Source organism: Halichoeres trimaculatus, unplaced genomic scaffold (genome assembly GCF_033239565.1).
Source record: "Halichoeres trimaculatus isolate MK-OKI-2021-1 unplaced genomic scaffold, fHalTri1.1 fHalTri1_scaffold_12, whole genome shotgun sequence".
In the NCBI taxonomy this organism is placed as follows: Eukaryota; Metazoa; Chordata; class Actinopteri; order Labriformes; family Labridae; genus Halichoeres; species Halichoeres trimaculatus.
In genome coordinates, this window is record NW_027437190.1 from 14,483,108 (window position 1) to 14,544,055 (window position 60,948).

Here is a 60,948-nt window from a genome sequence, read left to right on the forward strand (position 1 = left end):
GAGAACAGGAGCTCTATTTTATCTCCTCCGCTCCATCTCATGCTCTGTTTACCTGATAACTTTGTCCACATCATCTCACACACTCATTTAGCCTCAAGGAATGGCTCAGGTTTTATCTCGAGACATAAAGCAAGACTTGTAGCTATAGGAAATAAGTCAGACACATTTTAAAGAAATTATTCAACCTGTGGAGGTAAAAAAAAAAAAATCACATCTCTGAGAAAAAAGAGAACTGTACTCCAGTAAACCTCAGACTAGTGCTGTCTTCAAATCAGAGTGCACATTTGATCAAAGCTGAAATAGATATCACCTTGAAGGCTCACAGAAAGCTTAGATTGACTTCTTAAATTATTGATCAATCATATTCTGTGAAATCAAACTTCACATATAACAGCCACCCAGTCCCAGCTCCTTTAATCCGCTTTACTTTCAAAACAAACGTTTTCAGTGTTAAAATTGAGTCTTGATTTGATAGTTTGAAATGACTGGTTTAAAACTCATCTATTCAAAGTGAATTGAAATCTTGTGATTCATCTTTATCCGAAAGTAAAATTCCCAGAGGAATTTCTTCACAATCATATTAACTCATTCAATAGAATAATAAAGATGGAGCTCATGTGAAGCCTCCACTATAACTGATTTAAGAGGAGGCAAGTCATTTCCATCAGGCCCAGTTGTGTGACTGGCTTTGAGTAATTAGTGACACGTAGTGTAAGAAGTGGGTCTCTAAAGGACGAAGAGTGGAATGGAGGGGATGAGAGTGAGATACGGTCAATCCCTCTTCCTCACATTCCTGTCTTTTTTTTTCCCAGTGAGCCAAAGAGAGACGGCTCTGAGCTTTGCAGGGAGATAAGAGCTTAATTAAAGTCAGGAGTCAGGGCTGACAGTTCGAAAAGCACCAAAAAAAAAAAACTTTGACTGTTGCTCTTTCATAAAAATGTAAAATACCTGAGCAGCAGAACAAAACACAGAGCCATTTTCTAATTAAAACTGTCCATGAACTCCTGATTTTTAATTTCATTCAGAAAATACAAATTGACAATGATCATGAGGTGACTTGGTAATGAGACCTCAATCTGCTAATTTATTCAGAGGGAAGACATCTCAGCAGAAGAGTGAAATTGTGTTTACATACATGATCTGCCCTTCTAAAGGTGTCCTAAAACTTTTCGACATTTATAAGAAGTCGATGTAAAAGTGGAAATAAATCTTTCTGACAGTAAACAACAAGTAGATTCCAAGTTCCTTACGATCAACTCACCGGATGTTAACATGATTAAAGTTAAAACCTGCTGACCATCTTAGATAACGAAGCTACTCAGTTTGAGGCTCAGTTATGTTAATGTTATGTACAAATTCACTCAAAAAGTATAATCTAATTTTGCCAAAACAGATGGTCACGAGAAGAGGACACAAAGTCCACCTGTATTTCAAACATTACATATTAATACACAATACAATACTGAGATAAGCTAATAAAGAGAAAGGAAATTGCTTTCTTTTCTCCCCTTTCCCTCTGATTTCAGGTTAGATTCTCTGTGATCAGTCCTGCTGATAAAATATTTGAGTTATATCTTCACCTGGACTTGGGTTATACCACTGAGGGTTTGTACACATGCAATGGTTAGCCTTGAGGGAATGCACACATGTAGCCCTAAGGAATGCGCTCCTACCTCTCAGGGATCAGGGGGTAACTCGTGCACTGAGAGCATGAGAGGAAGTTCACCATCATACAGACATGTTATGTAAGAGTGATGACTGTCGTAACATATAGCCCCAGAAGATCCTGAGATTGGAAGTCATGTCCAATTCAAGGCAGTGTATGTTTCTGTGCACCATGTGCTGCTCTCTGTGCGTTAGCTGCTGATTCCTGAATGGTCCCCCTCTCCTGCTCTCATATTGTTGCATCCAGCTGACATAACAGCTCCCTGTGTCCTCCTGGAGCCAGACCTACACCAAGGGCCCCCTATGCCTGCATTCCTCTCCAGCTGAGATGCGTTTCCCTTTAGCCACTCACAGCGAGCACAACCTTTATGCCCTCACATGGAGCAAGCTATGAGAGGTATGTAGTGTGTAAACTCCTCTATACCCCCCTCTTCTTCAGACATCAGCCTCACTCTGAGCCACAATATCCTCCTTTTCATCTCTGTGCTAAAACACATGTGTCAACACAGGGACAGAGCGTAAAAGAAAACAAGGGTTTTAATCGCAAATTTGGAGGCGTAACCATCAAGGTCAAAGGTTGTGCAGAATAATGGGCTGGAGTAGAGGTCACTGCAGAGCCACAAATACTTCACATACCAGGCGTCTGATAATTGGAACAGAGGTTTTAATTGGTGGAAGCAGAGAGCAGGGTCACGCTTCAGGCCACACATACATTGAATAGTGGTGAACCTCTACTATTAGCTACGTCCACCTAATTAGTCAGGTTCATTGTTAACAGCAAAAGAAAAAACACAGGCAAGTGTACCGCTGAAAAACAAAACAAAACAGAAACTTAATTATTAGATGGCAGGGAGACAACATAACAACTTCTTCTCACTTATTCTTGTGTTATGTATGAAAATAACATATTTATAGCTGCTATGTGGAGGATCTGTTTTAACTGGACTGCCATAAAAATGTGACTTTATAACCAGGCGTGTTTGTTTTGGAACAAATTTTCTTTGTTTAAGACAAATTTTTAACGGATACAATGTGACGGGGTAAGGTATTGATCAGTACAATTGCGAAGTGCTGTTGTTTGAAACATGACAACAAGCAAACGTTGCGAATTGGTACTGTATGCCAGCCATGACATATCTATAGACTAACATGACAAACAGCAAACTGTCAGTTGGTACAGTAGTTTAGTAGCTGTCCATAGTGAGACTTGTCTGTAATGTGTAACGTTATTGAACCCCAATTATGTCCCGCCAGCGCTCTTCTACCCAGCAGAGCTAACGTAACCTCCCTCTTCATTTTATTGATAGACTCTCAAGTTTGAACAGACCACTGCAGAATAACTGCTGACTGTGGGTTGGAATCAACATTAGCACAAACAGTGATTGACTTTTAGCCTTTAGCTCGGGCTGTATCTCTCTCCTGTTTAGCTTTCCTCTGCTCTTCTGTTCTTTTTCTGTCTGACAGTTAGGCTCCTGTGGCCATCATCACTACAAAATTAATCACAGAAATCTTTTCAGTAGAGAAAAACACAGATCTCTCTTCTTTCTACTAAACTTTCCCACTTGGTGTGGTTTTGTCATACAGACTTACATACAGACAAACTCCTCAGAGCTCCTGTAAAGATAAGATATTCCAACACACATCAAATAGCCTAATTTATCCTTAAAATCAAAACTGGACAAAGGACAAAAGCAAACTGACCTGAAATTGGAATTGTTTTAGGATCTCTGGGCTACAGTCAAGGTTTAGGTTTAGATTGACTTATGTGTTTGTGGACAGATATCGCTGATGCTCACTTTGAAGAAGTTCATTTTTTCTCTTCTCATATCTTGTAATTATCTTCTCTTTTTGTGGTTGTAGAAGTTGCCATGAATTTCAATTATTAACTTTCTTTGTTTACCAAACTTTAGAGAATTTCTTGTTAAGTTATATATAACTATGATTTGTTGACAGAGATGTGTAATTATAAAAAAGTAAAGCGGAAATAATGTTCAAAAAATCAAAACTGTATCTGGATAAAGAAATAAAAAAAGGAGCACAAACAAATACTGGGAACTGTCTTTGTAGCAAAGTGGTGTAGTGTAGCATTTGTATCCACAGGATTTTACAGCAAACCAGTACGAGCAGCCGTCACTGCTTAAACCTGCTGAAACCTACAACCCCAACAAAGCAGACTCTATACAGCACCATTCCAGTGTTTTCTATGCATAAAGTACATTTTTTTGTTTAGCACACGAACTGAGTCTGCAAAAAGTCTTGCCCTGTCTGCTTTTGTGTGGGCTGCATGAGTGACTGGCACACCCAGAAACCAAACACCAGCTGTACGTGACAGTAATCCCTAAATAATTGTGTGTTTTTGCTTGGGCCAGAGTACGACTGAAGACGAAGGTACCACTTTTAATTTTAGTGGACGGGTCTTTGGCAGCCAATTTGTCAGGAGGTGACATGAGCTTTACATGTGAATAAACCGAGGAGGGAAAAGTGTTTCCACTGGAGTGAAAGTCTGAGTTAAGGTCTGGTGTGTTTGTACTTACTACAGGCGCTGCAGGTAAAGCAGGAGTCGTGGTAGAGGCTTCCCATAGCCTGGCAGGCCTGGCTGGCTCCATACACTGACTTGTTGCACTTGACACAGACTCCTGAAAGACATCACAGAAAATGAGTCAGGAAAGTCAGTCACTCAATCAGAGGCAGAAATCAAAACAGTTTTGTAAAGAGAGTTGTAAAAGCTGTGATTCAGATTAAAACAGACTAAACAATAAAGGCTGAGGAAAAATATCCTTTCATAAAAGTCAGGAAGCTGGTTGGGAGGCTGTATCGTTGAAAGGGGAGATATATCCCTCTTTGCTTATTTGACTTGGCTCAGACACTGAGAAGTCTGTTAATGAAGTCTTTGATATAAATCAAAACCGTGCAACCCTTCCAACAAACACAAGACGCCGCAGTCTCCTTGATTTCACCTATTCATAAAAGCAAACTTCATTTGAAAATTATGAAACTACAAACCCAAGAAGAGCAGAAAAGTAAGAGTGTCCTCGCTTGAGTGAAGAGGAGCAGCTTTGCCCTTCAGAGAAGCATGCAGGGCACTGTTACGTAACCTCTTCTTTGACTTTGGACAGCTCATGAACACGGGGTGTCCATGTGATCGGAGCAGAGCAACCTTCTATGAGAAGCTGCTAAGGATGCATCACAACCATCCAAAGACTGGGCACGAAAATATTATCTTTGGTTGTCCTATTTCTGCCAATCTCCATCTCTTCCTGGGAGCATGCTCTGAATGATATGGTGTTATATGACAACTGACATATGGTCTGTGACAAGTGACAACCCCCATCACTGCTGATCCTAATGGGCAGTGAGCTTGCTGCTAAATCAATCAGCTACGGTGTGATGTGACCGTCCAATCTCAAAGGATTAAGTTAGAGTAACACCAACAGAGATGGCAGCGGCACTAACAGCAGATGATATTAAGACCTTGGGCATCTCTTTGGTGTTAGGATGTGTGTGCTCGTATGTTTCTACAGAAGAAGTCCCTGGAGACAGAGGTGGAGCCCAGCCCAGCGAAGCACTAGACCTCCTCAAACACTGACAAAGAAACTTCTGTTTCCACTGTATCCAGCACACATCACGCGGCTGCCTGCACACACTGATACGTTAAGCAACCTTCTTCAAATACACTGTCAGTAACACAATATATAACAGGGCTATATATAATCCAGACAAGGTCCCTCCTAATTCCACAACAGAGGACACATCATCAGGGGCCCCAACAGCTGGAGGAGAGATTTAGAGGTAATAGAGGGATATAATTAGAAGACAGATGAATGCTGCTTTATGTAACTGGTTTGTTAACATGCATTCAAACTACTGAAATATGTGTGCAACAGGTTGTTAAATTATAATCTCTGATTTTCTCACATATATGTTGAGCACTCAAATTAAAAACACTACCTTATTCAAGCACACAAGGTTGTGTGTTATTTTCTTTACTTTTTAATTTCGGACCTCATTCCTGTTTTAAATACCTTTTTTATAGTAGCCTTGCTGCCACTTGGGCCACAAATCCGCCATTGGCCAGGGTCCCATGTTCCAAAACACTGTGATTATTCAGAGGACTGAACGCTAGCTTAAATGGGGGAAGGGGAAGCAAAACATGCAGCCAAAACTTCAGCCCCCCTCCCCTCACCTTTCCCAGCTGTCAAAACTCCCAGTAGACGCTGCTTGCTGGCAAATACGCCACTGACTAAAAACAAGACCTCTGCAGCCACAGAGTTATCACTGCTACAGCTACACGCCAGGTTTCAGGATCTATATCAGATACACAGCAAGATACAACATTTGGTTTAAAAGAAGCAAAGGTGTGAAATATTAAAGCAACGGTTGCCATGTTTTTGTCGAATGTGACCTTGCTTTACTTTTAATCAGGCTCAAATGTATTCATGTGTTTTAGAAAAAAAAGATATTAAGCTTCATACTGGTTACTTTTATTAAATGGTAGCCAGGCTTGGTCTCAGTGATGTCACCCATTGGTTTCTGTAGCAGAGTTTAGAAGTCAAACGAGGGCTACAAAGTGGATGCTGGTCCGGTCAACTAAGCAAGAAGCAAAGAGGTTGGCTAACACCTGCAGTGCCCTCCTATCAGTCAAGTCACACGCCCCTAAAAAATGATCGCCCTAATATCTTCAAAATGCAACAGTCCAAAAAAAATTATCTCCTATTTAGTGTGTGTCAGCAGGGTTTCCTGGACAGTCCTTGAGTAGACACATTAGGACCCTTTTTCTTACACTTTTGGCTCCATTTTTCTCTATGGTTTTCCTGTGGACAGTAAAAATCTGGACATCATCTTCATTGCCGAAAAAAAGGCTCCCCCTGATGGCTGACTGTAGTATAGGTCAGAAAAATCTATCTCCCCACTCATTCCAGATGGGCTGGGGTCAAACTTTACAAAATAAATACAACTCACTTACTGTATTCTTTACAATTTTCCACAGCTTTGGTTAAAAATTTTGACAGTTTTGAGCTTTCCAACTAGCTGTTACACAACAAACAAAATATCTTTATAAGGAAGTGTTGACTGGGCTACGAGGCTGTTTCCGCTGGTGACTTGTTTTCATTTTAGAAGCAGTGTTAATCAACAAACCAAGATTAACCACATTTTTTAAGGGAATATGCATGATAAAAACAAACTTTAAAATGTGACTTAATTCTAACTTTGACACATCCACCACACTTAAGTTCCGTGAAAGAGATAAACCGTAGAAACGTGCTCCTTTCTTAACCAGAATATACTAAATGCTGTGTTACCTATGGCAACATTTTCTATCATATAACACTTTAACACCACACCCAAAAAGTAAGACAGTATAACACACTCAGTCAAACACCCCAAGCCATATATTTCCAGACAACACACACACACACACACACACACACAGATACACACAGACACACACACACGTCTATAAAATTCAGCCTGCAAAAGCCTGCCAGAGCAGAAGCCAGGAATCCCTGGGAAGAGTTAAGATGAAGCTTTCCACTCTACAGCCAGATGGGATAAATTAATTCTCCATCTTATCACAACACTAAACACTCTACTGAATGTTTGAGCGTGAGTCCATCTATAAAAGTGGAACACCAGGATGTCCCGTCACTTTTCCCCTCTGCGATGAACTTGTCCATAAATCTGACATCCTCTCAGGCTCCTGCAGCCAAGGACAAAGGAGCAGCAAGAACTTCTCCCTAAATCTCTCTGTTTGTCAACTCATCCATTCAGCTGCACCGCAAGCACCCCTAAACTGGTCTGGGACTCCCCTCCCCTTTGTATCTAAGAGCTCATTTGTAAAATTCTTCTCTCTTTTCCTTCAGACATTCCTCAATGTTCCCTCGGTGCAGCCATTTGGCAGTGGACTCATTTTCCCAGAACCTCCAGCTGCAGCTATGCCAATCAGTACAACGTGGACGGTTGGGAACTCTGATGGATCCCAGTTTAAAAGCAGCTCACCGGATGTGTTTTAAACCGCCATGGCACTGGTACAGACTTCTGAAAGCACATGTGGCTCACAGAAACATCATCTTTATCCTAAAATCTTCAAACACACATCCATAAGTATGAAAACATGTGTAAACATACTTCCAAAGTCTGCATGTGTTATTTTTCTTAGGAGCATGAAGGTCTTCAATGATAACACTTCACTCTGCTGAAGAAAGAAAGACTTGCCCACACAGATTTTTTTGTCTGACATGAAGGCATGAGTCAGGATGAGCCGGTTGAGCGGGGAAACTCCATACACAACAGAGCCCACACATGGTGTGAGTGGGCTCCGTGGGAATTGGTAAGAAAGAAGACATTATCCATGTTACATCAAAACCTACACTTGTGCTGGTTGCATACTGACCATGCTCTCCCACACATGCGAACCATTCACATCTCTGCGCTATTTAAGAGTCTTGTCGTGACTGTGACGTACGCCAGAACATCTTCCCTTACATGCCAGTGAAGCACATCAGGGGGCTGTGAACTACCATCGTGACATTCCAGCAGGAAATTCCTTCAATGAGGAGGCGTGGGCGAGCTGTGGGTATGTGTGTGTGTATGTGTGTGCGTGTGTGTGTGTGTGTGTGTGTGTGTGTGTGTGTGTGTGTGTGTGTGTGTGTGTGTGTGTGTGTGTGTGTGTGTGTGTGTGTGTGTGTGTGGCGTATGTGTGTTGGGGAGAGGGTTCTGTGGCTTCTCCTGATCTCGTCCTCTTACAGTGTGTATGAATGACCTGGGCGACAAACACCTGGCCACCATGTCATGACCAGCTCTATCTGCAACAAACTCAGGATCAACAACTTAGAGTTTATCCACTGTGTATATGATTGGTTTCATGCAAGCTGAACTTCCAGCTAAGCATTTCCTTTTTTTAGCGCTACATCAACTTCCTGAGAGCATTCCAACAATCCAGATGTTGTAGCTGGAGTGAAATGAGGAACAGAAACCAGTCAATTTGCTGATCATTGACATTTCTCAGCATCCCAGTCTATATCTGTTACTCATAGTGATGTATTTATAATTTCCCTTTCTTCCCTTTTCTACACTTTACTCCAGAGTCATTGTAGATTTAAAAAATGCTAATAAGGTTTGGGATGGGTACCTTTCACATTTAGAACGGTTTGGTACCGATGCCTGGTACCTGGCAATCTGTACAGGTGCTCAACGGTACCAATTTTTGGTACTTTTTTGTGTTTATGTGTTATATATATATATCAATTTGTTTTACAATAAAATATATACATTTTTTCAATTTAACATATTTGTTCTTCAATATATAACCTTGCAATGCTGTATTCATGTCCAGCATGGAAAACTGCCTTCTCTTCTAGTCCTTCACAGTCACAAGGATGCAGTAAGGTACCTAAACATGGTACCTTTTGATTTTACGTGAATCGGTACCCAGTACTTTTGACAGAATTTGGCCGGTACCTAAAAAAGTACCTAATTCAGTACCCATACCTAATAAGGTTATATCAGGAACACTCAACCATCATAAAGTCATCATTCAGTTAAAAGATGATTTGTCATTGCTCCTTCCTATTGTAACCAGAAAAATACCAGTATGAGCCAGGAATGGGTACCACACTAGGTATTTTTTTTAGGTACCAACAAATTTCTATCTGTTCAGAGGAATGGTTCACATAAAATCAAATGGTACCATGTTTAGGTACCTAAACACATCCTGACTGTGACTGTGAGGAAGGAGAAGAGGTGGTGATTTTTCCATGCTGGGCATGAACACAGCATTGCAAGTTTATATATTGAGAAATAATCATGCTAAATTGAAAAAAATTGAAGAACTAAATAGAGATGGGCTGATACACTTTTTTACATTCTGATCCGATCTATGCCTGGGCTCTGAGTATCAGTCCATACCGATACTGATCTGACACCAGTGTAAAATAATAACCTGCATGCCCTACCGTAGGATAAGACTGGTAATGTTTTGGGTAAAAGGCAAAAAATGAGTAGATGGAAAAACTGAAGTAAAAATTTATATTAACTATAGATTATCCAAATGTTTAGCACTCTTTTGGTAAAAAAAAGCAATGCTTCAGAATGTACTGAAATTCTATTCAAATGTAAAGTTTTATACCCTGTAGACTGGTAATGCAGCAAAAAAAAAGTGCATCAAACGTAACATTTTAAATCAAGTAGCCAAGAGCGGCGGTGAAAAAAGGCATGGAGCTGTTTGCCTGGATTGGCACAATGGGTCTGCCCCTTTCCCACCGATACCGACCCAGCTTTGAGGGGCACCGATACAACGATACCCGATACCAGGATTGGTATTGGTGCATCCCTAGAACCAAATATTGGTACTGTTGAGTGCTGATACCAATTACCAGGTACCAGGCATCAGTACAGTATTGTTTCAAATGTGTGAGGTACCCATCTCTAGTATGAGCAGTCCCAGTGGTTGTTTTTTGTGATCACTTGTGCATGTGCTCATCACATGCACTAGCCTGCATGGCAAACTCACAGAGTCAGAAGAAATGTGCAAGCACATGTCTGCAGGAGTGACATCATAGAAAGAACAATAAACGCCACTGTTAGTGAAACAAACTCAACATGGGAGCTTCAAAACGATCCCAGGCTTAATGGAGATTACAGATCTGACAGTTAGAAGAGACCAAGCTTTATCTAATTACACTAAACCTCCTAGAGAAGATAAGAGGAAAGCATTGGTCCTCCCGGCCTTTGCCCCACCTTTCTACAGCTGCCAAGAGGGGCAGACAATGAATCATTTAGAAAAGACACAAACAAATTAGAAAATTATTCTGTCTGCATTCCACAACAGAAAGATGGCTGCCTCCCACAGCGTCTGAATAATAAGTTCAGTTATTTGATTGGCATCAAGAATGTCCGCTGAAATGACATAAGACAACCGCTCAAAGTCCAAATTAGGCTAGAAACGACAAATGTGTCAATGTTTATGAGGGAGACAGAGAAGCGTGAGAAAGTGTGACAGTGTGTTAATATGAAAACAAAGAGAAAGTGTACTATCAAGTGGATCTATCAGTCAATGTGGCATAACCAAACAGAAACACATGTTGGTGCAGACTTGTTTGTACTGTCTTACCAAAGTAATCAGCCTTTGGTTGGGCGTCCAGCTCTTTCTCCAGCCGCTTTGTGAGAGCTTCTAGTTTGATTTCAGCTGCAGAGGGCCCCTGGTCCTGGGGTTGTGATGAGAGGGACTGACAGGCTAGCTGGACAGGCTTGGTGGGGCATGGTACTTGAGCTGTGGTGCTGGTGGCCTGTCCAAAGCTGGATCCTTGGCTCTGGCTGTGAACTTTGTTGCTGCTTTTGGTGACATTTCCAGGGATCAGCTTAGCAGACGCCTCGTGAACTTTGGCTTGAGGTGTTTCAGGTAGGAGCGAGGAACCTGCCACAGGACCATTATGGCTGGAAGTGGGTTTGGAAGTTGGGGAGGATGGTGCATAATGGGCTGGAGGCTGTGTGGAAGGCTGCTGCTGCTGCTTGTGGAAGTCAGCTCCCCCAGTGAAAGCACTCAGAGGCAGGGTGGGGATGAGATCTGGCTTTGCTGTGCCAAAAGCATCTCCAGACCATCCCCTTGCTGGACCAGCTGAGGATGGTGGACTCCTGGTGACAGCCTGATTCTGCTGGGGTGGGAAACTGTTCGCAGGAGGAGGTGCAGGCTGTCTTTGGGGCTGCTGAGGTGACGTGTTGCTGTCAGACCCAGACAAAGTTGGAGAGAGGTGATGAGAAGTGTTTCCAGGGCTGTGGGGAGAAGGGCTGCTGTGCTGGTATGAATGTGGCTCTAAACGCTCCTTATTATCGTAATTGTTTCCGTAGCCAAACGCCCTGCTGGCTGGAAGTTCAGGCTGAATGCCTGTGAGGTGTTTTTGGCCGTCAAACTGTGCGTACTGATTCCCAGCCGTGGTGCCCGGCACTGGGCCAGAGAGTATCGGGGGCTTCGCTGCCGCTTCACCCGGCTGTCTGTAACTATTGATAGGCGGTCTGTCTTTGGTGTAATAGTTGCTGTTGTGTCCTCCATTCATTTTAAAAGCCATGTTGTTTTTCGCCATCTCCTCTTGCTGCTTCTGCATGTGTATTTTTGTCATTTTGGACGCAAAAACTTTTCTCGTCTCCTCAAAGTCAGGGTTATTTCCTGCATCCCTCCTGGTTCGAAATAAACCATCTCTGGATGCTTCATACATGTTCAGGTCCTCGATAAACTTACTCGCTTCGAGTCCCAAATCCTCGTATTTATCCATGATGGAGATACTTTGCTTCAGTAAAGTAAAACAAAAAGATTTGCCAAAGTCTAACGACTCTAGAAAACAGTGATATTTCCAGAGGGTATTACACGCGTACGTGCAGGAGCTCGAAGTTTCGTAGAGTCAGGCGTCCAGACCCAGAGTGAAACTTTCCTCGTATTCCCAAACTCTGCTGCTCGTTTTTAAGTCCGCTGTGAAGAAATTCAGAGTCAAAAAAGTCCCTTCCACCTCGGTGAAACAGCTCGTCCGTCTGTTCTTCCGACTCAGCTCTGCCCCAACTGAGCCTCGGTCGGACTGGTTATAAATGTGAGCAGATCCCAGATCCGATAGCCTGGACGACCCCGCAGGCTGCCCCCTCCTCCTTCTCCCTCTTTACAGTCCCAGCGGGGAAGCCTCATTCAAACTTTATCCACCACACGTCTGCCAGACCAAACACTCTGGAGTGATAAAAAGGCTAATATGTCGCCAATACAGCCACGGTGTGCTAATAACAGAAGTCCAATGCGAAGAACCGCCGGTATGAGGGATAACCGTTGGACGGGAGCCGTACGTGGCCACCGGACGGTCGTCAGTTGGGAGTCGGACCGAAAACAGAACAGTTTGTTTTTAAAGGTGCAGTACTTCAATGAAGCCACAAGTAAAAGTTCAGTTCAGACTACCGCTGGACTCTGTCCTAGACTGCGCTGACACTCACTACTTGCGAGTGTTGTCTTAAAATAGCGGAACCTGGGGGCAGATATTCGCCCGCTGGTTCCGCTCAAAACCGACCTTCACATCCTGTTTCATATAAAAATATCAACAGCCAGTTGACTCAGACGCTTCTCTTTGAGTCAGCAGGACAGTGTTTCTCCTTTCCTCCCAAACAATTTAAAGGGCTGACATTTGAGAGTTCAGTATCTGATTTTAATGTTTTTTGTTTGTTTGTTTGTTTGTTTTTAGTAGACCGAGACAATTAGGTAACCACCTATCCTCCCTCGCAGCTCCCCAGGAATCATACTAACGCTGTTCAATTTGCCATTTTAAGTAACTAGTTATATACATTTAATTTAATATAACTACAAATAAATTTTATGAAAACTTTGAAAAAATAGAAAAAATAATAAAATTAAAACTACTACAGTTGCAAAATGGGCTACATCTACATCTGTCGCCCATAAAGTTTGAATAAAATATTTTCTACCTCTGTGTATGAAATAATTGTGACATGATTTATTCTCCATGTATAAGGCTTATTCCTTCAAAATGTTATATCGATCAATCTTTTACAAATATAACACACAAAAAATGAAAACAAAATTAACCTTTGCAAATCACAATCATTTCGATCATTTCATGAAAGTATCAGACTTGTTCTTTAAAGCTCCTGTGAGGAGTTTTTAGCTGGTGTTAAAACAGCATGAAATTGCTATGGATGCAAACATCGGGCCTTACAAAAGCAAACAAAACCAACAGGATGAAGTTTTTCAAAGTGTAATTTTTCTGTTACTATATCCTCTGCCGAGGAGTGGGTGTGAAAGTTTGATGATGTTTAAATTAGATGTGTTTAACATTAGCTTTAGTCTACTACATTTGCAACAGGTCTTACTGAAATTCTATTTCAAAGTAAAAACTTAAGTTTGATGGAGTGTTTTACAATGTGTTGCTGCTATTTTTATACAATAGTAAAGAATGTAAATAGTTTCTCTTCATATGGGCTGGGCTGTGGTAAAGGAGCAGGAAATATAAAGTTAAGAAAATAGGGGCTGAGTAGACTGGCTTTTGTTCACCAGTGATATTTTGATTTGCTCTTTATAAACAGTCAGACATGTCTTACTTTGACGGGGGATTCAGGTTCAGACAAATGCACGCTCCAAAAACTCCATTATAGGCAAAACTTTTTCCAAGTTTCCTGCATGTTATCTACAGCAGAGTAAACCCATAGTGTAACTACTGCATTCGTGTTTTTTTTTTGCTGTTGACAGGGGATATTTACAGCGCCTGTGCCCCCTCTGTTTTGGTTAAATGACATCACACATTCCTGCTTATGCAACACATGTACACACACAGTTATTGTGTCCTGACCCTCACTGGAATATATGAGACAGACTTGGGGTGCAAGGGGATGAAATCATTATGTGTTTGGGAAAAAATGTCCAGCATCTCATCAAGAAACACATTAAGTTTGTGTCCTGTATGGAGCTGAGAGTGCATATAATCTATGACAACAGTAGCTCATGTTTAAAAAATATGCAATCAGAATGCTGAAAAGTCCTGTTGGCTGCTACTGGTTATGCAGTTAAAACACATTGTTTACAAGGAACAGCCATCTGCATTTATAAGAAATAGATGCCATATTCAGCCTTTCCTTGAGGCTAAGTTTGCGCCAACTTTGTCCTCAAACTGGTTTTCCAAAAACAGAAATAGATTAGTCTTGTAAAACTTCCAGAGATCTCATCTACATGAAAAGTGTTATTCACACAGTAAGTGCTGTCATATAAATTACAATTACCACAACTTCAAAAAATGTTTTGTAGCTGTGTTAATAGCACGAATCTTATGGTTTGCAAAACATTCAAACTCTTTAGGCTTTAATCAAAGATAGTACAATGCTAACAGATCAAAAATTAAAACCAAAAAAATATAGTTTTATTATGAAAAAGCATATTCATACAATCTAAATTGTACAATCTAAAAAATGGGACTCTGTTGACCAATGTTTCATCATCTCTTCTTTAAACAACTCTAAATAATTGGTGACCCAGGAGACCAGTTTCTGGGGTTTTGAAAGTGAAATGTTTTTCTAGGTACAAGACAAACAATTTGGGAACAACTGTTGCATTTTTCTTTCAAGATGTGCCCAATGTTTTCAGTGTGTGACAAGTTGGGACTGCTGGCAGGACAGTTTGTCACCAGGACCATTCAACTTTGGAGCCATTATGTTGTAATAAAGAATGTGGTTTGGGATTGTTTTGCAGAAATATGCAAGGTTTTCCCCTAAAATGCTTTGTCTGAATGGTGGCTCCAAAACCTGCACCGTTTAGCATCAATGACGTCTTTCCAGATGAGTAAACTTAAGCTGCCCATGCCATGAGGGATCAGGTATCCCTATACTGCTGCAGATTTCTCTGTCCAGCCTGAATGGGTCAGTCCTTAGAGAAGTTGCCTGTGTTTCCAGATCATGTTTACATACATACTCTTTGCATTGCACAGTTTTAATCTACATCTATGGATACAAAGATGGACTTAATTCAAAGACACAGATTTCTAGAATGATTCTGAGCCAATATCAATGTGATTTCCACTACAGAGTCATGTCTCTTTTGTATGCAGGGCTGCCTGAGGGCCTGGAAATCACGGCCATACACCAGTGTTGAGTTTCTGCCTTGCCTTTTTTTGTACAGAAATTTGTCCAGATCCTCTAACTGCCTTTAAAATACTCTGTACTCCAGATAATGTAATCCAGAAATTCTTCTCAACTTCATGCTGAGGAACATTCTGCTGATACTGTTGAGCTACATCAGGGGTGGCCAACCAGCCAGAGATCAAGAGCCACAAAAATTACCATGGTACTACAAAGAGCCACATCACACACGTCTTACAAACACGCTTCCTCTCACACTCAAACAAAATGACATGAAATGAAAATCAATGCACTTTCAATTTTCAAAGCAATTTCCATCTATCCATCTATCCATCTATCCATCTATCTATCTATCTATCTATCTATCTATCTATCTATCTATCTATCTATCTATCTATCTATCTATCTATCTATCTATCTATCTATCTATCCATCCATCTATCTATCCATCTATCCATCTATCTATCTATCTATCTATCTATCTATCTATCTATCTATCTATCTATCTATCTATCTATCTATCTATCTATCTATCTATCTATCTATCCATCTATCTACCCATCTATCTACCCATCTATCTACCCATCTATCTACCCATCTATCTACCCATCTATCTACCTATCTATCTACCTATCTATCTATCTATCTATCTATCTATCTATCTATCTATCTATCTATCTATCTATCTATCTATCTATCTATCTATCTATCTATGAGCACATGAGTGATTTAGAGTAGTACATGCAGAAAAGAGAAACTAAAACTAAAGTATCAATCTCATCACCCAAGTATTGATCAATACTGATCCAACGTTGGCATCAGTATATCAATATTTTAGACTGATCGGCACACCACTACTCATAACAATACATATATATTTATATGAATGGATTAAAGAGCTGCATACCAAAAGGCAAAGAGTCACAGGTTGGCCACCCCTGTGCTACATGTTCACGCGGTCTCTCTCACAGACTGGTGAACTTCTTTGCAGCTTGAATCCTGAGACACTCAGGCCCTATTGAATAATCTTTTTATACCCAGTCATGTAACTAACCTGTTGAAAATTAATCTTTTCAGTGGGAAGATGTTCCTTTTGATGTTCCATTTAACAATGTGGTTTCTGTACCCTGTCTACACTTTATGAAATTAACTGCTGGCATCATTTTAAAAATAAGCAAGGTTTTACCTAACAAAACATCTTTTTTTTTTCAGTTCCAACACCTGTTTTTTTTGTTGCATTTTTTTCAATATAGGGTTTAAATGATTGGCAAACCATCAAAATCATTCATAATTTTTTCAATTTAAATTTGGGTAAAATAACAAGAGAAGAAAAAGGAGCAATCATTGATTGATAACTGCTGTTTTTGTAAAAGGCAACAGTAATACTGTAAATGGCTGTAAGATTCATGTAAATAAATATTCTAAAACGGTCTCTATAAGCTCATTTTCTGATTTTAAAACAATAAATATTGCTGTATTGTGTTTTGTTTCTTTGTTTTTTTATGTAAATTTACCAATTTTTTTTGTATAAACACCAAATAAAAAAACTCAGTACACACATCCAGGCACATATGAATAAGTAACTTCAGCTTTTCCTGTATGATTCTTCACTGCTCTGGCTGACTAGCAGACAGGTCGTCAGGCCTCTAGGCAATGACATTTGGGCATGTGAAGTTGCAAGTTTGTGTTAAATCCAAACAGAGCAGCGCTTGTTGTCTGTGTCTTTATGCCTTTTATTTTGTAGCTTTGGGAGTGCTGAGCCTTAAAGCTTTAAAGGCAGCATGTGATTCCTTTAATAGCTTCAATAAAGTAAGAACTAGATAAAAAAATATATAAATATACGCAGGTCTACAACTCACAAAGACTAACTTTGTGAAGTGTAATGTGTTCATATATGTGCAAACAGTCGAGCTTCATCCCCAAAGCAATGAAGAGGACTGAATCAAATGTCAAAACATTTAGCTCACACAAAAATATCTGTGTATTACCAAATAATCAGCCTGAGGGCTAGACTCTGAGATAATGAGCTGTGGCACTACAGCGTCCCACAGCAGCGATACACAGCCCAGTACAGGGACTCTACTGGAGCCATGCTGGTTGGCTTTGACTGAACTCCACCCTTTTCGTTCCCACCAGCACACTCTCTCTTAAAGAGGAGGAGGAGGAGAAATTTTCTTCAAGTCATCAAACACAGCTCTGGCTGTACATCTCGTGTGTAATAAAGACTACGACTGCGGTCTGAAGAGAAAGTGAGTCACAAAGGAGTACTGTTGCTGGTTCAATCACAGTAGTCGTCATGGAAACTGCAGCGCACACTAAAAAGTGTTAAATGGCTCCAGGGTCTGCTTGCGACAAAAATTAATTATTACTAGAGGGAATGTACAAGGACTGCTCAGAAGTCATTTTGCTGGAAACAAAGGTCAGAGTACACTTATCAGTTTATTCAACATGTGGTAGGATTCAAATCAGGAAAAAGATCTTTTTTTGTTCAGCAATAACTCAAAAAAGGAAGAGCCGGATATTAAAACTTCCTCTGAGATTCAAATGAGAATTTCTAAGGGCCAGCTCCAGGATCTGAAGGACATCTTTGCATGTTAAGATGACTCAACAGAAAAAAAGGTATCTTTGTCTGATGCTCACATTCTGTTCTGTGCTGACACATCTGCTCAGGATCACTTTCCCAGGATCTGAGACCATACTCAGAACAACCACATACACAGTTTGTGCTCCCCTCCTCTTACTTCTGCTTTCTTTTCCTGTTATTCTGTCTCTCCTGCGAGTCGTTTCCTGTCACCTGATGGTTAGAGATAGAGCACAGAAATATGAAAAAAGAAGAGCCAGGGGGGGATCAGGGAGGAATGTTGTGTTTGACTTCTTTCTGCATGTTGTCAGGAATAAAATGTAAAAAAAACACATCAATTTTTAACATCATAATGTGCAAAGGAGGACGAGCTATCCACCTCCTACTAAAAATCTATTTTATATATCCAATTCCTGTCAAGCAATCAAATTCCTTTGTTGACTACTCACCAAACGAAATCTCGTTTAAAGGCCATGTGGGGACTGTGAGTGTGTGCACGTATCAAATAACTGCTCACCCACCAGGTCTTTAAAGATAGACAGGAGGCTGCACACATGGATACATTTCATTGCTGATGGCGCGTGTGCTCTGCCAGCACAGCTCAGCTGGCTGAGTCATGTTGACCCAGTGCTGAGACTGAGACGCCGAACTGATGAATGGGCACAGAGCAGCAGTGGACTGGACCGAATGGAGGCAAGATGAAAATAACAGAAAAGAAAAATCCCAGACCACATCAGGCTCTTCATTGACTTCAAACAGACTCGGTGCCTGCAGGGTTCACAGAGAACAGCTGAACGTCCAGAAGCCAAACAGCGGCAGTGTGTGTGTGTGTGTGGCTAAGAAGAGATCAGAGGCTAAAAACAGCAGGAGCCGATCGGAACAAGCACAGATAAGATGAATCAAGAGCATGTGACAAAGCAGAAACAGTGCACAGACAGGCACACAGCTGAGAGGACGAGCCCTGTTTGTGAAACTGACTGGATTTAAAAGTGGGTTTTGTTTGGATCTTACTAAACTAGGGGAGGGTCTAACAGAAAAACATCAGCTTCTGATCCAAAGACCCAGATAATCAGACTACTTTTTAAATATTTCTTTTATTAAAAAACTGAAAAATATAAATTAAACCTCTAAAGACATATTTACATAAAAGTTATGACACCACAACTTTATCCTTTGCTCATTTTATAGAATCTTAAGTTCATATCTTCAGTGTCCTTTTCTCAGCCATCACTGATCTGTGAGGAAGTTAATGAGGGCAGTCCGAGGGGAAAGAATGGCTCGCTTGATGCTTCGCTCTCCAAGATGCTCCTTTCCAAGTGCACTCTCCAAGACAAGCTTCTGCACCTTTTCTGGGTCTTTGGACATCACCAGAGGCACAGTCACTGTCCCACATGGCTTGTTGTTAATCTGAAGGTAAGATAAAGACAGAAATAAATGAGAAATAGATCATATGGATCATACTGTTATTTAATATGTTTCTATTTTACTTCACTCTGCCCTGCACGGCTGTACCCAAACTTTTACTTACGGGCAGAAACTTCCCAAAATAAAGACTCCACCTCTTTGTCCACAAATACAGTGAAGCCTCTAAACACATAGTTAGTGGTAGGTATGGGAAGGGCTCTCAGCCTTGTAATGTTAAGCAGCAAGTGTATGCATGCACACGCTGAATGTGATCATGTTTCTGAAAGTAGTTGAAAATTAATGGTGTTCATTTGAAGAGTGCTCAGTGTTTGTGTGTGTGTGTGTGTGTGTGTGTGTGTGTGTGTGTGTGTGTGTGTGTGTGTGTGTGTGTGTGTGAGAGGCCTCTCTTCAGGGACAAACCCCAGGATGTGATTAGAGAGAAGACAGAGGCAGTGAGGTTGCCTCCACAGAGCAGAAGGAGCCCACAACAGAGAGCTCAGACTGAAGGAAAACCAACATCATTTTCATCGAGCGCTGGTAGCTGAAAGTATGACTCAATGCACAAGTGTGTAATTGTGTGTGACCTGCACATCTGAGAAATAATAATAAGAAAGTAAAAATGTGTAAATTAAATGAGGGCTGCTATCATTGATTAATAATCGTAAGGCAAATACGGTTGGAAATTTCAACTTTTGTGTTTTTACTTGCACTATTTTGTCCCTTTCAGCACACTGTCATTAGGCTGCTGGAGTATCTTTGTGTTAATGGAAAGGAAAATAAAAACAATGCCACTGCACTACTGGCATATTCTACTTTAAATGTGACAAATCAAAGTACCATATTGACCTGAGTGTAAGACATGTTTTTTCATTGAAAATATTGTGAAAAAGGAAGGTCTTCTTTTGACCATTGCCACATGCTGATAGTCTGAGGTTGCTACACAACTGCAACAGAAGAGAGCACAAGGTTTTTATAAAGCCAGTGACTTTTCGATGGCTGTGATCTGTCAATCACAGCAGAGATGCAGTGACAGGAGCTATGGACAGGAGATGAGAAGTGGAGAGGTACAGGGGTTGTCCAGAGAAAAGTGGACCAAGGCAGCCAAAAAAAAAAAAAATGTCGAAAGATTGAGCTTCCATGGAGACCGAGAAAAGCTTATCATAGTCTTCAAAGTGACTGTTTCCATGAGACTGACAGGAGGGTGTGTGAGTTTGTTGCTAAGAAACGTAACGAAGATTGGTCTTGGAAAGAGGAGGGTCATCTCATTATCGGCGTTGTCCTGTATGTGGGTCAATGCAGTAGTTTGAGTGTAAGCAAAGTGTACAGGCGCAGCCAATCAGACTGATGTCAGCAGGAAATAACATCACAAAATATTGCCTACAGTGTTTGGTTTATGTGTGGCACTGACTGCAGACCAGTCAACATATGGGACTTGGGTCTACAGTCAGTCCTCAGTTTTGCTTGTCGTGCTACACACTGTTAATGTAAACTTAGCAACTATTTTAAAGTGGAACATGTTTGTATAAATTGTAATTAACAACTGAAATTCAGATTAATTGCTTTCAAAAATAACTTTTTTTTTTGGAAAGGAGTACCCACCAGGAGTTTAGATAAATAAACTGAAAACATTTGTCTTTATGGAAACGCTAAAGCTCTTATTAACTTAAGACCCAGATATCAACTACAACCTCTGCCTGCAGTCCTCTGACAGGGTGAGCATGGAAACCAAAAGAGAGGGTAATATAAGCCCAGTGTGAGCGCGTGCACACACACACACACACACACACACACACACACACACACACACACACACACACACACACACACACACACACACACACACACACACACACACACACTAGGGTTCTTGTCTTGTGGTTTCTTGCCTTTGCCTCTGTCAGTGTACGGAGGAAAACCACAGACAGGTGCTGCTCATCACCTGAATGCTTCTGCTGTCATCACACATCCTGTGTGCAGTTGTGTGTGTGTGTGTGTGTGTGTGTGTGTGTGTGTGTGTGTGAGATTCGAGATGATTTTCAGAACATCTATGTCTTACCTGGATACTCTCTTTGATTGTCTGCATGTCTCTAAAGTGTTCTTTCATTTTCTATCTGTCTCACACACAGACACACACACACAGATTTAACACACTTTCTTCCTGATGATGCGCTGCCAAGTGTTAGACTTTCTCTATTTGTGTGACCAAGCACATGAGCAAAGAAACCCCACAAAAAAAAACATTTTGAGGCAGTCGAGAATAACTGTGTTTTCTGTTTGTCGGCTTTAAATTATTGACCTACTTGTGTGTTTAGCATAAAGCACAGTGCTTGACATGCAGACTCATAAACGCACACACACAAGCACGCGCGTGAGCACACACACTGGGTAATCACAGGCTCTTTTTTAAATTACAGACTTTGGGTGTAATCATGGACCTGAGACTTTTGGGTTTAAAGAGTGGAGTGCTTGAGAGAAGCTGCAAGTGGATGCAATGTGTCTGAAAATGTGCGCTTATTAAGGTTATGTATAAATCATGAGCAGAGGCTGCTGCTAAATGAAATCCCATTCTGTTAAAAAAAATTAAGTGGAGTAAAACGTATGCTTAAATGATCAAATGTGGGGATTTTTGAGAGCTGAGGTGTCGCAGAAACCAACACGAATAAAGAAAAATATCAGGAAGAACTTCAGTGTGTGTATGTTTGTGTATGTGTGTGTGTGGGTGGATCTTACCCGTACATACAGCTCCACAAAGTCTGGGACATTCAGGTACTCAGGGTCCACAGTGGGCCATGGCTGTTGAAGGACGTCTCCTCCCCGCTGGAGCAGAGGGCTGAGGGGGTTCTGCACCTGACAAAGACCTTTGAGAGACCAGGAGACACAACAGTGAGAAAAGCTGCATTCACACATTAAAGACAAAACCAAGCCTCACTCAGCTCAGTCAAACATGGAGTGCCAAATATTTAGTAAAAATAGACAAAAACAGCGTTTTTAAAAAAAGACACAAGTGTTTTCATTTTTGTTTATAGGGAAGGGTCAAATGAAGCCCCACCCTCTCCATATTTAGATGTGTAAGTGTGCATCCCCCAGAGGCACGAGGGAAGGATGTGAACTTCCTCTTCTGTCCTAAACTCTGTGCTTTTGTGTGTGTGCGTGTGTGTGTGTGTGTGTGTGTGTGTGTGTGTGTGTGTGCATGTGGGTGTGTGAATTACAGAAAAAGGGACCTGTAGAGAAAAGCACAACACGACTGCAGAACAGCAGAGGCCCTAAATTTCCCACTCACATGAGTGCAATCAAGACACACAGACAGACACACAGACACACAGACACACAGACACACAGACAGACACACAGACACACAGACACACAGACACACACACACACACACACACACACACACACACACACACACACACACACACACACACACACACACACACACACACACACACACACACACACACACACACACACACACACACACACACACACACACACCTTATCCGCCCTGTGATAACGCATCAGCTTTTCCTGACTGCAGCTATCAGCTGGACAATATGTTTTGGTGGACCCTCTTTTCTCTCAGCTGTGTGCTGAACTCTTGCGTCGTCCACAATAAAAGGATGTCCTCGATCAGGGCAGTGCGGGGCCAGGCACAAAAAGTGGAGCTGGATCTTCCCTTGCATTGTTTGTTTTCTTACACTTGGTTTAGAGTTGTGAGCAGTGGTTTCCTTTTTGTTTGACAGATGGTTTGTGAAATTTATGTTCCCTTGCTCTTCATGTAACAGAAGTATAAAAGCGCAGAAAAGCAGTTTAACCAACTTGTTGGCTGTTGGTTACGTCGCTCCTGGGTTTTTTCCAGTATTGGCTGAACGGCATCAACAATGTGTTAATCTGAGGCGACCTTCTCTTACATCAAGTAGATGGAGCCTCATTAAACCACATAACAAGCAAACTTAAGCTTGTGTCAGTTCAAAACAGAGGTTCAAGAACTGTCTTTAACATGTGCCACTCTTTGATGACACTTTTTCAGCCATGAATTCTTCTAATGAGATTAAAATAATTACAGTAGAATTCAAAAAGTTTGCGCAAAGAGGTAGATAACATCAAACTTAGATATTAACTTCAACCTTGTGAATAAAAATTCACTACGTTGTGTCTGGCTCCATTAAAAAAAACAAAGACAGAAGTGACTGAAAGGACCTCTTTCACAATACATGTAATTTTGCCCACAGCCCAATTTTTTGTTTATTGTGTGGTATTTGTAGTACACCCAGAGACTCCCAAGAATATACCTTTAGAAAATCCAAAAGTCATCCAGGGCCTGTACTATGGCCTATTTTATGATCATTGCCATAGGTGTGAGCCAGGGTGCACACTTTACCCCAAAACTTACTCAAACACAAATAATAAATCATCAAATTGGATCAAATCACCTTCACTGAAGTCTGGTGCATCTTTTGAAATCAAATGTAAAGCTAAGTATTACAAGTGAAAGAAGTTATTGAATTTTAACTGAAAAAAAAAGGGTTTTTTTCATGATTTTTTTCAACAAATTCAATTCTTTAGAGATGTGTCTGACCAACTTACAGTTGCTGTACACCTAAAATACTTACAAATTATTTGGCCACATATATATTCTCAAAGTGGGAAAAAAATCATCAAATTCTGAGACCGGTAAAGTTGTTCAATTAACAGGTTGGGTTACTGTGGTAGAATCTGGATACATATCTTGTATATCAGGGAAGCTTTAAAGATTTGTTCAGAATTCATCCTTTTAGTATGATTTCTTTTAGAATTTGGATGCTAGATTCAAAACAAACATTTCACATGAAATGTTATTCATTTTGATATTGAACAGCCACAAAGGGCCTGTATCTTATGCCTTTGTGATGAGATAATAATGAGCCATTGATACAAGTAAAAACAGGTGCATTTTTGGATTGTTGTAATCAGATTGTATATACTGTATATATTGTATGTACCAGTTCTCATTGTAAATTTTCACTGTCAAAAAAAACAATCTTTGTATATATCTTGCTCCAATTTAAATATGTAAATAGTAATATTTTTCTACTTTTCTATATTTCTTTATTTCTTCATATTTCTTCAAATTTCTTCAAATTTCTAATTTTATTTTCTATTATCATATTCTATTTTTAATTGTTATCGCATTACTGCACTTTGTTTTTTCGTGAGCTGCTGTGGCAAAAAAAATTCCCCCAAGAGGGATCAATAAAAGAATATTCTATTCTATTCTATTCTAGTCTATTCTATTCTATTCTATTCTATTCTATTCTATTCTATTCTATTCTATATCTACAATGACAGCAACACATAAACATTACTTCTGTCAATTTCTGTTTCTAGTACTTATATATACATGTAATCTGTTTAATGGCCTTCGTGTCTTTTTGCATAGCAATGGCTTGGACAATTTTAATTTGTAGACTGGAACTATAGTAAGGGAAAGGGGATCTGAGAAATCCATAAGATGATGCACCCTGGCTCACACCTATGGCAATGATCATAAAATAGGTCATAGTACAGGCCCTGGATGACTTTCTAAACGTATATTCTTGGGAGTCTCTGGGTGTACTACAAATACCACACAATAAACAAAAAAATGGGCTGTGGGCAAAATTACATGTATTGTGAAAGAGGTCCTTTAAATTTCTCTTAAGATTTTTTCTATACTGCTTCTAATCTAACTGCAAACTGTTTTTTCTTTACAGCAAAGTAAGTTTAATTTAACTCAAACATGGCTTGGTGCAAAAATAAGAGCTGATAAATCTGCATAAAAAAGGATGCAACACACCAATTCACAGTTTAATCTTAGACACTGATAGTCATTTAAAAGTCTTTAATATTAAGTTTCATGGAAGATTTGTTATTAAAACTGAAAGTAGTTTGTCGTGAAAAAGAGCGTACATCACATAATCATGCCTACGCACTCTTGGCACACGAGGACCCTGGTCTGTACATTAATCCGTACCGAGGTTCAGTCCCCAGGTTTGTCACATGATGACAGAAAACACTCCCCACTCCTAACATTTTGCTGTCAGTGCCTGTATTCATACTCTGTGTCACCAACCTGCCCAGACTTCAGAGGCCAGGTGAGGGGCCATGGGAGCTGTCATCATGACGAGTGCAGCCAGAGCCTCTTCAAACTCCACACTGTGCTGCACCACCTTGACTGTTACACCCTGAACACACAGACAGGGGAGAAGTGGGATTTTTGAGATGTTGGGTGTCATCTGTCTTTTTTTTTTTTAAGTATAAGAGAGGAACACACTCACATTCAGTGTGTTGGTGAGTCCCATAAGGTGAGAAATGGCTGCGTTGAAGAGGAAGTCCTCTGTGAAGTGAGATGTCACCTGAAAAAAATAGCAAAAAAAAGTCTGAGCAGCAAGCTTTGAAAGTGCTCCTTGAGAGTGTGTCTGTGAAGATTCATTAGAAAACAACACGCCCAGAAGAGGAGGCTCATTTCCTGTTATCAATGTGTGTATCAGCTAAAGATACAAAGAGTCAGCGCCGCCCTGTTTAACCTTCTGGGAAGAGGGACCCATTTGGGAAGAGCCCAAGAGAAGGGGTCGATCACCGAGGCTTTTTGAAGGGACGGATCAAAGGCTGGCTTCAGCTCTGGGGGCCTTTGGCAAACAGCCTGAGGTCCTTTAAAAGCACCAGCCCCAAAGTGAGGAGAGAATCAAACCTGGCAGCCAAAGGAGGCTATTTATAAAGTGTTAAAGGAGCTGGAGTGGATTTAAAATCAATTTCCATCGCCTCAGTCCTTCACTTTACTCTGGGGGTTTCAGGTTACTGTGGACAGAAAGGCTGGACCTCAGGACTTTGTTCTGTCTGACCTTATAAAAAAACCATACAGTTATTATACAGCATCCTATAAATAAAAAGGTATTTAACCCTGCATCCAGCACAAAAACTAGATGAAATATTTCACACAATATTTCATTTTTAATCAAAAAACTCCAAGAGTTGGTCCTTGTAGGAGCATTTACTTTCACACCACGCAATTTCACTCATTTTATCAGCAGACAGTGAGCACTAACTTTCAACATGAACCACTTACTGACCTCTACTGGAAGAAATCCTCACAATACCTGAGTGTTAAACAATCTCAACCACAAGCCCAAAGTTTGTCCAAGGCTGTCTCAGCTGCTACCTCTTGAATAGCGTAGTTCTTGTTCTCCCAGATCTTCTTGGTCTCTTCCAGCTCTTTCTTTTTCAGCACGGATGGGTTGGGGGTACCTCCGATCTGCCGAGCCCCTCTCAGCTTCGTCACCAGCTGCCAGAGCCGAGACTGCCATCGCAGGACCCCAGGGAGGGCGTCAGCTGAAGTAGTTAACACAAAGGCACAGAAATGGAAAAAAAAAAAGGTGTTTAACATTTGCTGAAGAGACAGCTTCCCCACACTGGGTTTACTCAGTTTGAAACAGACACCCGGACTCATTTCATCACATTTCATTTATGAACCTAAAATCTATAAAACGTTACTAAAAGCCTTGAGTATGATTTTTTTAGTCCAGTTGAGTCTCACTTTTCACATTCCAGAGGATGTCCTGTTCAGGTGGCGCAGCATAAAGGATGTAGAGTCTCACTGTGTCCACGCCGTACTGCTGCACCACCTCCTGTGGGTCCAGACCGTTGTGTTTGGACTTACTCATCTTCTCCCAGGTCACCTCAACACGACCACCACCAAGCGCCACTGGCTCCTTATCTGGAAGAAGTAGGAGCAAGAGATGGGTGACTGCTTGACAAAGTCACAATTAATGGCAACAGTCAACGTTTATTGCAATGTCACACTTTGCTGTTGGCTCTTGTAAAAACAAGAAAAGATAAAGATAAGCTTGTAAGTCTATAGAGGAGTCTCTGTCTTTCTCTTCTGATGAATAAACAAAGGAGAGATGAGAATGCTTTTGAGTGAAGCCGGCTGAAGAAAACTTTTACCTCTCTTCAAAAAGAAATCTAATGATTTAACAAGAGTATCAAGATAACTGATTCAAATGAGGAGAAGCTTTGAATAAAAACACACAGAGGGGATGCTAATGTCAGCACTAAAGAGACTGTGTGTGATACATTGTCACTTTGTAAAACATCAACAAAACAGAATGGTGAAAAGCTGTCATGACTTCTGATTTGTTTTGTCATTAGCGGTTTCCTCTGGCAGAGCCACACAGAGCAGAGCCACCTCCTGTTCAATCTGTTACACAAGTGTCAAGCTGACAAACACCCTGCACATCCAGGTAGTGTGTACCTGTGAAGTCGATTTCTTCTCTCTTCAGGTACTGGCCGCCGTCTGACAGTTTGAAAGTTTGGCCTTTGATCAGACCCTGGACGAGCAGCTTTCTGAAAGGCTCCCTGAAGGACAGAGAAGAGGGTTCATTTGCATACGTCTTTAGGTATGTACAGTATGTGCACACTCACTGTGAGCTGTACCTGTGGGCAACAAGACCCTGATCTCTGCAGAAGTGACACAGGAAGCGGGCGTAATACAAGTGCATAACGGCGTGCTCTTTCCCTCCAATGTAAACGTCCACAGGGAGCCAGTGATCAGCGAGGTGGCGCTCAAAAGGCCTGGAGAGAAAGAGGAAAAGTGTGAAGTCTAAGTTAAATTTATGAAACCTCAGCACTCTGTTTTCAGAGATCAGTCATGTGGTGTTGCATTAATGAGCAAAGTATGACCAAATGTGCAGAGAGCATCTTTACCCTTCAGATCTGCTGCTGAGTGTCAGGATAGTCAAACCTTTGATTTAGTTTTCTCTTTGACATCTTCAACAATAACTTGATTGTTTTGTTCTGCTGTACACAGAAATACCTGGATGTTTGAGAAATCTCAGACTTCTCAATGAAAAGTTTAAAGTTTATTATATCATTTGAGTCCAGCAGTTAAATGGATATTTATTAGAGAAAATAATATGACATGTGTTTCCTGTGGAGCAGTTTGTCACCTGTCTGTGTGCCGTGTAAACATGCCCACACATGTCCTCTAGGGGGCAGGCTGAATCTGATTCACTAGCAAACAGAAACCTCCAGATTCTTCTCCATCTCTGCCTTTGGCTTCACAAAAAAACAACACTACAGAAGTACTGTCTTTTTCAGATCTGTCTGAAGACTTCCTCTAGACCCCGTGCTTCATGTTAACAGTCACTGTGAAGGAAAGCCTCTGTGAAACGAGCTGACCAAGCTGCTTCTTTCAGATTTCAGCAGCTGACCGGCACCATGGTCAGCAGGGGCCAGGATTCCTCCTAATGATGCACTATCTCTGTGTGTCACCTTTCACACCATCATTACTCTCCCACACACCTGTCTGCCTCTCTGGGATGATGGCACCTCCCGGATAATCGAACCGCGGGGGAAAAAAAGAAGTTATGAACTCACAAGGCTGAGAAATAAATTTGGTTGTTTGTTGGCGTCAGTCCAGGGAGCTGTGCTACATAAACGCACGTCCTCTCCTCCGTTAAACACACTCTTCTTATTTCATTCCTCTTACTCTTACGCTTCTTTAACAACTCTTCCTGCTCATTTCATCATTTCTCATCATTTCTCCCACTGTCCGCACACAGGCAGGGCTCGGCAGGCTAACTGAAATGCACAAATAGCGTAATTGCTTTTTCTGTTGTGCCATAATCTGTCCGGTTAAGAAAAGTGATGGGGAGAGCAGTCCCCCTTCCTTATAAAGCAGCTTTACAGCTAGGTCAGGCCACTGGGAAATTAATCTCTTTTGTAAGGCTCAGGCTATCAACACCATCCCAGCAGGTGACGGCCACAGCTTTATAATCTCTGCTGGCTAGAAATGCAACTTCCAGGCGCACGCTTCTGTGTGTGTGAGAAGAGAGTGCACATAGGCAGTATATGCATGTTGGAAACGGATAAGTGGGAGAGAGTGGGTGATCTTACAGCGAGCAGCAAAATTATGTGTTTGAGTGTAACTTTCCAGCAGCACATATAGAGCAGGCGAGTGGAATGAAGCATCTTTTAACACTGTGGAAGAGATTATAGGAGGAAAAACTGAATTTTTTAAATATCCAAAAACAGATTTGCGCATCCGCCCACTGTTCAGACACTTGTGCTGCCTTCTTTTCTGTTCACTGCGTTTTAATTTGAGCAAAGTGGAGTGTAAATAAACCTGTTCCTGTAAAAAAATCTGTCCCAGCATGAAGTAAAATGATGTAGGAGGAAAAAGGAATAAAAATCTTGAATATGGTGTTGCTGAGTTAATATGGCTTTCAAACGGCTAAATGACGTTTCGGGAGGAGGCTGATCACACCTGTGTTGGTTTTGAGGGTCTGTATATCTGAAGTAGTACCAGGCAGAGTCTACAAATGTGTCCATGGTGTCAGTCTCCCTCCTGGCTGGGCCTTTACACCTGATGAAGAAGAGACAGAGCGAGTGTGAGCAGAGGCAGAACAACAATCAATAACAGGCGGACAAATCAGAAAGCGAGCAAATGAGTGGTCCCAGTTTGTATGTTTAGTGAAAGCAGCACATCGTGTGTGTGTGTGCGTGTGTGTGTGCGTGTGCAGCTGGCTCCATCTGGCTGTAGGAGGTCATGTCCCTGTAGAGAAGCACAGCTGAAGCCAGACTGGCACCAGAGCGGTGTTCCTGTGCCCCGACTAACAGGCTGAGCTAACAGGGAATGGAGCGGCAGGCTGAGCACATGATCGTGTATTTGTGTTGGAAATGCCACCTCGTGCCCCTTTTACTATCCAAGCCAAACAGCGCTCGAATACGTGACGTGAATCTGCCAACATCACTTTGCGTTGTGCGAGCAGGAGAAGAGGACGTTTACAAAGACTGAGAAATAAAACACAAGCTTTAGGAAAGTGTTTGTGTTCTCGTTTGACTGAAGCTACCAAATGGAACAGTGGAGGCATCTGCATTTTACTTTATAATGAGTCTCAGTAGAGTCAAAATCATTGTCCCAGAAAGACAAACAGACTCTCAGAGCTTTACTTTGTGCAGCAGAGCAGGTTCTGTTTCCTGCACCTGGGATGTCTTCATTTCCACTCATGAAAACACCCGTCACATGTTTTAATCCCACACTCACCAACGCAGACACAATGAGAGGCGAAAGCCCTCGACCAACCCAGCAGACTATAACAAGGCTGGGATGATGAGGTAAAAGATGAATGTTGCCTAGCAACAGGGCTAAGGTGCAGCAGGGGTTAATATTTGGAGGCCAGGTGTTACTTTGAATGATTAAAATCTGATAATAAAACGAAAGCTCCAACGATTGTGATCCAAAAATAGTAACTCTATAAAACAAAGTGAATTATTCTGAAAAAGCCCACTTCCTTTCTCACAGAAGATCAGCCAATCAGAGAATAGTTTGTGGTCATTTGACAGACAGCTAGAAGCAGCTACTCTCAAAGTACAGAGGATCAGATTAGACAAACACCCTCTCTGGAGTTTGACCTCCTCTTGGCTCAAAAACAAAAGATGGTAACTAAATCTGAAGCAACCTGTATGAGCCAGAGCGTGAACTGTGTGTGTGTGAGAGTGTGTGTGAGAGTGTGTGTGAGAGTGTGTGTGAGAGTATGTGTGTTCGTGGACGAGCCTGAAAGAGCCAAAAGGCTCTCAAACAGATGAAGCAGGAGAGGCAGCTGCCCACTCCAACAAAACTCTCCTCCCATAGAAAACAGCCTTCCATCTGTGACTGTGTGTGTGTGTGTGTGTGTGTGTGTGAGAGAGAGAGAGTGCACACACTAACTAGGTGTCCTCTCTCTTTACCTGAGAGCTCAAGGAAAACACACACACACCTTTCCAGTCAGGCTTGAGCCATGGCAGGGCGCAGTTGGCGGCCAATTTACAACACGGCAGAGAAAGAAGGAGATGAGATGTGCACACAGGAAATGACTTCCTCAAGGACAAATAAAAGCAGCTCTCATCGGCCTGTGCCGCTCTCAAACTTTAATTGAATGTGGTCGACGAGCGAAAGAAACAAATTTCCACCGACACTTGACAACAGAGGGAGAGCAGATAACAGCGTTGGGGCGATTATAGCCATCAATCACGGCTGATGGGGGAATTATGGTTGCTTTGTGAAAGTGAGCGAACACAATCTGATGACTTGTGCCATCTGCGACTGAGTGGGCCGTTGTTTTAATCAACATGATGCCATGATGGTGATTAGTCTCATTCAGACAGGGATTCCCATGTCAGTGAAGGAAATCTGTAGGCGCTGAATGAGACTTTCTTCAGATGAAACATGTGTGAATCATTCACCATATGTCGAGATGGATGATGGGGTCCCATCTCTTCCTGTTGTTAGAAAGTGAAGCCAAAATTCCCTCTACGGTGGGTGCTTTCCAAGCCAGAAAACACACATAGAACAGAATAGATTACAAAATTGTGTAACTGTGTTTCATAAAGAAGAAATTTCCCCTGGAACTAGGTACATTTTGACTGTTTGACTGATTTACAGCTGCTCACTGAAAGTAGTCTTCATGCAGGGTCATAAAGCTGAAACAAAGGTCAATCTCAGCTGTCTTCATGTTGTACCCCCTAACAAGTGCAAAGCCGTTTTGGTTGGAAAAAAGACGTAAAACACTGATGAAATTATCTTTTTTTCAACGATAACATTGTTTTTAACCCTGAAAATCGTGAAAAGATTGACTCAAAACATTACAACTACATCAACTTAAAAATAAAAATAACTAGCAACGTGTTAATAAGGAAAGATTAGTGGATAAACAAATAATTGTTGACTTAATGTGCCCTCTTTTGATATCACACTTAAGGGCTCTGTGGGTCTCAAACCAAAATAATTAACTTAATAGATTAAAAAAACATACATCACAAAAAACAGGAACTTAATTTTAAAAAGGGGAGATTTGCTTAAAAAAAAAAATCAAAATGCTGCTCACGATGTGCTGGCATCATGCTACTGTTGGAGAATTTCTCCCTGCAGAAAAATCACAATGCCTTTTTCCAAATACTAATGAAATTATGCTGGTTCTGGTTTTGCCTTCTTAGCCTGTGTCCCCCTGATTTTTTTCTAGCAGCATTGCTGCTATGCTCTAAACACAATGTTGTTTTTTGTGTTGATATCCTGGTCTAGATATGATCCTAAAGTTATATGTGATTAAAAAAAATGATTCAATTTACAGCGTTAAATGAATTTTGCTTGGTTGCTGTATTTTGAATATACATGTCTGAATCTTGTGTAGCCCATGGAATGCCCTCGTGTACCTGCTTTACAGAATCACTCTTTTGGGCAGCAAAGTGGTCTGGTGTTTGCTGGTCAAAGCTGTGTCAAACTTTTTAAAGTGTCAACAACCTCATCTGCAGTAGAATAAAGCACCATCACAGCACAGACTGTATATCCCCATGCTTAAAGTCTAAACACAGTGCTACACAGAAAGAGGGTGGCTTGTTTCCTTCTATGGTGTCACTTTTGCAGAATGGCCTTTGTTGTTGTCGTTCTGCCCTCCACCGGTTAAGAGATGTTTTGCAACTTTGCAATTGCCTAAATTTTTTTTCTCCACATGTCATTGCCCTGTTTTGGATAATCTACCCAGGTCTTCTGCCTCTGGCTCCAAGAGCGGAAGAACAATGAGCCACAGGAACAATTCAGTTTTTGTGAATGCTTTACCAGGAACTAAAAGTTGGAGAACTAAAAGTTCCTGGAGTGTCTGGTCAAAGTGCAGCTTTTACAGAGCTCATTTCAGCAGTCAGTCTATGGTTGTGTCTGAAATCACTCACTCATTCCCTACTCACTACTCACTACATAGTGAATTAGATGTAGTGGACTTTATAGTCCACTCAATCAGCTAAATTAAAACAACATTTCGGACACTACTCACTCACTCGCCAGCCGCTGACAGTGACATAATTATTCTCGCGTCTCTCACGGACGGCTGGGGATTTACAGTTATATCTTTTCACAAACACTGCAAAACAGCACTTATTTTAGTGATACCTAATATTATATGTAGCTTATTTTCTGCCACAGTCAAATATAATAGAAACATTTATTACACGTTATTTTTAAAATAAATAAACCATATATTTGCGCAGAACTTATGCTGTGTTTAAGAATTACAAGGTCCAGTGAATGCATCACCCATGATGAACAGTTTAGCGGCTAACGTCCGTGTTGTTTGTTTCTCAGCACTAAGTTGTGAGACAGGCTTGTCCGAAAGTTAAACAGGGAGCTAAGTGTTATTATCTGACAGTTTTTAATGTTGTTTCATGCTATTAGTAATCATTAATCATGTAATCAGCCATTTCTCCTGTTTGAACCGAAATGCATGATGGTATATATTGCTCAGATAGTGAGCATCGCTAATACACTACTTTTCAAAATGCATTGCGGGATACATTGAGTGGACCTTATAGTGAATGACCATACTCACTCAGATTTCTGACTGCACTACAAAATGGCGTATTCACTATATAGTGAATAGGGAGTTATTTCGGACACAGCCTATGTACACATTTTGATCAAAGTAAAACCTCAGCAGCCTGAAATGCTAATGTTACCTAACTTCCTCCAGACATTTCTAATCTTACGCAAGAGTAGGGTGGTGGATGATCAGACTTTCGAACACGCTGCTAAGGGCAGATGGTAGATGCAGACACATGACAGACAGAGCTACTTCTTAGTTCGAGAAACTAGGGTCATATTTAAAAAAACATCCAAATTCCTGAAAAAGAGTGTGCATGTGCGTGTGTGTGTATATGTATATGTGTGTGTGAGAGAGACACAAGGCAGATACATGCTTAAAAGTGCTGGTTCTTGGTTACACTTTCTCACATGGTTGCCCTGAACACTGAACAAAGTAGAGCTATCGGTCATGCATTATTACCCTTTTTTTTTTTTACCCGCAGGAAGTCGGTAAAAGGAGTTCCAAATGTTTTGGCCTCACTTTTGAAAAGCTGCACCACTGTGCATGTTTTTATTCAGTATGTGAATAAAACTTAAGTATGCCTGCGTTGTGAATGTTTCTCTGTGGTAAATGTGAGTGCTATACAGCTGGCTTACACAACCTCCATCATCATAAATCCATTCTGCTCCTGTCACTGATCCCACTCATTACCTAACCCCATCAGAACCACAGTACTGATCACACAGTTCACAGGCTCGCCCCCGATGCTCATTGTTCCTGTAAACCTGTTAGTCCCCTCCACTCATTTTGTCAGTACTGGTCTCCTGAGGACAAACAGGAAGCACTGGGGAGAGGGTGTCAGTGGAGAGGGTTTCAGCATAATTCAATTCTTCACTTAGACCATAATGGACCGGATCATTTCCCCAATCGCTTCTGTTGTGTGAAAAGAGAAATGACACATCCTGTGATACTTTAGCATCCTATTTACAACATCACACAGCTGATCTGTGGATGCCTCGGTGCTGCTGGAGCAGGTGGTGACTTGTTGGGTGAAATTCAAATACCAAAATTATTGCAGATAATTCATCCGTCAGAATATCTGTTGGAGTCTGGGGTTCTCAAACTTTTCCCTCCAGATTCTTTCAAATAAGACTGTTTTTTTTCTTTCCATCAGTAAAAACACATGAGTGATTTCACCGTCTAAGCATCCTGATGAATATGTGTGGGTTCTTGCACTATTTGTACAAAAGCACACACAGGTAACAGGTGACAGCTTATGGTAAACTATGTCTGTTCACACACCATTGGGCTAAAAGGATGAAAAACCTAAGGCTTGTTAACATGGATACAAATGGTTTTACACATCTTTTATTGGATTGCATTCCTTCCCCTATCTGTTGTTAGTCATCTTTTTTACATTGTTTTGTACTTATGTATTTTAACTCTTGTACCTCTTTTATATTGAAAGGTGTCCTTGGGTGTCTTGACAGGCCATTCAAAAAATGTAAATAGACTTATTGCAATGTTTTTGTTAGATCTCAGGGATGAACACAGTGTATTTCTGAACGTAAGCACACACTTTGTGTGGCTGTAAGACTGTTTAAATAGATCTGATCAGGCTGGAAAAAACTGTTTGTAACTGAATCTTATTCCGTGTCAACGAGCAGTTTTATCCTTGTTTTTCACCTCGTTTTATTTCTCAAGCCTCAGGTAAACGCATTTTTAACATGTGAAATTATTTTCACAGCTGCTCCTCCAGAGTAGGGCTGCACCGATCCAACTGTTCTGGTTTCGATACAGATACCAATGCTTGTGTTTTGGGTATCAACTGATGCTGATCCAATACCGGTGTATAATAATAACCTGCATGCTCTGCAGTGGGATGAGACTACTAATGTTTTAGGTAAAAGGCAAAAATGAAAATATGGAACTCCTGAAGTTAATATCTATTTAAGCCATAAAATATTTAAATGTAAGAAAGTGCATCAGAGGTAACAATCCAAATCAACTATCCAAGAGCGCCGTTTAAAAAAACAGGTAAAAAGTTGGTTGCCACCATGGATCGGCTCCTTCCCTCTGATACTGATCCAGCTTTGAGGGGCACTGATACACCGATACCAGGATCTGTATCAGTGTATCCCTACTTTAGAGTTCATGTACTCAGGAAAAATGCTTTTGGTTATTTGTGCAGCTCATGGGAACGATCCAAACTGTTTCAGACTTTAGATACCTGTAGATTAAAATGACCTCTCATACTATCTCAAGCCTGTTCCTCACTTTGTTGTAAACATACATCCCATAATTCCATTGAGACAAATCTTAATCGTTTCAGGGTGAAAGCATTGCATCATGTTGCAGCTTCTCCCAATTAAACTTGTTTCGTTTTTAGCCAAAAACACAGTTATTAGCAGCAGTAGGTAAGTCAGTATATGATGATACTGAGTTGAATAAGCTCATTCTGTGCAGAAGGAATAAATGAGATGCAAACTACCGTCTACAATCAAGAAAATGCAGATAGTTTGCCTGTGCCGATGAATAATTTGCTGTGAGTTCAATAAGGAACAAAACAATGAATCATTTGTTTGTGATTTGATAACCACACGTGATGTTCAGTCTGAGTCCTCTCACCTGGGACACTTGCAGTTTACCCAGTCATGAGCCGCCTCCAGCGGGGATGCGCCTTTCCCAGTGAGAGAGAGCAGCTTTGGTAACGAGACAGGAAGCTCATCCTCTGGGACAGCAACTGGACCGCAAGACCCACAGTGCACCACTGGGATGGGCGTTCCCCAATACCGCTGCCTTGATATCAACCAGTCCCGGAGCTTGGAGCTGGTGAGGTGACCGCCAACCTTCTGTTCTCTGGCCTTCTGGGTAATGGAGTCAAACGCCTGCTGTCTGGTGAGGCCTGAGAACTACAGACAGAAGAGGAAAAAGAAGGAAAACATGAGTCTGATTTTCAGGAAACAGGCTGCACTCGACACAAAACATAATCTTCTTCACTGTGTTTGATCATTGTTGACAGGACAGTGCAGACCTCATCAGAGTTGATTAGCGTTTGAGCCCCATCGCTGTCACTCTGCAGCACCCTGGTCCACGTCAGGTTAAGAGCTCTGGCCACAGAGAGATCGTCCTCACTGCAGTCTGGGATACCTGGCATGCACAGGTGCAGCACAATATATAGTGTGTAAAAAAACACAGATTAGGTTGACAAGGTGCGCACATAAGTGATCCCCAGAGAGAGGGAAAACCCTGAAGGGATGTTAAGCATGTTGAGGCTGATCATTATCAGTCCCTGAAGCTAATCCTCCTCCTCAGTGTGAGACAAACATCTTATACACTGAGATATATCTATAAATTGAAGAGTCTGTTCTAAGAGCTTCTGCTCATGCAATCGACTAAAATTCCTTCCACATGCTCCAAGATGCACATTAATCCTTCCATGTGAAAGTGAAACCCACCCCCACCAATAACTCACCAATCACAGTATCCAGAGAGCCATCGAACTCCTCTTTGTGTGAGATGACCACAGGGACCTCCTGGTTGGTGAACAGGTTTCGAGCGGTGACCTTCGTCAAGCAGTCTGTAGAGAAGGGGAGGGGGGTTGAAGGGGAGGCGTGAGGGCGGCAGAGCTGCTTCCCCAGGTGGCTCATTATCAACAATCACCCACCACTGAGGCTAAAAAAACCTCGAGGGAATCCCAATCAACACAGACCACTAAAAGGCTACATCTATACCTCGACATTCAAGAATATGCACTCATAGAGAGGATGTGTGGACAGATATGGATTAAATCCCTAACGAAATACCCTTTCAGAGCCCTAACAGCATGCATGCAGGCGGGTCAGAATGAAAAATAACAAACTGTGTTGCTGCACTGAACTGTAGGTTTTCCCATCCAAGGTCAGGAAACCACATGCTGCAGAGACAGCCTGAACACAGACCAGGAGAACAGTAAGACGTCTACCTCTGCCAGAGTGGAAGTTTTCCTCCAGGGCAGAGCGGACTGAGCTGCTCCCATGCAGCAGTCTGTGTGAGGGCAGGATGGCGAGGAAAGCCGCTCCAAACACCGTCTCCGGAGAGAAGCAGTAGGCTGACAGGGTCTCCCCCGTCAACTCTCCGTTCACCTGGGAGATTAGAGAGGAACCTGTCACCATCCATGTAAACAGCTGCGCTAATGGGGAAACCTGCCAGCTGCTCCAGCAAATTGCTTCATTTCAAATCTGATACGTATGTGCACAGGACACTCTATAAAGAGAAAGTTTTCAGTCATGGTTTAAAACTTTAAAACGCTTAAAAGCAACAAAAAATTCTTGTATGTTTTTTCAGAAGGGCTGATGTGATTTAGATCTGACCAAACCCAACCACCAGGTCGCATAAGAACAAGAGAAAACATGTTTCCAAACCAATTTATTTAAACAAAGAATGATCCATTGAATAATTTATCAAGTTAACCTTCATATGCATGAAGTTTTTACAATCGAAATGTGTTTTCTGAATTTGGAGGCAAGGCATGATGTATAGCTCTATTGATAGTCACAGCTCCATGCATCTAATTAGACTCTGTAAGGAGTCTCATGTAATAAACACCAGAATTTTCCATAACCATCGGTGTCTTTTTAAAACAACCCCAAGTAGCTGGTACAGTCTGGTCTGTACCAACCAAAAAAGCCAGAGAGGGCAGGACAGTGGACAGAGTAGGAGAGAGGCCAAGGTGAGAGAGGGCAGGAAAGGTGTCACAGGTTGGATTTGAGTCTGGGCCGACGGCTTGTGTGCTAGCCTCATGGGGCGTGCAGCCTAACACCCCATGCTGTGCTTTCTTTAAGTGTATAATGCAAGTTTTGGTTAACAAGGGGTTTGCAACAGCTGTAGTAATACATTCATGACTTATCTTTACTGGTAACAGCAGCTCAAGATTTTGCAATTAGCTGCAACTCTATTTAGCAAATGTTTCTTTGCTACCACAGTAAATACTGATTGTCAAAATACTAGGGATGTTCAAAACCAATTTTTTTTAGAACACGTACTCCCTCTTGAATACTCACTGATACTAAAAACCAATACCGTGAGCACTTTTTATAAATAAAATTTGAATTAACGTTGACTGATCATTTTGATCAAAGACAGCCCAGTCACTGCAGTTGAGTCCAAAACAAAACACAAACAACCCTCTCTGAGTTAAAGATTCGTTTTCAGTAAATAAACATCAGTGCAACTATTAATTCATTTTTTAAATGAGCTGAAGTGCAAAGTAAAACAGTTAAAGTGTTAACTCTCCCTGCTTCATTCAGGTTGTCTGAACAGGATGTGATGCAAATTTTGCCGTGGTGTCAAACCGCAGCAATGTAGCACCAATAAACAGGATTTACTCAACTTACTTTTCCCTTGAGTATCTGCTGGATACTCACAAGTACGATACCTTGAAATAAAGCTAATATTGGCTTGATACCCCACACACAATAATGGTACTCGCCCATCCCTACAAAATAGTAAATTCTATGTTGAAATGGTCAACAGACGCTTGAGAAAAAGTATTGACAGCCTTTTGTTTGTCTCCTTGTGACAGCACTCTGCATCTACTACCTTTGACTGAACTCATGCTCAGTGTTAGTGCTCTTTAATTGCACAGTACTGTGTTGTAGTGTGGCATTGAACAAACAGTGTGCGCCCCTTGTATTCTTGTGTTGTGTAATAACGATTAACAGATAAACTCAATAATCATTCGTTAGCACCTCAAGTTCATTGATAGAGTGGTTGAACATTACAAGATGTTTGCAGCTTTTTGGCGAATAAAATAACTGTCATGCCTTTAATCCTGTTATGATAGACAACATGCTCATGTTAAGGCTCTGTTGAGTAATTAGTATATTTAATGTAGAAGACATACTGGTTTTTACACGTTTTCAATCCTTCCTGGAAGGTTATTAAATACTATATGTGAGGATTTCACAGAATAGATTTTAGACAAGAAGCCTAAAAAAACTTAAGCCCCATCTAAGCGTAATCTTTTTTTCTGTTAGTAACACAAAATGACAGAGAAAAAGTCCAACAAACGTAACATTACACGTCCATCTTTGCACTAGAAACCTAAACACTTATTCTACTGGGAGACTGGCTTTCTGATTTTTTTAAAGAGAAAGGTTTTAAAGTGGTTCTCGTGGAGCTCTCTGTGGGATTTCTCTGACAGCTCAGTTTGACGAGTGACGATCTGTAAATATGACTCTGAAAAGACTCAATAGAAACTGATCTGTTACATCATCTGTTTTGGTAAATTGCCACTTGCATATGAATGTGCTGCACTGAGTGGGGGCAACAGAGTGCAGATCTTTTATGTTGGGAAACTTGGGTTTTACAGAAACACATAAATAAACAGAGAATCCTAAATAAAGAAAGCAATCAGTGTCTGGGGAGAAAGAGATGAAAAACAGAGACCATGGAGGGGGAAAGCGACGGGGAAACACTGGGTGTGGAAAAAGTTGAGAGATTGAATGAAAGCGAGAGTGATGAATAAATAAAAAGCGAGTGAAGGGGTGAAGGCTGAGTCTCACCTTTAGTTTGAAATCAAAGTAGCAGCCGGTGCACTCTCCAATCCAGTTTGCCTGCATGGCTTTGACCCCGTACCACTCTGGAAGATCTGCAAGAGCGTCCAGGAGAGGCTGGAGGTGGAGGAGGCAGAAACAAAACACAACTTTAGTACTTAGTGCAAGTTTGGAAAGGGCTAATTTTCTCCTCCACAGTGTAAAAAGTCCCAGTGCTTTTTTTTTGCTCAGAGGGGCAACAGGTTCCTCTTCAGTGTGTGGCTGTCTACAGTACTGCTGGATAACACAATCGACTTCAACTCAGCGTGGCCTCTTTTGAAAGCAGAGCCAATTTATTCTTGCAAAGCTACAGAGCTGAGCAGGTCACATTATGTAGACAAAGAGGGATTTTCAAAAATCCTAACCTCCACTCGCCCCACTTTCCCTCATATCACAAAGCAATCGCTACAAAGTGCACACACATGGACACCCGCATACACACACACATGCACACGACACCACTTCTTCTGCATGATTAAAAGAGTCTATGCATATAAACGAGGCTCAGGCCAAAAAGCCACAGCTGGGCCGAGGCCAAAGATGTTCCAACTCTCTATTTTCTTTTCAGCCTGTCATAAACTGTTATCCGAAATCCCCCCTCACTGTGCTGCTCCACACGCAGCCCCTCATCACAGACATATCAATACAAACATTAACACTGGCTGCAGTCATCAGGAGCATGATCGCAGGGTGGGCCTTTTATGGATTCACCGCAGAGTTAAAGAAAGGGACAAAAAAATCTGAAAGCAATCTGTCAGCGTGACGGAGGAAGAAAGGAAATAAAGATGCGGCCACCAGTAGAGAAAAAAAACACAAGAAGGCAATGATGTACGACTAATGATGACTTAAAAGAGAAAAGAGCAGTGAATGTTTTTACTTTCCTGAACTGGAAAAATAGTTTGATGCCCAAAAATGTACAAGGAGGACAGGAGTTTCCATGGAAACTAAGGAAAGCTTGAGAGAAAGAGCATGGTATAGCAATAACTGAGGATGGTGTGTGTGAGAGAGGAGGAAAAAGAGATATCAAGATCACTTCTGACAAAAAATATTATGCCAAAACACAAAGACGTTCTTCTGACAAGACAGTTCAGGGATTTCAGCTTTGACATGAGGTGTTTGAACGACACGAACACTCCTCAGAATCTGTGTTGATGATTGAGTAACAGTATAGCTGAATAATACACAGAGCTGTGAATCATTTAGACGTCAGTGCAGCATGTGTGCCCGAGTGCAACGAGTGTGATTATGCATGAAATTGAAAACTCTGCGATGATGCCACGTGATCATTCTGCATCCTGCTCGCCCCACTCCGTAAAAATCCATCTTAGTAATAATAATAGTCAGCCGTCTGTGTCCTGCAGGAAACAATATGGTTAAGATTCATGAGGAAACAGCGCATAACGACCTGCCAGCCAAAGTGATGGCCGCTGAGTAAATGTTGTCTGAAGTTAATGTTGTCTAACGGGCTCGAACACGAGCGCAGGCAGGAAATCACAGTCCAATTACTGTGCAGCACTTTTTTTTATTTTGCACGCTGCTTTGACACGGTACTCCTTTTCTCTCCGTCTGAATTTCTCACCTCTTTTCCCTAACACCTTCCTCTTCCTTTCCTCCTTCCCACTTCTCCGTTCGTCAGAGAAAATTAGAAATGCAGGAGCACATTGTCACAGTAGGCAGCTTCCACCTCCGCTCACGCCTCTGACACTGACAAGCAGGGGCGACGTGAGCGCTGGGTGACCCCCAACCTGACCGTGGGCAAACCTGTGTTTTTAATTAAGCTGGCAAATTTGACGAACGAATTTAACTGGCCTCCCTGCAAGTTTCACCACGTTTAATGGAAACCACAGTGCTCACCATTAAAGTCAGGAATTATTTGAAGTGAGAGAAAATTTGGATGAATTTCATACTTCACAGGCAGGTTGTAGTTTTTCATTTTTGCAGAACAGTATTAATCTACTAAAATGAACTTTGTGAGCATGTCTTACAGTGCGCACACTGTATGTTAGAGGCATAAACTGTCTTTTCTTTGGCTGATTCAAAAAGTTCAGAGGAGCTAATTTCACCCTGCAGCAGCTCTGCACTTTGCTCTGAGCAGAGAAGGTGAAGACCTCTAATCAGACAGTCAGGCTGCTTCATAGGAAAACCCTGACTCTGCCAGTCTCTCCCCTTGGTCAGGAGACATTGGGCTCCAAATGATGGCGTCCAGGGGTCTGATTGCAGGACCAGAGCAGCAGGGCTGCTGCTTCTGTGGCTGAAGTGTTAGCCATGATTGTTATCAGAGGGGTGTGCTGCTCTTCTTGGCCTGGATTAACAGCTGGCCAGCCAGCCAGCCAGACGCTACTTTGCACTTACACACAAAAAGTGAGCAGGTCTCTCTCTGTGTCCCTGTGTCTCACACATCCACACATGCCAAAGAGGCCGTACCTTGGCGTAGTTTGTGGTCTTAATGAACCATTGTGTGAGCAGCTTCTGCTCCACCAGGGCGCCAGACCTCCAGGAGCGACCATTTTCATCCACCTGCTCATCAGCCAGCACTGTGTGATCAACAGGGTCCCAGTTCACCACAGCCTGGAATACACACACATGCAAATGCAAATGAACACACACTTATTCAGAATTAAAATTAAAAAGCAGAGCTTAAGAAGTAGGTTGGATTTAATAGGCAGACCAAAGGCTTATTCAAGGTCGTCCCGTTTCATTAAACTTAATCAAAGGGTCTTCGACCAAGCTCTCAACTTTTTCAATTCCGTCATTTTCTTCCTGGAGTAACGGCTGAGCTGCTTCAATCATTTCTGTCACTGTCAAGGCCTTCAAACCCACAGCAATCACATTTCTCTTTTCAGAAGAAAAGCACGATAAGCACTTCATTCACACCTCATTCATTCAAAGGTCATTCCTACCTCTTTCTGATACGCCAGCCCTGCCTCAAAGAGTTTGATGAAAAGATACTGTGTCCACCTGTAGTAGTCTGGAAGACAGGTGGTTACTTCCTGTAAAAGAAAAAGCACAGACAGGTAACTTGTCAGACAGCAGAGCAAACCAGACCCAAACCCTCTGTCTGCTGATTGTTTTTTACACTCACACGATCCCAGTTGAAGCAGAGGCTGAGGCTGTCCAGCTGCTCTCGCATGGACTGGATGTTACTAAGAAGGAGAAGAACAGTGTCAGAATAAAAATGAACCAAAACAACAAATGAGTAGATGGGATATAAGTGTACCTGTTAGTCCACTCCTCTGGGTCCAGACCTCTTTCAATAGCTGCATTTTCTGCTGGAAGACCAAAAGCATCCCAACCCATTGGATTCAACACCTGCAGAGAGACAGTAAGGAAATCTGCATGAGTAGTGAAATCAAAGTGCCAACCTGGATTCATTCAAAGGTTCCATATTGTGCAAAAATCACTTTATTAAGTCTTGTCTTTTGTTGGCTGTAAACAGCCACATAGTTCCATGCACAAGCTTCCCATCTCGGAAGAAGACAAGACTGAGTGGCTAGAGTTTATTTATCAAGGAAATGTGCCAGCTACACTCAGTAAAACTGTGCATCTGTGTGCTAGTCACTTCACGGCCAACTGCTTTTCCAACTTTGGACAGTCCAACAGAGGGCTAGTGAATAGACTGGTCCTGAATCCAGGCACATTACCAACCATCCACCAACAAACCTCGGACCCTGGAAATGTGAGTATTTTAAATGCTGTGTGCTGTGGAGCAGATGTAAGAGCTTTTCCTCAGTGTCCCCCTGTCTCTGTGTTAGCTTCAGGATGCTAACTTTAGCTGCGGTTAGCCTGTTGTTTTAGCCTGTAATGTTACAGTAAACGAGCTTCACTGTTTTCTAAACATTGTGCACTTGAAGCTCGTGGTACCGCTCTCAGTGACGTGGAAGAGCGGGGCGGTATCAGCGGTGGCTCATTTACATATGAAGGCCACGCCCACTAAATCAGAGCGTTCTGAACAGAGGGGCTATGAGAGCCTGGAAACAATGCTGCTGTGCTTGATTTATTGGCATTTTGGACCAAAACATGTCACTACCATTTCATGAAGACATCAATGATCCATATTAAAGGAGCATAATATGGGGCCTTTAAAGGTAGAGTCTGCAGGAGTTTTCGTTACTTGTTAGTAAACACAAGTTCAAACTGAGCTCCTCCTCTTTGGCTCAGTGCCAGCGGCAGCACACACCCACAGCCTACTATCCTGACTAGGACAACCACCTGCAGCATCGCATTTCTACGTGGAAAAGACTTGAGAGCCGTGCACCTGACTCAGCATTTTAGCACCATAAACTGTATATAGAGATTTTTTACAGTCTATGGTTAGCACAACTAATCACGGGTACTTGACATATACGGTTAACAAAAAGCCAATTGGCGTCGCTCTTCATCTTGAGCTGCTCTCCAAGTGGTCAAAAGCAAATAAAAGTCAAGCCAAGCTTCACCCCTATTTAGTAGAAAGCTTTATCTGTTTGGAGTTTTACTTTGATTGTGTTTTTCTCCCTCCTACGTCCGCTATTGTAGCTGCTCGGTATGGCTTCTTCCACTCATTTATCAACACACAAAGTCACTTGTACACTGGGCACTCTGTGATTGGCTGATATAACCAAGCTTACTCTCCGCCCAGAAATGTCCCGATACAACCAAAATGTCAACTTACAGGCTGAGGAGGGATTTGAGGCAGAAACAGAGACTGACACACATGTATAGAGGCCAGAAGTGACGACTGAGCAGGATTATTCCTGTAAGAGATGACCCTATATTTTTTAAGGAAAGTCCTGCAGACTCTACCTTTAAGGACTTCAGAAATGTATTAAAATGTGTCCCTCTTCATTGAAAATCTCCAAATAAAAGAAAACAAATATCATTTTCCTCCAGTAGTATACAGGTAGGTCCAGAAATATTTGGGCAGAGAAAAAGGTTGGCTCTGTAAAGTACCACAACAAATGTTAAATGAAGCATTTCAGATGCAGTTGAAGTGAAGGCTTTTAGCTTTAATTCAGTGGATTGAACCAAAATTTTGCATGAAAATGCGAGGGACCAAAGCATTTCAAAACACAATCCTTTCATTTCAAGGGCTCAGAAGTAATTGGACTGGCTAAATAACTGAAAATAAAATGTTCAATTCTAATATTTGGTTGAAAACCCTTTGCTGGCATCAACTGCCTGAAGTCTTGACGCTGGGTTTCCTTTTTAATGGTCTGCCAGGCTTTGACTGCAGTGGTTTACAGCTGCTGTTTGTTTCTGGGCCTTTCTGTCTGAAGTTTAGTCTCCAACAAGTGAAACAAGTGACCAAAACTATATGGACCAAACTGTGCATACTGGAAAGATGCTTTAAACTTTATGAAAACAATGAAAACATTTTTTTTTCTAGGACATATGTGCATCAGGGGCATAAAGCTGCTCTTTGAGCTAGTTTATTGTCACTAAACTGTGCTTCTGATGCTAAAATCCATAACGTTTAACATGAAGCGGTGAAAAGATGAAACATAAACAAACCTTTTAAATGTGAAACACTGAACAAATGTCTTTGTGCACAGCTAAAGTCAAATATCCAAAAACATTTTGTTAAACATGATTCTGTGACCATAATACAAACAGTGACTGTCTTCTCTTAGAGCTTGGCTTTTCTACAATGTTTCCGACATGAGGCGAGAACATTTATGCAAACATTAACAGTGAAATACATTCTTTCACTTTAGGAGATAATTTATTCAGCACAAAAGCGTCAGCTTCCTCCATAACTGTGGCACATTTTGACCCCTGTGCAGTAATGTGTTTTCCCCTGCTGTTATCTCAGCTCGATTACACATTCCTGTCAGTACATCAACACAAACCATTCTCTCAACTGCACCTTTTATATAACGTAAAACAAGTGGGAAGCAGGGTTAAGATCTGAGTGGAAGCTCAGGATATGTCAGCCGCACACCTGCCAGCCCGATGGTATTAACTTGGTACTGAGCAGGTGTGGATACAAGGGGTGGCCAGGGGTGACAATACCACCAGAATGTTTTAGCCTGGCATCCCTAATGCTCACACAAAAACACGCACACATACACTTTTTGGCTCAGCCATCACACAGCCAGCATCTTCTCCCTGTTAAACCTCTGTTCAGCATCATTTCACCCCTGAAAGCTACACAAGCTGCAACCTCAGGTTTAAAAAAATGAATTCTTTGTGGAAGTGCAAAAAAACGCAGTTCTTCGACGATCCACTTGAGGATGGATTTTCTGACATCAGAAAACAGAAACATGCCCATTCAAAAAATGCAAGCTCAACAGCAAGAATAAAGAGGTTTACAGCCTGTTTCAGAAATGATGTCGGTCTGAGTCATTTTTTATGATTTGTTATTTTTTTACGTTATCAAACTTACACGTTTTTCTCATTTAGGGGCCCTGCTGGCTCGATGTTGTCACCCGTCTGTTCCTGAAACAGATTTTTGAAGCCAATCAGCTGGTGCGCCCATATTAGAAGTAGGACGGGCTTTGAGTCTCCACACCAACACCTATAGGGCGCCCTTCAGTCGCGAGCTGAGCTGTGCCTCAGATTGCGGGGACTTGGGATCTTAATATCCTCTAAAAAATTCACCCTGTACAGTGTGTGCTGATAGTGAAATTAGTGATTCAGACAGGAGATGTTTTTTGAACGAGGCTGTAAATAGGTTAATTTCATCTGTAAAAACAGCTTTTCTAGGCTTGGTGTGAATGTGACTTCTGGTACTTCTGGAGTCAGGCTCAGACATTAGAGAAACAGCAGATTTTAGCACTTCCGCACTGTCTCATAGTTTTAGAGCGGAGGTTGCCGCTTGGCTAGCACCCTGTAGCTGTCAGCAGAGAGGCGAAAGGCCCGCCTCTGTCGCTCTTTAACTCAAACAAAGTTGAGTATAGTTCAGGATTTTCAATATGGCAAAAAGAGTGACTACACAGACACCATGGAGCTTTACACAGCAAATGAGGAACAGCACAGGCATAAATGGCCCATACTGAAATGGCAGAATGATAAAGCCTTTGATGAACAGTAAATCTACACAGTTACTAAACTAATGTTTGAACTGGGCTTCCATAGCCCGCTTCCTTTTCATTTTAATAAAGTACATTCATTTTTATTAGTGTAGTGCCTGACGCAATATGTAAGGTAGTTATGAGTACATATTTCATCCTCCACATACAATGTAAATTGCTGGCTGGGCCACCTTGGTGAGGAAAGTCAGTCTCTGCCTGTGTCGCCAAGTTGTTTTGTGCAATTTTCTACAAAATGCCTGACTCTATTGTCACTTTTCCTCTCTTCTTCCTCTGTACTTAAGCCCCCTCATCTACACACCTTCCTTTAAACCTCATGCCTCCTCCTGATGGTGTGTACTCCTGACTGTGTTTTTCCACTAACTGTGAGACAGATGAGATGAAAGCTCAGGAGCGGAAGGCGGTAGTAAAGTAGAGGAGGAGCAGGGTGACAAGGAGTCGAGGACTGGAGAGGATCATCCATGGACTCTAACGGGGCTGATGTTTCAGACGATTTGGTATCCTTGGTAACTGCAGCGGCCTCATTTGAAAAGCCCAGTGCTGGTTGGTATTAAGCCAAGAACGCTCAGCACAAACGACCACTGTGATGGCTCAGGGGGAATACAGGCACCAACAGGAGACAGTGTAAACAATGTATATAAAAAAAAAGGAAAAAGAAGTGCCTCATTAAGAAGGATACACCACTACTCTGTTTGTTCAGCATTAATACTCCATTAAAGAGACACAGACATGACAGAGAGAGGCAATGACAGGCTGGCTGCATTACTGAACTCATTTCACAAAGTTCAAAGAGAGCAGCGGGGGAAAATTATCTTTTCACCGCAAATAGCTTCAATTGAACGGCAGCAGCAGTCCTGCTCTTTACCAACCTGTTACCACAGAGACTGACGGCACATTTCAGAGCCTGAGTGACAACAGGCAGAGGAAGATGGACGTGGGAGTCAGTGTGGGAACATTTTATGACAATCTGTCCACTGTAATGTGGAGCAAGTCAGCGCCAGCCCGTGACAGATACGTCAATCAGCAGCAATGGGGCTCCTCGTGAACACAACATGATGGACACAAGTGTTGGGAGGATGATTCCTTTTTTTATGAATGTGAAACCACTCAGCTACGTGCAAGTGTCCACCCACGCAGCTCCAGCTACGAGCTCCTCTTCATCTGTGGATGCTTCAAGGTGCAACTGCAACTTTGTCTGTCTTCTAATCTAATTGGTTCAAACCAAACTCTGATAACTGACTCAGTGCTCATTTATCTTAAGCACGAGACAATCTTCAACCAGGTCTAATGTCAATTTCACTCCCTGAGTGATCAGGAAAGTGTGACCTGATTTGGGGCTTGTTGTGTTTGTCTGTTTACTGCTCCCAAACATGAAAGAGTCTCCCTGATCTGGAATTGTAAATAAAAACATATTGATTATGTTTACAATTCCCGGCTGGACTGCTTCTGACACAATGCCCTCAATAACCAATGAGAGGAGCCGACTAAGAAGTGTCAACAAGAGGATGTTGCAGCTCATGAGCATGGCAGTGAATGTATACAAAACTCTATCCAGAGACAAGTGGGAAATGTAGCAAGAAGACAAACTTGTTGCACAGGGCTATTGACCCGTGTTCTTTTCCCATGTTTTTGTTGCAGCATGACGCAACAAACACCAGGTCAGCCGGTTTGTTCGCCCTCCATGCTTATTTTCTAAAATCACATCAGGTCACACAAGCTTCTGTTAGACCTCATGTCTTATCATTGCCCAGTTGTTGGTGTGGGGTCTGTGATCAAAGGACTGTGAGGTCAAAAACTGGTCTGTGCTATCTCTATGCTTGTGGTCATCCACAAAAATGAGGGAGAAACTTCCAGAAATTACACCTTCATTCTTTTGCGTCGACAGAATCACACAAGTTTGGAAGTTGAAGCTTGATATAATTCATGTCAAAGATGCTATGATGAAGATCGGTTTTCATTAGACTGCAGCGCCCCTTGTGTCCCAGAGTCTCACACACTCTGTCGTAAAGATGTGACCCTTAACAAGTTCTATGTTTGTTTTGGAAATAAATGGAGATTAGATCGGGACAAATTTGTTTGAAGACAACTTTTTAAAACGCAACAATGTGAGGTATTTACCAACAGTTACGTAGCACTGTTTGAAACGTGACAATAAGCAAACACAAGTTTGTACCGTAGTTTAATAGCTGGCTATGACTACTGACAGCCCAGTGCTGTGAGACGTGTCTATAATGTAAATATAAAAGCGACAGAGACAGAGGAGCAACAGAGAAATAATAATCCTGAGGTCAACATTTGGACTGTTAGCCTTCTCTGTTAAAGGTGGTAAACTCTGGTAGTCATTACCATCTGAAATCAAAATAGAAACACAGATAAAAATTCCTTCTCTGCTCTTAGTCTGCCATGTTTTTAATTTCCTGTTTGACTTGGTTTCAAGAATTTGTTGTTTTTCTATATTGATGAGTTTTTTATTTTACAGTAAATTTTACTTCAATTTACATTTTATGATCTAGTTACTCAAAGACTTGACTAGGGACAAGAGTGTAAAACTAACAATTGCTATAAACTCTCAGTGCAGCTCATCAGATTCATGCTTTGTTATGAAACTGTGTTAAACTCCATCGTTCGAAATCAAATAAATGAATTCAAAATATGTTTATGATATAGAACAAGAAAACACAGAGAAGGCATTTATTTCATGAAAATGAATTTAAGTCTGAAATAATGAATAACTCTTTAAAAGCAAGGACAATTGCTTGTAGCCTTTTAGTACATGACAAGCAGCAGAGTGAAGCGCTCTAATTAGCTGGTGAATAAAGTGGACTCTGTGCATGCAGTGGAACAACGTTTGCTTCCTGACAGATGCTGAGAGAGCGTACACTCCTGGGCAGGAAGTCGTTGTCAGTCAGGTGAAACTGTTTCTGTACGGGGAGAGAACAAACAGAGACAAGAGGGATTCTTTCTGCAGGGTAGGAAATTTACAAAAACTAAAGTAAAATCCCTCAAGATAGGTAAAAGCTCTCACCGGGGTAAGGAGAGGGAGAAATTCAATGAAGGAAAACACTGACCAAAGAGAAGACGCAGACAGACACTACCTCATTGAAACCAGCAGTTTACCAGGCTCAAACAGAAACCAAACGCTGAATATCGACCTTAATATTCAAGACTGACACAGAGGAGAGTATGGATTTTACCTTTTTCTTATCTTTGTGGCAGCAGGCCTAAAGCCTTCAGCCTGTACGCACCCATAAAACACTCCTTGCTTATTAGCTGAATACATGTATTTATTTTGAGGAAAACAAAGTCCAAGGTGAAAAAATAAATTCAAACCTTACAGCACAAACCTCACTAACAAAACAGTAACCTTTAGATGTTTGAACAGAATTTAAAAATAAAAAGTTAAATCATCAGGTTAATGAAGCATTAAAAAATCAAGCCAACAGTCTCACAATCAAAACTAAAGGAATGTAAACATTGTGCATGTGATCACTTCACTGATAAAAAAAAACAGACAGCACAAAAACATGTAATGAAATGCCCTAGATTAGTGAAAATGTGCCCTCATTAGTTTAACACGGACAAGATGTGCTGTTTTTATGATATTGTAGGTCTACGCATCCTGCATTTTAAAATATACAGCTTCACACTTCAATGCAAGTGTAAACTGAGGCTCCAGCAGTGCTAATGGAGCACTTGTTATCAAATGGTGTGAAAATAGCATCAACCCAACAACCAGTACTGCATGTTATGTACACTACCTAACCCAAAGGGCTCGACATAAACTGAAAACATGTCTAACTAGCCTTACAACAATCCTTAAACCCCTGAAAAAAGACCTTACAGCAGCTGACTGACAACTGCAGAAGTTTACCTTAATAAAAACTGATCCCTATACATCTAAAAGTGACACATCCTTTGATTTTTTTTGTAAAATAACAACAATAAGAAAGACAAAAATCTTGAATGCATGTCTATAGAGAAACTGACATGTAAATCTTCAGAGGCAAATTAAGAAACAAAAACTCAAACTAGTTTTGTGGGACTTTATTTAGATTCCTTTTTTATGCCAAAGATTTGGTAAGTTTCTTTACACGTACAAAACTCTTTCAAACCCAAATCCAAAACAAATGGGCCGGTGGCTAAAATGTTGATAAAACCAAACCAATTAGACCATTTATTCAACAGAAAACAGACAAAAGATTTACATCCAAATATAAAACAAAAATGTGCAGTTTTACCTCCGCCTGTTTCCCGGCTAATGCTGGGGGAGGGGAACTCCTTTTAAAGGTCCCATTTTATGCAAAAATCACTTTATTAAGTCTTTTAGTGAAATTTGTGGGTCTTTGGCTTTCCTCCCAGCCCACAAACTGTGATATTTAATGACAAAACCTGTACTTAGTAATGCTTGTGAATGTAAAATCCGACCCAAAACGAGCTGTTCGGAATTTCCAGGATTTGCTGGCGTCAACGATTCCCTTTTTTGACCAATCAGGAGCAAGTCTGACCTCATTAATCCACCGGAGCACATACCCCCGAACCCCCTCCCCAGCAACTCCTCTTCCTGCTGCTGGAGAGAAATCTCTCCAGCAGCAGGAAGAGGAGAATGCCAAAGTTGAAGAGCCATCACTGCTCTGTTTTTGGCTGTAAACAGCCACATAGTTCCATGCACAAGCTTCCCATCTCGGAAGAAGACAAGTCAAAGTGGCTAGAGTTCATTTATCAAGGAAATGTTCCAGCTACACTCAGTAAAACTGTGCATGTGTGTGCTAGTTACTTTATGGCCGACTGCTTTTCCAACTTTGGACAGTACAACAGAGGGCTAGTGAATAGACTGGTCCTGAATCCAGGCGCATTACCAACCATCCACCAACAAACCTCAGACTCTGGAAATGAGAGTATTTTAAATGCTGTGTGCTGTGGAGCAGATGTAAGAGCTTTTCCTCAGTGTCCCCCCTGTCTCTGTGTTAGTTTCAGGATGCTAACTGTAGCTGCGGTTAGTCTGTTGTTTTAGCCTGTAATGATACGGTAAACGAGCTTCGCTGTTTTCTAAACATTGTGCACTTGGAGCTCGTGGTGCCTCTCTCAGTGACGCGGAAGAGCGGGGTGGTATCAGCGGAGGCTCATTTACATATGAAGGTCACGCCCACTAAATCAGAGCGTTCTGAACAGAGGGGCTATGAGAGCCTGGAAACAATGCTGCTGTGCTTGATTTATTGGCTTTTTGGACCAAAACATGTTACTACCATTTCATGAAGACATCAATGAGCCATATTAAACTGCTTTTTTTATTTCCTCAATAATAAAACATGTGGAAGACACAGGCAGTGTTTAAGAAGCCAAAGTCAGAGTTGGTTTTAAGTGCACGGGTTCTTTCACACATGTCCTCAAAGCAGAAAGTGAAGGTGAGAGGTGGAGAGGGGGGCACAAGTCTCAGAGGACAGAGGACATGAGTAATGTTTGCAACATGACGACATACAAAGCAACAGAGACCCATGCTATGACCAATGCTACCTCCAAACACACAGATGTGCAGGCATCTTTGCTCTCCATATACCAAAATTATTATCTGTCTTCAGGTATGGATGATTGAATTCATCCTGTGACCTGTCACTCTCTCAGGATCCCCACAAGTTACAGCTTAAGATACTCAAAGAGGCAAACACAGGTGAGTTTTGTTTAAAAGGAACTGTTTGTTTTAATTAAAAATCATCTAGAAGAGGGGCATCATTAAGAGTTTTAAAGAACTGCAGACAACTGGGGAATGCAGAAGAGAGCATAAATTGAGCTTGGTGTAAAAATGTCAACACAAGCCCTGAAAATTACCTGTTGGTTCACAACTGGTCTTTCCTGGACTTGGCACAGACTCTGACAGTGAAAGTCTGTTTGTGTCCCTACATGAAGCCTGGGTTTCATTACAGGAGTGCATTACATGCATGAGAAGAGCTCCACTGAGCCGATATCCTAATCCAGAACACAACGAGACCCACACTCTAATGCAGCTTAAGTGCAGCTATGCTCGATTTTCTTATTTACACCACTCTCTTTTAACATGTCCTCAAAGAAAATGGACTCTAACTGATGTTCCCACTCCCTCAAGTGAAAATAAAAGCCTCCTATGCCTGTGTTAGATGCATTCCTGCACTGACCTTGCTTCTTTCTGAGCAGATAAATGTTGAGAAAATGGTAAACACAGGAAATGGTAGAAAGATATTTGATAAAAGCAGACATACCTGATGGCCCCTCATTCTCTGGAAGTGGCCAATGGCATCACTGATGGTGTAAACTCGCACGTGGCCCATGTGCAGTCGCCCTGACGGGTACGGAAACATGGAGAGGACGTAAAACTTTGTCCTGTTGGAACCCTGGAGAAAATGACAGATACAAATAAATGCACAGAGCTATAAGACAAACTAAACTAAATGGTGGAGAGAGATCATAAAACTTTAATTTTGGGAAACTACCACAACAGTGCTTTGGACCTTTTCTCCATCATCACTCAGGCTTTTGAATAAGCTTCGACTCAAACACACTACATTAACCAGATGAGGTCAGATAGGAATAATAACTCTTCACTCACTCTAACAGGCTCTGATTATAGTGTCAAAGTCTGATTATGAATGGTTTATAGTCACAATGCTGTTACCATGGCAATGCAGTAAGTACTGGTGGTTACAGCCTAGCTATACATGACGACAGGAAACCTGAGTCATGAATTTTTCAGTAAATTAATTAAGAACAGAGCTGCCATGAATGCACTTCATCACTGTCAGCCTGTCCTGGGCCATTAGGAGATAAAGTCAGCCGGAGCTGAGACGAGGCACAGCCGGAGACAGTTATAGCTTCTGATCACGAGGAGGGACTTATAACGACCTAATAATGATTTAATCTGAACAATGAGGCTAAAGGGGTTTCTGATGTTCACTTGCACTTAAACTTTTCCTGGGTACTGACCAGATTACCAAAGTCAGATTACCAGTGCTTTAAATTTGTTGGACTGGATAAATAAAAAAGTTTAAGTTCTTCTTCAGCTGTTTTAAATCAACAATCTAAAATGACTATTCCAAAACTGGATTACCTGTCAAATCTGATTTCTGATCCTATCACTTCTGAATTTTGTGTTTTTAAAGTTTGAATTAAACCACTATGAAGGCAGCTACATGAAACTAGCCATGGAGTATTATGTAACACCAAACTGTTTCATTGTGGATTAACTTTTTAAACGGTGTTGTATTTTACCCTTTCGTATCATATTGTATCCTTTAATCTGTTTTTTAAAAGTTGTAGGAAAAATAAACACATTATGTTGGACAACTGTTTATGTTCATAAAATGTGCTCTATAAGATTGCAAATGTTTTGAAAACACGTATTTTACACACACATACATTTTTCTTATGTGTGGAAATTTGTGGCCTACTCTGTAGTTTCATTCTGTATATCAGGGGTGGTCAACCTGTGGCTCGTGAGCCGTATGTGGCTCTTTGCCTTTCAGTGTGTGCCTCCTCGATCCACTCATAAAACTGATAAATTGTTGCAAACATTGGGATCAGTATTGATCAATACTTGGGTGACGAGATTGATTCTTAAGTTTCAGTTTCTTTTCTCTACATGTGCTCCTCTCAGTCGTTCATGAGCTCGTACATAGATAGATAGATAGATAGATAGATAGATAGATAGATAGATAGATAGATAGATAGATAGATAGATAGATAGATAGATAGATAGATAGATAGATAGAACTTTCTCTTCTGCAGTAAAAACAGAAATTTGTCTTTGGCATGGCTCCAAGTACCAGTTTAAACACATTTACAAACATAATAAATCTCTCTTGGAAAATTAGAAATGTATTGATTGTTATATTATGTCATTTTGTTTACGTGTAAGAGGAAGTGCGTTTGTATGACCAGGTTTTTTGTGGCGCTTTGTAATACCACAGTAATTTTTGTGGCTCTTGGTCCCTGACTCGTTGGCCACCCCAGCTGTATATCATCCCAGTGTACCAAACTCTTTCCTGTTGTGCCCTTACCTATAATATATTTTACAGTACTCTTTGTATCCCTACCTTTCAAATCATATTGGAATCTTTATGTCATATCATCATGTTGTATCATATTTTATTATTTATTTTCATATTTTATTCTCTATCATATCATTTCATATGGTATCAATCAAGTAATGTCTTATTGGATCTTAATGTTGTAATGCTTGCTGATTGATTTGATTATATTCAGATCATTTTTGAAAAGCTAGGCGCAGGTTTTGCATTTTATTCTCGGATTAATTGGGCTGAGAGTAAAGACACATGGCAGCTTTGTGTTCCTGATCCCTGTTTCTGTAATCCGCAGAATAGTCATGTTTTCTCTTGCATGCAGATGATTCATCAACATGTTGGGTCACATTTTAGATCCAAGCAGTGTGTAAGTCAACAGATAAGTAATCCTTTGTTTGCTGTCAAAATGGTCAAACATTTCTCGATTACATCTTCTCAAACAAGAGGCTTTGCTGTTTCAGATCAGTGTAATCACACTTAAGTTTGAAAAATAACAATGAAAATAACACAACATGTCATTTCATGTTACCATGACCAGATTCAAGACTCCAGATAACCATATCACTAGACTGTACCTCCTCCTGTGCATCCTTCCTGGACTGGGCCATAATTCGTGGGTGCCACCATTCCTCCACTCTGCGTCGAGTCTCTGACCGATAGTCCTTCTCCCAGACACCTGTCTCACTAAACAGGGTGCGGGTGCAGGAGGACAGGAGGCAGTGTGCTGGTCTTAGGAATGTACCCCTAATCTGGACCAGCCGGGCAACACTCGGACACAGAGCCAACCTTCTCAATGAGAGCTGCATGGTTCTGTCACCTGAAACGGAAACACACAGCTGTCAGATGGACTGGGATGTTTATTCTCAGGGACACACCAAACTAGCAGCTTAAGACTGATTAGAACCTGAAATATGAACATTTATACTGATATGTGAGGCTGATAAGACCATGTGTTAATTATATGTGTGCAATGACGCACACTAACAAGCGGCAACATGTCAGCTGTATGAAAGGTAAGGATGGGTACCCTTCACATGTGAAAAAATATGGCACTGATGCCGGGTACCTGGCACTCTGTATCTGTATTAAGCAGTACCAATTTTCACTACTTTCAGTACTTTTGTGTGTGTTTACACTGTAATAAATATTAATTAGTTCGATAATAAAATCTCAAAGTTTTTCAATTAGACATATTTATTTCTCAAACTCACACTCTCATGTTCATGACCGTCCATCACCGTCAACTCTTCCACTCCCTCACGGTAACAAGGATGCGTTCAGGTACCTTAACATGGTACCCTTTGATTTTACATGAACTGGTACCCAGTACTACAGACAGAATTCAGTTGGTACCTAGGAAAGTACCTAATTCTGCACCCAGCCCTAATGAAAGGATCTTTAAGTGTCAGGATGTCGATCCATAGGGCAGGTCTATAAAACTCAGTTCTATGCTCTTCTGTGTTTACAACCATTTTTGTGTAGTACACTGTCAATAGTGTGTTTTTTGTTTGGCAGAGCTAAAATAACATAAGGGAAGAGGACTACAGCTGCTAAGCAGTCTGGAGGTATGGCGCCAGTTGTTTCGCCAACAACTCGAATGGCAACTTGCAATATGTGCAAGTTTAACTCCTCACTTTTCTACTGCTGAGGTTTAGATTGAATTTAATACCTGTAATTATCAGAGATCTACTGAGCACAGGTCAGAATCATACTTCAGCAATCCCAGGGAGGACTTCAGTGTTACCATTGGTCTTCCCACAAAGACAGAAGTAGGAAATTGAATAGAATATGGACAATGAAATAAGTAATAGGTGCCAAACAAGATGAAGCAGTATTTACATTTTGAATGCAACAAGATAACCTGTGTTAACTTGTGTTGAACAGGTATTGCACTTTGTATTGACCAGTTTGCTGGCAGATTGCAGAGTTAAAGGGGTGTACACATTTAAAACCCCACAAGATAACGAAACAGACTATGTAAATACATTTTCATTATATTTTTGTTTACAAATTTAAAAGCTTGAGGTTATCAAAACCACAGCTCTCAATAAGTCAGATGAAGCAGGCCTCTGTACCCAACAAAATGAGCTTGAATATACCAGCAAATCTGATATTTGTTTACATCCCATACCATACATCTCTTTTTATTCTAGTAAGTTTACACTATGATAATCAGCCTCAACGCTCTACTTTAACACAAACAGCCAGTGCAGACCGCAGAGTCCACACACTGAAACAGAGAGATTGACAGCTCGGCTTGGCAGCTCCTCTCTTCTTCACACTGCTGTTTCACAGTCTGTGTTCTTTGCACCACGTCACTCACACAACAGCATAAATTTGTGAAATAAGTTTATTCAGCGTGATGTGACTACACTCTGATGTGAGAAGGACATTTTCAATCAGATGTTCCAGTGTTTCTCAAGTCCTTATCCCTGCTGATAATCACTCTAACATCACTCTGATGGACCCTTAAGCACACATAAAATGTCTCTCATGATTTTTAGCCGTGTCTAGTTAGAAGGAAACAGCACTGCATCATAGGATAGTCCAAAACTGGATTGTTCAAAAGCCGAAAGCGTGATAAATGACAGGTAACCAGTCGAGCCACAAACAACTTCATTCATCCATCTCTGGCGACTTGGAAAAATCACCACTGATGCTTTATTCTGCATGAATGCAACAGTCGGGCGAGACTTCCCTGCGACTCAATCTAGGTCAGGCAGTCAACTGTAAGAATAAACAATTTGACCTAAATTTACCTTCCAAACAACACACACAGACACACACATACACACACACAGAGACATATATAAACACAGTTTCCACGGTAACCAGAAATATCCCTACAGTCTGTGCTTAGCAGAGGACAACTGCGAATAACTTGACCTGTCTGGAGAATATTTTCTCTGTGATGACGCATCTGGATCTGAGAGATAGAGAGAGACCTTGAAAGTGGCTGAGCAGAGGAAGTGGCTGTTTGCATGTTCTGATGTCACCAGGTGGAGATTGAGATGTAAATGTGGTAACTAGAGATGTAGGTGTGTTGATCTAAAGCTGCAGGGAAACCTTGAATGAGAGAAGATTCTATATGTTGAGAAAAGCTAAGGTAAGTTGAAAGACACGTCCTAAAAGACATTTTTCCTACTCATTAGCACTTCCTAAAGGCTCAGAACACAAGAGTTTTTAAATGACAGATTGACAAAAAAGCAAAGTTTATGTAGCCAGCCTGAAGGATTGAGTTACCGAGCCGGACCGATCCCAGATCTTTTTGGGATAACTTCAAAAACTGAACCAGAGAAAAGCATCACTCTCCCCTCCTGTCCTCTCCTCCACCCACCTGCCTGTAGAAATGCGTTATTTTGCGAAGTTCTCTGAGCATAACCTAAGCATCACAGCAGCCAACAGTCCTCCCTCAGGCTGAGGCTGGGAGAGCCGAGCACTCAAGGTTGTGTGCATCTGTGAAGGTGCAAGTGAGTGGGCTGACGAGAGAGACTGAGAAAATGTTTCTATGGTGACTGAGCTCATCCATCCGGTGTTTCCTGAAAAGAGTGACTGAAAAACTTCTGCAGACAGTGCACACAGAGGAGTGACATGCTTCACCTCTCAGAAATCGATAGTTATACATCATGACCCTGGTATTGTTCTAAACTGATGCTTGTGATTAGGCTCAGAGGTTTTTTCCCAGCACAAATATGAAAAATTGGTTGATTTGAGGGAAGGTAATTGAACACATGGTTTGTAAGACCTGGTATGTTTCTCAAAAATTAAATGTGATCTGGAGAAAAGATTTACCCAGGAGCACTTTTTTTTACTAAAAGTTTTTTTTTGTTTTTTTTTATGTCTGTGGTTGGCACGTGAAAATTCTTCAAATGTTCATATCTCAGTTTCTTAAAGCCCCAAGTGCTACACTTGTTCAATTCTGCAAAAATAAACATTAAAAGAACTCAGGATGCATAAATGCTTGCTATATTCAGATTACCAAAGTGATATGTAGATTTATCAATTCACTTGAGCAGAAACAATTCATTCAGTATTGTCAGGAGAATTGATTTGCATCTAAATGCAAAATCAATAAATAAACAAAAATAAAACACCATATATAACTCAATTTGTTGTCAAATGAGTTCTAGTTGCTGTAAAATCAGTCAACAGTCAGAACTGTTGTGGTTTTCAAATAAGGCTGCTCAGAAATCTGGTAGGCACTGTTACACAAGAGATTTCATAATTAAGGACATGGAGAACCACGAACAAACGAGCAAATAAACAAACGAACAAGAATCCAGAAGTTCTTTTCATATTTAAGGCAGCACTTTGTTAAAACACCTTCAGATCTATCAGGATGACTATAGCATGTCATTATTACACAGGCTATGATCAACGTATCCTCCTGTCTCTCTTCATAGCACAACAACCTGGTTCTCTGTCAACTCCAGGTGCATATAAAAGCTCATGTCAGCATGACATCTTAAGCATTGAGTCTTCTATCATTTGTTTCCTGGTTGAATGCTCAGGTTGTCGACTGACGGATGATGACACACATGAGATAATTTACCGTAAAACTTTCACTCTGAACGCACTTACTGCTTTATTTTCGCTGCTCTATTTCTGTGTTGTAGTCGTGATGAAATAATCCATCAATTCTTCTTTTCGAAGTCAAACCCAGATATTAAAAAGGATGCATATGACCGGATCACGACTTCGCTACGGGCGCCGCCATCTTGGATTTCAACAACTTTATTGACACGCCGTTTGTTGACAAGACAGACACGCATGTTGAGTGAGGGGAGAGCTTGTATAAAACTGTCATTAACTTCAACATTTTTTTATGTTGTTAAAAACTATCAAACACTAACACTTTTGTACAGTGGTTCTGAAGCGCAAAACAAAGAAACACAACAATAATAAAGAAAACACAAAATCAAAAAAGAAAACACACAAAAAAGAGAAACAAAAGAAAAAACTTAAAACGTAGGTACCTGCCCTGATTGGGGCTGGTTGGACGAATTTACCTGTCTGTCTTTTTAACCAGAGGGCGATGCTCTGTTCATGTGTGGAATTTCAACACAACATGAGCTCTCTGAGTAATACAAAGTCCCTAACTTACCCTAACACTTACAATTAGTCCCTATCATCAAAGAAAAAGTATACTCAAGGGGGCATACATGTGAAACTGGATTTGCTGTCAAATTTTCAATTTATCAAAATGAATTTGCACACACTGACACGTCATAAGTAAGTTTAAAAGACAAAACTTTTCTCTTATAGGGGACCTCTTTATGTGTGTTGTCTTTCTTGCGTGTGTTTTGCACTTCGAAACTAACGTTGTGGATAATTGGGATAATAATACTGGCCTACCTAATGTAAGACAAGTTGTGTTTTGTTCTTAATGTTATTTAAATCAGAGATTATGGGTATATTTTATGCATTTGCATCTTTTAACAGAAGTCAGCTGTATAACCATGTGTTTGTGTGCACAGATTGCTCAGCCTTGACTTTAGATTTCAGTCAGTGATGGCTCTGCGTGTAACCATGGCAAACCTGATATCTCCTTCTCTTATTATTTTCATTCAAATGACCAAATTGATTGCCCTTGGACGCAGATGATTGCTTTTTGACTAGAAAAGTCAGTAAATTAATTTGACAAAGGGAATTGCAGTGAGTAATACTCTCACTTTAATTTGTTTTTGTTGTTTGATGTTAAGGGACCTTTTATAT

General features: G+C 41.2%; 2 protein-coding genes across 2 annotated transcripts in view; both read right to left on the reverse strand.

The window, feature by feature from the left end:
• limd1a (LIM domains containing 1a) overlaps positions 1 to 12,549 on the reverse strand; it is a 21,277-nt gene extending 8,728 nt beyond the window's left edge. The window contains exons 1-2 of the mRNA XM_074682672.1: positions 10,775 to 12,549; positions 4,200 to 4,301 (exon numbers count right to left, since the gene is read on the reverse strand). Of these exons, the coding sequence (XP_074538773.1) occupies positions 4,200 to 4,301; positions 10,775 to 11,930 (1,258 nt within the window). The 5' untranslated portion in view covers positions 11,931 to 12,549. The remainder of the gene's footprint in view (positions 1 to 4,199; positions 4,302 to 10,774) is intronic.
• A 6,380-nt stretch (positions 12,550 to 18,929) lies between these two features.
• Positions 18,930 to 59,998, reverse strand: lars2 (leucyl-tRNA synthetase 2, mitochondrial). The gene is made up of 21 exons (XM_074684372.1): positions 59,815 to 59,998; positions 55,809 to 56,050; positions 53,416 to 53,547; positions 43,396 to 43,487; positions 43,261 to 43,321; positions 43,079 to 43,168; positions 42,603 to 42,746; positions 40,149 to 40,256; positions 37,568 to 37,727; positions 37,079 to 37,183; positions 36,638 to 36,753; positions 36,232 to 36,515; positions 29,541 to 29,639; positions 27,710 to 27,847; positions 27,528 to 27,631; positions 26,811 to 26,990; positions 26,436 to 26,605; positions 25,555 to 25,632; positions 25,350 to 25,461; positions 21,989 to 22,116; positions 18,930 to 19,261 (listed from the first exon to the last, which is right to left on the reverse strand). The coding sequence occupies exons 2-21, from the start codon at positions 56,037 to 56,039 to the stop codon at positions 19,082 to 19,084; spliced, it is 2,712 nt and encodes a 903-aa protein (XP_074540473.1). The 5' UTR covers positions 56,040 to 56,050; positions 59,815 to 59,998; the 3' UTR covers positions 18,930 to 19,081.
• Between the last annotated feature and the right edge of the window lie 950 nt (positions 59,999 to 60,948).

Coding starts and splice junctions, on each gene's coding strand:
- lars2 (XM_074684372.1), bottom strand. CDS start 56,039: ATGCAGCTCTCATTGAGAAGGTTGGCTCTGTGTCCGAGTGTTGCCCGG. Junction 43,488..53,415: donor AGAGAATGAGGGGCCATCAG/GTATGTCTGCTT, acceptor GTCTCTCTGCAG/GTGTTGAATCCAATGGGTTG. Junction 25,633..26,435: donor AGAACTACGCTATTCAAGAG/GTAGCAGCTGAG, acceptor TATTTTTTTCAG/GTGACATCTCACTTCACAGA.